Source organism: Crinia signifera, chromosome 6 (genome assembly GCF_055691185.1).
Source record: "Crinia signifera chromosome 6, ASM5569118v1, whole genome shotgun sequence".
Lineage (NCBI taxonomy): Eukaryota > Metazoa > Chordata > Amphibia > Anura > Myobatrachidae > Crinia > Crinia signifera.
In genome coordinates this window covers 283,601,149-283,673,237 of record NC_139222.1, presented here as the reverse complement: position 1 = coordinate 283,673,237, position 72,089 = coordinate 283,601,149, and the positions used below count along the sequence as shown (strand labels likewise).

The 72,089-nt window shown below is 48.5% G+C and overlaps 2 protein-coding genes and 1 non-coding gene across 3 annotated transcripts in view; all 3 read left to right on the top strand.

Annotated features, from left to right (window-relative positions):
• The window catches only part of DUSP5 (dual specificity phosphatase 5), an 11,082-nt gene extending 6,619 nt beyond the window's left edge, over positions 1–4,463 (top strand). The window contains exons 3-4 of the mRNA XM_083149843.1: positions 703–922; positions 2,831–4,463. Of these exons, the coding sequence (XP_083005969.1) occupies positions 703–922; positions 2,831–3,231 (621 nt within the window). The 3' untranslated portion in view covers positions 3,232–4,463. The remainder of the gene's footprint in view (positions 1–702; positions 923–2,830) is intronic.
• Positions 4,464–14,916: 10,453 nt separating this feature from the next.
• Positions 14,917–59,814, top strand: SMC3 (structural maintenance of chromosomes 3). The gene is made up of 29 exons (XM_083149842.1): positions 14,917–15,274; positions 18,803–18,878; positions 18,973–19,011; positions 19,536–19,603; positions 21,255–21,326; positions 21,422–21,501; positions 22,397–22,475; positions 24,430–24,547; positions 24,631–24,806; positions 24,954–25,034; positions 32,115–32,279; positions 32,640–32,761; positions 46,178–46,391; positions 47,958–48,061; positions 48,169–48,268; positions 48,358–48,518; positions 50,372–50,513; positions 51,382–51,532; positions 52,286–52,438; positions 52,739–52,890; positions 53,011–53,169; positions 53,259–53,366; positions 53,474–53,582; positions 53,891–54,138; positions 54,275–54,487; positions 54,711–54,902; positions 57,013–57,190; positions 57,279–57,385; positions 59,344–59,814. The coding sequence occupies exons 1-29, from the start codon at positions 15,260–15,262 to the stop codon at positions 59,413–59,415; spliced, it is 3,654 nt and encodes a 1,217-aa protein (XP_083005968.1). The 5' UTR covers positions 14,917–15,259; the 3' UTR covers positions 59,416–59,814.
• On the top strand, positions 40,158–40,276 carry LOC146016399 (5S ribosomal RNA). The gene has a single exon (XR_014449292.1). It is a non-coding gene; the product is annotated as a 5S ribosomal RNA (ribosomal RNA).
• Positions 59,815–72,089: the final 12,275 nt, after the last annotated feature.

The window sequence follows — 72,089 nt, the reverse complement described above, 5'->3', positions numbered from 1 at the left end:
ATCCGTAATGTGCTCACCTCAAATAGAGCGTAATACCTAGGGCCGTGTGTGACCCATCCATTCCTATGGAATTGTTAAAGTTGGTGGTCTCTGGGATTCCTGATACAATGAGGACTAAACTCATTCAGTGAATGTCTCAATATTTCTGCTGAACATAGAAAATTATTTGCGGTGGAGAAAACATGGCGCCGCCCTTAAGACAATTGTGTCCCCCGAGACTTGGAAAGTACCATCCGCAGTGGTCCTCAGTCATTGTGGTCACGGCCACTTGGTCACTGCGTGGTCACTCAGTCATTGTGTGCTGTTACCGAGAATCCTCAACATTCTGCTGAGGCGTTAATGACTCTTATTTCTGGTCATATCTGACTCTCCTGCTGATAAAAGGCCACGTCTGTTTACCTGGGGGCAGGAAGCGATGTGATGTATTCATCGCTTTTCCCAGTATGTGGTCCTGACAACGGGATGTCTGTGGGCTGAATATGAGTCATTGACTTATAATTCTAGGGTGTTGAGCCAGAAAGCACAAATGTTGCAGAACATCCTATATTTGGAAACCGTTTCATCATAATTACGGGGAATATTACTCATGGGGTCTCATACGCCACTTGCTATTATTCCAATTGAAATTATTTCATTTTTTTAACTCCCTGTGGGTGTTGTGACCTTTTATCATTAAACCGTTCTCTGCAACTTGTCTTCCAGGGAAGTCCTGTTGAGATCCTTCCGTTCCTGTACCTCGGCAGTGCCTACCATGCTTCCAAATGCGAATTCCTGGCCAACCTTAGCATCAGCGCCTTACTCAACGTCTCCCGGAAGTGCTCGGACTTTAGCAAAGACCAATACAAGTACAAGTGGATTCCGGTGGAGGATAACCACAACACGGACATCAGCAGCCACTTCCAGGAGGCCATAGAGTTTATCGGTAAGTGCCTACTTGCCGACCTGACTTCATTTCTAATGTGGGAAGTGGATGTTGGTTCCGGACAGAGCGGAGCAAGCTCACAATCTGTAGAAATAGTGGTCTCATGGGCACTTTTGGCTCTATGGGACCTATTCGTTAAGCTGAATGGGGCTTGGCATACATACAAAAACTCTGGTTCCCGCAATTTTTTCAGCAACTGGCCCGTTCAGTTGGTGACTCAATTACTGCCCCTTGATATTCATTTAAACTCCACAAATGTAAGACTTTGGGAGTTGACTACAACAAGCGCCATCATCAGATGTCGTTCCTTCCCAGAGCCCCACTCCTTCATCTGGGAACAATGATCTATATTACCCAGCGTCTAACCAAACCCAAAAACTTGGATCAAATATTTTTATTTTTTTTTATTTTCTGAATACTGTAAATGACCATCGCTCTGTACCGTACACACAATGATAATCATTTACACAATCGGTCTGGTCTGCTAGTGCGGCTATTGTACAGTGTTTGGCTTAATATGTAGTTGACCTCACAGGAGTACGATCCAGTCCCTGTAAGCAACACTTGCTGATCCACTCTCCAGCTGAGAATACTGTTTCTGAGAACCCAATCAGAGAATTTTAAGGAGTTAATTGCCCCATGTAGCTTTACCCTTAACATGACCTGGGCCAGCAGTCCCTCCTTGAATACTTGGCAGTAAAGGTCAAGGGAATGCCTGAGGTTAAAGTGGGGTTACGGAAGAATGTGTGTTTTACTACTTGGTGTATAAGTGGCACTGAGACACAGCTGCTCAGGGGATTGAACACTTTTACAACCGTTAACCTTAAACCCACCCGTCAATTAAACTCTTGAGCTGGCTGTTCTCAGACCCCTGAAGAATTCTTCAGAAGGGTAAATAAACAGGAATGGCTCTGTAATGACAGGAACTGCAGCCGTAGACCATTTGTCCTAGGTAGTCAGTAACGGCAGCAGCTTCTGGTGACAGAACAATGGTTTACTGGGCAATAAAAGCTGCTAATGGTCATGCGATTGCCCAGCCTTTCAGGGCCCTGTAATTACTGATGCACTTTCCTCTGGAGATTAGGGGTCTTTGTTCTTGGCAGGTGTGTATGGCCGGTACAGCTGAGGTCTCCTGGTAATGAGCCTTATTTCAGTATCCAACTCAGATTCTGTGCAGATAAATAGTTTCCCAAGTAGAGTTGTATATCAAGACCATGTTGACAAAGCAAAAAAATACAACTGGACGAAACCATGCTGCACTGCAGTTGGGGCAGATGTAATGTGCAGAGTTAGATTTGGGTAGACTTGCGAATGGATATGTACAGGTGCACATCCGTTCGTACCCGTGTGAATATGTCCAAAATACTTTGTAACGGGCTCACTATCTAAAGCATCGATGGTTTATGGCCGATGTTGAATACTTTTGCCATCGATGGGGAGAACCAGATTATTTCCTTACATAGATGGCGCAGCAAAACCGATGTTCTGCTGTGTTTTTTATTTTTTAGAATATATATTTATTAGCGCTACACCCACCAAGCCCCGTCCACATGATTTGATTGGCCCACAGGCCAATCACTCAAACATAATAGAGGACTATTGATATATAAAACTATCGATAGTCACCCGTTGAATAGTTTTACACTATTGATGGCCAGTTGCACTTTTGTCATTGATGGCAAAGGCACCGATGGCCACCCCTGCGATTACAGCCACATCTGGGCTGACGCTGACGTCACAATAAATAATGGCTGCTTTATTTGTACACTGCAAAGTTTGCACAAACCCCAACTAAATCTAACACTCTGCACATTACATCTGCCTCATCTGCAGTGCACAAGACTTGTGTATCTGGATGAATGCGAATGATCCTGTCCCTGTACTTACGTTGTGTATTGTCTTGTGCAGATACGGTGAGACGGGCCGGAGGAAGGGTCCTGGTACACTGTGAGGCTGGCATCTCCCGCTCCCCCACCATATGCATGGCGTACCTCATGAAGACCAAGAGTTTCCGCCTGGAGGAAGCGTTTGAGTACATCAAGCAACGCCGCAGCCTTATATCGCCCAACTTCAGCTTCATGGGTCAGCTCCTACACTACGAGTCGGAGATCTTTGCTTCCAAACCAAGTGCCCCCGTGCTGTCTTGCAAGCGGGACTCAATGTCGTTCTTTGCAGAGGAGATGAACCTTGGGCAGCGCTTCGAGGGCTCCTGCTTCTCTTTCCCGACTTCGGTCTTGACGCCTGTCCCGCTCAGGTCTCCGGTCCACCAGTTAAAACTCAGTCCGATCACTGCCACTTCCTCCTGCTGATACGGGGTCGGCTTACAAACTGTGAATGCAATTGTTTTTCTAATGTGCAATACAACGGCATCGCACCATTCCGCGGACTACCGACGTGCAAGTTCATCCAACGCTTTAATGACTTTACAGTCTACAAGGTCCAAAACTTGGAGTCTGCTGTTTACAACCTCGGGAAAATGACCATTGTAGTCCTTTAAGTTCTGTGTAATTCTGTACAATGTTCCTTCGGCTATAGTCGGGGTATCTGCTGTACCCGTTCAAAATATTGCGTGAGGACTCGGCCAATCCTGGACCCAGGGTATTGGTCGGTGCCAGAGTAGCGATTACATGTGGCACATTACATGTACGGTGACTGGTAGATCAGCATCAAATACTGCATGTGCCAGTATAGAGGTGTGAGTGTTACGTGGTAGGTGCTGCCAGTCTTGCCCTGATGTGGATGGAGGGCACTGCCCCCCCCCCTCCAGTATTGTCTCTTTGGGGGGTAGTGATGTATTTCCTGTAGGGCTCAATACAACAAGCTGTATTGCACATTGGGGCAGTGAGACTATTATATTTATAGAATTCCTATGGCCGACGGCAGGAGTGTAACACTTCCGTCTGGTGTGTGGACTGACCGCAATACACTAGCGGACTCACTTGAAACGTCCGGTCACCGATACACTGGAAACGGCTTGGGGCATGATCCTATATACGTAAGACGGCCTATCCCTACACTGGAAATTATTGTTTGTTACAGAGACCTTCTTTACTTCTGTGATGTCATTTCTCATTGCCCCTGCTCCGGGGTCTGTATGTAATAAGTACATAGGACAGTCACGTAATGGGGGACCCAGATGCCGCTTGAGTTTAGAATCGCAAAAACCAAAATGTAACCAGCTGCAGTAGACTCTCCTTGCTGTATGGGGGTTGTTCTGCTGAGACCCCATGCACCTACACCTAAATGGGAACAATGCACTATTTTTGTTGTGATAACAAAGCAATATCTACTGGAAGGTGTCTGTACGTTGTCGTGGTGTCAATCTGTATTACAGGGCTCTGGGGGTTCACACTGGATCGTTTACTTAACCTCTCGTCTGCTGGAGGAAAGCTTTTGTCAATAACGAGGCTGTCACTGTATATATATATGTGGTCAATTGTTCCATCCCATGTTACAGGGTACAATGCAATAATATGATGTGTATCTATAACGAAGGGTCCACCTTCGCTGTGCCAATAAATGTTGTTTTTTATTTAACAAACTGACTTGAAGGATCCTTTCTTTATAAAAAAGAAAGGCGTTATTTTATCTTATTGACCTTTTCTCCTGTCAGCCTGGGACATCGGACTCTATACAACCTAAAGATCTAGAATGTGGAAAAACTCCCATCTGTTCTTGTTCCAGTGGAGTTCACACTCTGTTCTCTACCCCACACTCTAGGGTTTGTTATGGTAGCGCTTATATCCCCTTCACCAATGAGACCTCTCACATCATGCACTGGGCTAATGTCCACTTCTATTGGGAATAGTAACCTGTGGTGAGCGTAGCGAGTCTGCAAGGGTACAATGGAGCCTAAATAAAAGAAAATAACATATGGCAAACCTAGCGTTCAGAAATAATTATACTGTAAGGGCATAGGAACATCTGCAGTCACCTGATGTCACATACAGGTCCTTCTGGCGAAGGGGATAGATTCTACCTTAATGCTATCAGCTGACCATTTACAGTGTGCACAGAGAACGTACAATATACAAACAGCACACAGTAGGGCCTGCTAGGAATTCAACCCAACTCTGGTGCTATGAGACAGCAGAACTTATTACTGGGGTACTTGGGGAAATTCCAAAATTACCCTGTTCTCAACCTGGGGCTTTGCCAGTGCAAGCAGTATTTTCCTGTGTCGTGGCTCAGTGTGGGTGTCAGTGTAATTCCCCTGGAATTTCACAGGTTTTTTGCAGGGTTACTCCTGGGAATTACACGGGTGTACGCCAATGTGAACAGGCGCGACCCAGGTTTTTCTCACAGGATGTGAAAAAGAAAGCGAATTGGGGAATCCGATCAGGTGACCTGTGGAACAACTGGTTGTGAACAAACTTCGTACGCAGTACTCCAAGGTGCGTTATCTCAAGCGGAGGAACAGTGGTGATGCCTGTATGGACAATCAAAGCTTCTTTCAACAGCCAATCAATGCTGCTCTTAGATTCCTCAGACTTGATGACCTGGCAGACCCGGTAACCAGTGTGAAAGGGGCAGTCCTGGGAGACTCCGACACATATGTTATTGTGGCTGAAGAGTTAGGCACAAATCACAGGCATCTGATATGGTGGCTGACCACTCATGCAGGTAACATTTAGTATAGTCGGGATGGCTACCAACCATCGATGTTTAAAAAAACGTTGATGGTTTATTGCCGATGTTGAATAATTTTGACATTGATGGGGGAGAACCGGATGGCTTCCCACCATCGATGTCAAGCTTAAATTATTAGTTTTGTTTTGCTCTTTCCTGGGACATGAAGCATAGCTCCGCCCACAGGACACTCGTGAAGCCCCACCCCATATTCTGATTGGCCAAAGACTATGGCTGACCATCGATATGTAAACACATCTATGGTCATCCATTGCATAGTTATGTACCATTGATGGCCAAGGCAACAATGGCCATCCCTAGTAGAGGCAGCTTGAAGAGTTTTACCATTTAACTATACAGGTGGTTACATTGAGATACATGGGGCTGGATACCCCACTCCCGCCAGGCTCCTGTGTATGTTAGGACAAATGCATGAATGTAAATCTAATTTCAGTGGCCATAATTAACATGTTACATCTGCCACATATGCAGCGCACATGTTTTTTTTTTCCATTTGAGAAGGAATTTGCCTCTAAGAGTGATCCAGAATAAGGCCCTTTGTATCAGGCCTTCCTTGGGGCTGGTTAGTTCCTAATTCTTAGGTAACAAATATGTCCTGCAGCTGAGGAGATAGAAGGGAATGTGGGGTACCCAGTGGCGTAACGATTAATTTTCTCCTCTCTGCCAAAAATGTTGGCAGCCCCCCCAATTCCCCCCCCCCAAGTAGAGTTAACATTACCCCTCCCGCATCCAACGCCGGTATTGTCTGTGATCCCATCCCGGCTCCTGCTGCTAATGAAAAGTGAGACACAAAAAAAAATGGCTGCCCCCATACAGCAGACCGTTTTTAAGGATTCTAGAGGAGGCTGCTGCCGCCTCTAGCATCCTCAAAAACTGTCTGCTATACGGGGGCAGTGTCTCACTTTTTATTAGCAGCAGGAGCCAGGAGGGACGGGACCTGCCGCATCTGTCTGCGGTCCTGTCCCGGCGCCGACAGATGTGGCAGGCAACAGCGGGTAACAATAGCCCCGCAGAGGGCCCCCAGCGCCCACACTTTCTAAGCGCCTCCCCACCACCGTGGGGTCTGCGGGGCTATTGTTACGCCACTGGGGCTACCTACAAAGGGCCTGGTTCTGTGCTGGCTGCTGGCACGGACCAGTAAGCAGCCAGTATAGCAAATGCTTTCCCTTGACCTTAATGTCATTTGAATATGATGAATGAACATGGGAAAATCATAACTAGATGCTCTCTTCCGATTTATATAAAACGTATGCAATTCTGTGTGGAACTTGTTCCTATGCAGAACATGGATGGACATCGCTGGCTGGAAGTAAAGCCATGTTTTTTTTATTGTTGGCAAAGTGGTCATTCCTCTGCAGTCCTCTTACAAGGCAGCAGTTCCCGACCTGGGGTATGCTGCAGACTGGTTGGAGGTACTTGAAAATAATATTGGCGGTGGTGTAAGAAGAAGTTTCCCGATGGCGTAACAAGTCTTCTGTTGCTGTGGAGATGCACTTCTGGTTCCGTCTGTAGACGGGGTAGCAATCTCAAGGTGCTACCCGCGCTGCCCTCAGGCGGATAAACGGCGGGCGGCCTCCTAACAGTGGGAGAAGACCATCAGCATTCATCTGCTCAACACTGACACTGATGGAGGAGGCAGCAGCATTAATCCTACAGGCGTTACAGAGTTAGCGGGAACCCCAGGGACAGTACACATTCATCAGTCAGACAGAGGGACCTGATTCTTGACCGTGTGTGCACACTACTCTGCTACTAAGCTTAATATAAAGCCATGCATACAGCTTACTGGAGGGGCGGGTGGAGGGGATACTCACAAATGAAAAGCCTAATCAAGGGGCATGGGAGAGGAAAAAGTTTGGGAACAGCTGTATTAAGGCTTATGATCGCCACCTTGTGGCTAATCATTAAAACTGCAGTTCAAAAGAATGCACCATGTTTTTTTTTTGGGGGGGGGGGTAGAATTTCCTATAGGCCAAATAAAACAAGTTAAACCCCCTTATACTTTTCATAAGAAGAATATTAGCGGAAAATCCAGGAAAGTCCAAATCTGTACAAAATCACTATAAAATCAAATATTCATTTAATTTAAAGAAAAAAAGCAAAACTTCTGATTACAATGTACTGTAACCTCTGCATTACACCGTGCGCAGTGTATGAGGTCTCCAGCCTGGTGCGCGGCATTGTGCAGAAAATGCTGTACTGTGCAATATATTTATATCACGGTCATTATAGCAGAGCCGTCTTATTGGTAGACTAACCAGACTTATTTTTTGGCTCCACACTATGGGACGCATTAGTGGAACACATCTGTATCTGCTTTGTGTACCATTTCTTCGCTTGGGGGGAGATGTATAAAGATGCCCTAGATGCCATTCAGCTTCTGTTGGCCAGGGGGCATGTTCCTCAACAGGATTTTGCAAAGGTTGGCATAAAACTGCTACTTTAACAAATGCAATAAGGGGCCCATATATAATTAAACTAGTGACCCGCCCTGGCTTCGCATGGGAGAAATCCTGAATTACTGCAAAAGGCTTTTTAAACCAAGGCCTTATAAGATTCCCTTGTAGACGACATTAGCCGTTTCTCCTCCTCGCCTTCTGTCTCGGCATGTTGGTAATACGGTATTCATACACGTCTATTTGAGGAGCTCTTGACCTATGGACAAGTCAGAACGATTTCCCTTGAGCTTCTCCGGCAGGGCACACATGCGATTTGGCACTTGATGTTTTTACGTGCAATAAATCGCATGCAACTCCCTGGGAGCCACAGATGGGAGACAGGAGGATTAAAAAAAAACTTTCAAAAGAATCAACAGCCGCCCATTCTTTTTGTATTCGAGTTTTCAAATATCCTGCCCACCGCCACAAGGAATGAAAAGTGAGGAGAGCATCTCTACTGTCCAGCGTGTCCCCCCTCCGCGGATGGGTGTGTGTGCCACATACACGGATGCGATACATCACGGGGGTTGTTAATAAGCACTCGTGATGTGCCACTGACGGCTGCACATACGATTTCTCCAATGTGCCCCTGACGGCTGCACATACGATTTCTCCAATGTGCCGCTGGCGGCTGCACATATGATTTCTCCAATGTGCCCCTGGCGGCTGCACATACGATTTCTCCAATGTGCCGCTGAAGGCTACACATACGATTTCTCCAATGTGCTGCTGGCGGCTGCACATACGATTTCTCCAATGTGCCCCTGACGGCTGCACATACGATTTCTCCAATGTGCCACTGACGGCTACACATACGATTTCTCCAATGTGCCCCTGGCGGCTACACATACGATTTCTCCAATGTGCCACTGACGGCTGCACATACGATTTCTCCAATGTGCCCCTGGCGGCTACACATACGATTTCTCCAATGTGCCACTGACGGCTACACATACGATTTCTCCAATGTGCCGCTGACGGCTACACATACGATTTCTCCAATGTGCCACTGACGGCTGCACATACGATTTCTCCAATGTGCCGCTGACGGCTACACATACGATTTCTCCAATGTGCTGCTGGCGGCTGCACATACGATTTCTCCAATGTGCCCCTGACGGCTGCACATACGATTTCTCCAATGTGCCACTGACGGCTACACATACGATTTCTCCAATGTGCCCCTGGCGGCTACACATACGATTTCTCCAATGTGCCACTGACGGCTGCACATACGATTTCTCCAATGTGCCCCTGGCGGCTACACATACGATTTCTCCAATGTGCCGCTGACGGCTACACATACGATTTCTCCAATGTGCCACTGACGGCTGCACATACGATTTCTCCAATGTGCCGCTGACGGCTACACATACGATTTCTCCAATGTGCCGCTGGCGGCTACACATACGATTTCTCCAATGTGCCACTGACAGCTGCACATACGATTTCTCCAATGTGCCGCTGGCCGCTGCACATACGATTTCTCCAATGTGCCGCTGACGGCTGCACATACGATTTCTCCAATATGCCGCTGGCGGCTGCACATACGATTTCTCCAATGTGCTGCTGTCGGCTGCACATACGATTTCTCCAATGTGCCCCTGACGGCTGCACATACGATTTCTCCAATGTGCCCCTGACGGCTGCACATACGATTTCTCCAATGTGCCACTGACGGCTACACATACGATTTCTCCAATGTGCCCCTGGCGGCTACACATACGATTTCTCCAATGTGCCACTGACAGCTGCACATACGATTTCTCCAATATGCCGCTGGCGGCTGCACATACGATTTCTCCAATGTGCCCCTGGCGGCTGCACATACGATTTCTCCAATGTGCTGCTGACGGCTACACATACGATTTCTCCAATGTGCCGCTGATGGATACACATACGATTTCTCCAATGTGCCGCTGGCGGCTGCACATACGATTTCTCCAATGTGCCGCTGACGGCTGCACAAACGATTTCTTCAATGTGCCGCTGACGACTACACATACGATTTCTCCAATGTGCCGCGGACGGCTACTGATACGATTTCTCCAATGTGCCGCTGATGGCTACACATACGATTTCCCCAATGTGCCGCGGACGGCTACTGATACGATTTCTCCAATGTGCCGCTGACGGCTACACATACGATTTCTCCAATGTGCCACTGACGGCTACACATACGATTTCTCCAATGTGCCCCTGACGGCTACACATACGATTTCTCCAATGTGCCGCTGACGGCTGCACATACGATTTCTCCAATGTGCCGCTGGCGGCTACATATACGATTTCTCCAATGTGCCACTGACGGCTGCACATACGATTTCTCCAATGTGCCGCTGACGGCTACACATACGATTTCTCCAATGTGCCGCTGGCGGCTGCACATACGATTTCTCCAATGTGCTGCTGGCGGCTGCACATACGATTTCTCCAATGTGCCCCTGACGGCTGCACATACGATTTCTCCAATGTGCTGCTGACGGCTGCACATACGATTTCTCCAATGTGCCGCTGGCGGCTGCACATACGATTTCTCCAATGTGCTGCTGACGGCTGCACATACGATTTCTCCATTGTGCCGCTGACGGCTACACATACTATTTCTCCAATGTGCCGCTGACGGCTACACATACGATTTCTCCAATGTGCCGCTGACGGCTACACATACGATTTCTCCAATGTGCCGCTGGCGGCTGCACATATGATTTCTCCAATGTGCCGCTGACGGCTACACATACGATTTCTCCAATGTGCCGCTGACGGCTACACATACGATTTCTCCAATGTGCCGCTGGCGGCTGCACATACGATTTCTCCAATGTGCCGCTGACGGCTGCACATACGATTTCTCCAATGTGCTGCTGACGGCTACACATACGATTTCTCCAATGTGCCGCTGACGGCTACACATACGATTTCTCCAATGTGCCGCTGACGGCTGCACATACGATTTCTCCAATGTGCCGCTGGCGGCTGCACATACGATTTCTCCAATGTGCTGCTGACGGCTACACATACGATTTCTCCAATGTGCCGCTGGCGGCTACATATACGATTTCTCCAATGTGCCGCTGACGGCTACACATACGATTTCTCCAATGTGCCGCTGGCCGCTGCACATACGATTTCTCCAATGTGCAGCCTCCGACTCCAATCCGGTGCGCATGGGACTGCACATCGGATTGGATTTCATACACATGAATTTCACCAGATTTCCCTGCCTGATCAGCCAGAATCGGGTGAAATCGGGCCCAAATAGCATACTGTATGGGGGCCTTTTGATTTCTGATTTTGCGTCACTAACATCATCGGTACTCGGCTCCCTATTGTCATAGATTAATGTCTCATGCACCTAAATGTTCCTTGGAAAATGCTCTACAGGACTGTGAAAACCATATCAAGGTCTGTCCAGAGGTTCCCGAGATTAGCCAGAACAAACTGAAGGTGGCGCTAGGCTGTTTGCAGGGACCCTCCTTGGCATGGGTGCCGCAACTCTGTGGTCAGTGGGACCCCACATGTGCAGGAGTCCCACTTATACGATGAGAACACAGCAGGGACGGGCTCATTTTGGATATATCACATCTGTCTGGTATAATCACATGCTGCAAAAATACAATAAAATAATATTGCGAACAGATCGCATGGATTATGGGATTAGTGATAAATACACCCCTTGAGGCTGTTACAAGGGTTAATATGGTAGAGAAGCATTTCCAGGCTGTTGGGTTAATTTAAAGATGGTTTGTGTTACTGAAATAGTACCTATCAAATGTATTGATATTCGAGGTACACATCCCCATCCCCCATAAGTATTTATAGAGGATGTGATGTTCCCCAGTTTACTAAAATCTGGAAGTTTGGCCTGTTTCAGAATCATTAGTAGAAGTAGGAAATAGCCACTTGCCGATTTCCACACTTCTGTGCACACACACACACAGAAGAGCGTAGTGCTGGGGGTTGGGGGGTCGGGGACCATCTGTTTTGTGGGAGTGATGAGATCCGGACAGTGCAGGGGTGTTTGGATCGCTCGGAGGGAGTGTCGGGGTGGCTGCGTGCAGACACCGCCACCACAATCATGGTGGGCCTGCGTTTGACTTTGCAGCCGGTACTCCCTTCACTGGCTGCCTATAAGATGGCGAATCATTTTCAAGATTGGCTTACTGACTTTTAAAGCTCTATATGACCATGGCCCAAGGTACCTGCAGCAGCTTCTGATCCCTTATTGTCCCACTCGATTACTGCGATCGGTTGATGAAGGACTACTAACAGTACCCAGAATTTCCCTGAATTCATCTGGGGGTCGAGCTTTCAGCGCTGTGGCTTCAACTCTATGGAACTCACTTCCCCGCTCAGTTCGAGAAGCTTCCACTCTGGAAACATTCGAAAATAGACTCAAGACTTTCCTGTTCACCCAAGCATTTCACTAATGTCCCTTGTTAAGTTGTTACTTTTGAGCTGTAAAAGGCTAATGCAAGCACTTTGAGTCCTATTAGGAGAAAAGTGGGTACTTGTGTATTAGCCGGGCACCCAATTAGCGTACGTACGTACGTACGCTGGCGTAGGCTAGCTACGCTGTCAGCGTAGTCCAACGGCTGCCTAGCGTAGTTAGCGTAGTCACTCCACGGCAGCCCGTCCCTGTCCCCGGCGTCCATGGCTCTGTCCCCGGCATCCATTCTAAATCTAGTGAGCGCCTCTCACACAGCGCAGTATCCTCTATATCCCCTGCCCTGGCGGCCGCCGGCAGAGAGGCGCTCCAGCTGTCTGAGATGCAGGTGCGCCTCATGCAAAAAGGGGGTATGCGGGCGCAAGTGCGTCCTATGCACAACAAAGGAGGCATTTTCAAACCCCCACTATCCACGCCAGCCCGAAGCGTGGTGAGCGGACGTGTTACACGTTCTCCCGACCTGTTCATACCCCCACTATCCACGTCGGTGTGGAGTTGATTTTATAAAGTAATCCGCGTCCCCTCGCGGGGAACACATGTGAAGTAATCCGCGTCCCCTCGCAGGGCTCACTGCACTCACCACGCTTCGGGCTCGGTGGCTTGCTCCGCTCGGCACACTTTTTAAAATCAACTCAATGCCGACGTGGATAGTGGGGTATAAACAGGTCGGGAGGACGCGTAACATGTCCACTTGCCACGCTTCGGGCTGGCGTGGATAGTGTGAATGTTTCAGGAACACAAGCTGAACATTGTCAGCCATTACACTGTCACTTCACCTTCAGCTATGACAGGGACACTGACTGTCTGCCAATGGTGGCAGCGGGAACACTACGCTACTTCTGACTGACTACGATATGCGGGAACACTACGCTGATTCTGACAGAGACGCTGGTTACGTGGTCGCGGGAACACTACGCTGATTCTGACAGAGACGCTGGCTAGGCGGCCGCAGTAACACTACACTGATTCTGACAGAGATGCTGGCTACGCGGCCGCAGTAACACTACGCTGATTATGACAGAGACGCTGGTTACGCGGTCGCGGGAACACTAAGCTGATTCTGACAGACGCTGGCTACGCGGCCGCAGTAACACTACGCTGATTCTGACAGAGACGCTGGCTAGGCAGCTGCGGGAACACTAAGCTGATTCTGACAGAGACGCTGGCTACGCGGCCGCAGGAACACTACGCTGATTCTGTCAGAGACGCTGGCTACGCGGCCGCGGGAACACTACGCTGATTCTGTCAGAGACGCTGGCTAGACGGCCGCGGGAACACTACGCTGATTCTGACAGACGCTGGCTACGCGGCCGCAGTAACACTACGCTGATTCTGACAGAGACGCTGGCTAGGCAGCTGCGGGAACACTAAGCTGATTCTGACAGAGACGCTGGCTACGCGGCCGCAGGAACACTACGCTGATTCTGACAGAGACGCTGGCTATGCGGCCGCAGGAACTCTACGCTGATTCTGACAGAGACGCTGGCTACGCGGCCGCGGGAACACTACGCTGATTCTGACAGAGACGCTGGCTATGCGGCCGCAGGAACACTACGCTGATTCTGACAGAGACGCTGGCTACGCGGCCCCGGGAACACTACGCTGATTCTTACAGGGACACTCGCGGGAACACTATGCTGATTCTGACAGAGACGCTGGCTATGCGGACGCAGGAACACTACGCTGATTCTGACAGAGACACTGGCTACGCGGCCGCGGGAACACTACGCTGATTCTGACAGAGACGCTGGCTATGCGGCCGCAGGAACACTACGCTGATTCTGACAGAGACGCTGGCTACGCGGCCCCGGGAACACTACACTGATTCTTACAGGGACGCTCGCGGGAACACTACGCTGATTCTGACTGACTACTCTAACTATGCTGGCTCTGACTGACTATGCTAACTACGCTGGCCGCGGGAACACTATGCTGATTCTGACAGCGCTGCTATACTAACTACGTACCGGGCGCCAGGCTAATACACAAGTACCGAAAAGTGCTATATAAATAACATTATTATCTCTGAGGTGAATTACTGCCACTGACCACTAGAGGCCACTCAAGGGACAAAATTACTCCTTTGTGTGCTAAAAAGATGTCATAATAGAAAGTGAACTATATTAGTCATCAAAATGACAGACCCACATAACATGTGCACATAACATGACCCACATAATGACAGCTGTTGTGCAGGCAACGACTAAACAGCTCCATCAGGTGCCATCTAGCGGTTCCTGATGCGCACAACACTAAAATCCCCCCTATAGAGGTGAGGAGCAACACTAGCCTGTTATTATTTAGGACAGGAAACCGGAATGACCATCGGTGGCGAAACAATCGATGGTCTCCCATTACATAGAATTGTGACCATCGATGGTCACTGGATAGCGATCACACCGATGGTCATCCCCACAGCAGAGGCGCTTGTTGGTTTGGCGCCAGCGTCTCGGGCCTGCTGCGGACTGTACCATCTCCCGCCCGGGGGGAGCACAGCCCTCTCCCCTGCCCGCCGCGTCGGCTGTAGCAACCGGGTGTCCCGTCCTGCCCTCTCCGCTGTCGGTGTGTCTCTCTCCCCCCACCTCCGCCTCAGCAATCGAACAACTGGCACCCCCTGTCCGGAGCACCACCCCCCCCGGCACTTGGCGTGGTCCTCTGCGCCTGAGGAGGACGGGCAGCCGCCATTTTGTTTGCTGGCGGGAGACTCAGAGCTGGAAACCGAGGCCCCGGGAGAACGAACGGTGTCCGCCACCCGCCATCGGCTCCGTGTAAAAGGCGTGCGGCGCCCGGCTGCGGACAGCCATGTACATCAAGCAGGTGAGCGGGGACGGGGGAGAAGGCGGCCCGGTCGCTGTGGGGAGGCCTGGGCCTCGAGTAAGTAGAGTGCCCGAGTGTTCGCGGCAGGGGCCGGGGGTTTGCGTGTGGCTGATACGGTGCAGCCCGGTATTCCTGTGGCGTCCGTGCGTTCTGAAGGACTACAGGTGTCAGCGTGCCTACAAGTGTTCATAATCCCGATGCACTACAAGTGTCAGCGTGCCTACAAGTGGTCATAATCCCGATGCACTACAAGTGTCAGCGTGCCTACAAGTGGTCATAATCCCGATGCACTACAAGTGTCACCGTGCCTACAAGTGGTCATAATCCCGATGCACTACAAGTGTCAGCGTGCCTACAAGTGGTCATAATCCCGATGCACTACAAGTGTCAGCGTGCCTACAAGTGGTCATAATCCCGATGCACTACAAGTGTCAGCGTGCCTACAAGTGGTCATAATCCCGATGCACTACAAGTGTCAGCGTGCCTACAAGTGGTCATAATCCCGATGCACTACAAGTGTCAGCGTGCCTACAAGTGGTCATAATCCCGATGCACTACAAGTGTCAGCGTGCCTACAAGTGGTCATAATCCCGATGCACTACAAGTGTCAGCGTGCCTACAAGTGGTCATAATACCGAGGCACTACAAGTGTCAGCATGCTGGAGCACTACAAGTGTCAGCATGCCTACAAGTGGTCATAATACCGAGGCACTACAAGTATCAGCAGGCTGGAGCACTACAGGTGTCAGCGTGCCTACAAGTGGTCATAATTCCGAGGCACTACAAGTGTCAGCGTGCCTACAAGTGGTCATAATACCGAGGCACTACAAGTGTCAGCAGGCTGGAGCACTACAAGTGTCAGCGTGCCTACAAGTGGTCATAATACCGAGGCACTACAAGTGTCAGCAAGCTGGAGCACTACAAGTGTCAGCGTGCCTACAAGTGGTCATAATACCGAGGCACTACAAGTGTCAGCAGGCTGGAGCACTACAAGTGTCAGCAGGCTGGAGCACTACAAGTGTCAGCAGGCTGGAGCACTACAAGTGTCAGCAGGCTGGAGCACTACAAGTGTCAGCAGGCTGGAGCACTACAAGTGTCAGCAGGCTGGAGCACTACAAGTGTCAGCAGGCTGGAGCACTACAAGTGTCAGCAGGCTGGAGCACTACAAGTGTCAGCAGGCTGGAGCACTACAAGTGTCAGCAGGCTGGAGCACTACAAGTGTCAGCAGGCTGGAGCACTACAAGTGTCAGCAGGCTGGAGCACTACAAGTGTCAGCAGGCTGGAGCACTACAAGTGTCAGCAGGCTGGAGCACTACAAGTGTCAGCAGGCTGGAGCACTACAAGTGTCAGCAGGCTGGAGCACTACAAGTGTCAGCAGGCTGGAGCACTACAAGTGTCAGCAGGCTGGAGCACTACAAGTGTCAGCAGGCTGGAGCACTACAAGTGTCAGCAGGCTGGAGCACTACAAGTGTCAGCAGGCTGGAGCACTACAAGTGTCAGCAGGCTGGAGCACTACAAGTGTCAGCAGGCTGGAGCACTACAAGTGTCAGCAGGCTGGAGCACTACAAGTGTCAGTGTGCCTACAAGTATTCATAATCCTGAGGCACTACAAGTGTCAGCGGGCTGGAGCACAACAAGTGTTAATGAGCGGGGCACTACAAGTGCCAGCAGGCCGAGGGCATACGTGTCGTTGAGCTTTAGCACTACCGGTTTATTTACTAAGATGGGAGTTTTGTTGCCGATGGGATGTTGCTATGGGCAACCAATCAGATTCTGTTATCTTCTAGAACAGTGATGGCTAACCTTGACACTCCAGCTGTTGTTGAACTACACATCCCAGCATGCCCTGCTACAACTTTACTATTTGGCCACGCTAAAACTGATGCAGGGCATGCTGGGATGTGTAGTTCAACAACAGCTGTGTCAAGGTTAGCCATCACTGTAACCTAGAAGGCGCAAAATAAATAAATAGATTCTGATTGGTTGCTATGGGCAACATCCCTATTGCCTGGGGTAGCACTGTACATACCATACACTACCATGGACTGGTGGTATTGGTCGACAGGGTTATGGTTGACACATGAACAGGTCAACATGAGTTTTTTAACTTTTTCATATTTTACCCATCCACACAGACTACAATTGCTAAAGCGAAGCACAAATTGTCACCAAAAAAAGTGTGGGGAAGAAATCATGTTGCCGTTTCCATGTATCAACCATATCCTATGTTGACCTAGTCGGGTAGACCAAGACACTGTTGCCCTAATTAGTGTTGATGCTAGGATCCGTGCCCCACACAGTGCCATCAAGTCAATGCCAACTTCTGGTAACGTTGTGGATGGCTGTCCTGGTCCAGGTTCCGTCTTCAGTCAAGCGGCTCAGAGTTCATAGCAGGGTGTCCGCACTGTACGTACACATTACTATATGCAGTGTTGGCCTATACATGACTCTTCATATACTGTACGTTATACACATATATTATACTGAAGGGGAAGGGTGTCCCGCACAGGACATATTCCCAAGGAAAGTATTATATAAAAATAAATATATTCAGATTGGTGCTAATTTACAGTTGCAGTCATTGTTTTCAGTAAGTGTGGACTGTGGTCCCCAAAGTGTATTATACCATGTACACAGAAAGGGGGATATTTTCATGGTGCAGTACTTACTATACCTGTCTGTTACTAGTGCAGCATATATTCCCTGGACAACTGTTCAGCCAGTGTTCTACCAGATGTTTATAACCGCCTACAAGTGAGAAACTTCTCTAGATGCTTTGCCTAAAGGTGCACAGACGCTGTGCGATGTGCTCTGTACTAGATCGTATCGCAAGGCCAAAACACACCACGTGTGGGCACCTTTAGAGCGATTAATATTACTATGTTACAACCTTATCTTTGACAACCCATGCAGTTCCTCTTCCCTGTTTGGGGTGTCGCTGTAGTGCTTCTAGCACAGTGTGGCCTGTATATCAGCACTGAACTTCAAACCAGACCTGTGCTAGAAACACCACAGCAGACAGTGACACCCCAAGAAGGGAAGAGGAACTGCATGGGTTTTCAAAGATAGCGGGTGCTAGAAAGAACACTACAGTATTTTATGGGCTGTACAAGGACCATCAGAGTATAATACATACAATGTGTAGACAAAAGTGATTGGACACTGAAAGCAAATAGATGAACGAGATTTAATGGACATCTGTACTTTGTAGGGCCACCTAGAACAGATACTGTGTACATACAGATGACATCCATTCATGCTGTGGTGGGGACCCATGGGCCCGGCGGTTTTCGCAGGGCTCTGCTAAATGGGGATGGAGCGTTTTGCCGTTTAAAAATTGGTCAGGATGCAGCTAACTCTGAGTTCTCTAGTGAACTCTATGAAAGGTTTTATACCTTCACGTACGTACGCATGTCTGCTGCAGGAGCATACCATTACACTTGTGCGGGGGTGTCCAATCACTTCTGTCTACATAGTGTATATGTTAAATTTATGGAATATTTGACACTTACCTGCACTTCTCCCCAGGTAATCATCCAGGGCTTCCGCAGCTACAGAGATCAGACTATTGTTGACCCTTTTAGCTCCAAGCACAATGTTATCGGTAAGTGACAGTGCACGTCAGTCTGGGGACAGGAGGAAATAATGACTGCATAGTAAGTCCGTGCTAATGAGCCTGCTCTCCTTGTTTATTACAGTGGGCAGAAATGGATCCGGCAAAAGCAACTTTTTCTACGGTAAGAACTGGTGTATTTTAATTTGTGCAATATTTCTATTGTCATAGGATTGTGGATAAATCCATGGTACACACAGTGCAAATCTGATTATGTTACGCTTAGAGGATACTCCTCTGATACTGTACTGCCCTGCCTGTAATACTCTATACAGAGTAACATATGCCTGTATGGCTTGTCTTATGTGTCTGGCTGCTCATAGGGCTGAGGAAGGCTTTCACTGTTCTCTGGTTTGCACTGACTTCATCTTTGGGATCTGGCAATATAATAAAACACCTGTCAGTTATCAGGGCAGTTTGGGAACATCTGTGCAACTAGTGCACTTGTCTATTTGCTGGTATTTCTGGGAACGATAAGTCACCTTTTACACTTTAATGTTATCCTCTGTGTATTTGATTTCTGGAAGTTAGATCATCTGTATAACCTTTACATGAAGGTGTCCTTTTACGTGTGTGTGTGTGTGTGTGTGTGGTGGAAAATCGTCTGTTCCGTTTTGTGTGTAACCTGTTTCCCTTTCCCCCCCTCAGCCATTCAGTTTGTTCTCAGTGATGAGTTCAGCCACCTGCGGCCAGAACAGAGGTTGGCGCTCTTACACGTGAGTAATTATTCCCTCCTCCCCCCCCCCCCCCCCCCCCACATTGGATGCAATACATTGCGGATGCTAAAAATCGCCCACAATGTGCTGCCGACGGTTTCTTATGTGCAGCATGTATGATCTCTGGCTTTTTTACCCGATTTCTCTGCCATTTTCAGAGGAATCAGGTGAAATTGGTGGTGTAGGGGGGCCTTTAGACAAAGGTTGGGTACACACTGTATGATTATGCTTCCTGAGCAATATCCTTACCGATGTACCTTGGGCAAACCATCTAGTGCATACACACGGAACAATATCGTTAAATGAAGAATCTACATGGATGCAGTTAGAGACAGGGTTGTACGATGTAAATCAAATGATTAAATCGTGGATTTAAATCAAAATGTTAAACTACAACTTTGTCTTAGGAAGAGATAGACGTGTAGGAGATAGCTGTATAGAGTTTGCTCATGCCAATAATCGTGACATTATGCCGGTCGTCATCAACTTTCTTCTATCCATGAAACCATTTGCAAAATACGTGTTTGAAGTGGACACTTTACGCCAAGTATCTCCTCTAGCCTGGTGGATGTCCTACGCAGCTCCCCAAAAATCATAGTTTTTTTAACCCCTTGAGTGGTGGACTTTGCTGGGGCAGGACAAACCTACCAGGGCAGGTTTGTCCTGCCCCAGCGAAACCCACCACAGATCATTAGGAGCCCCCCTCCCCTCACCTTCGCTCTGGATCTCCCACTGCCCCTGCCCCAGCCGCCTGTCAGTCATCACACAGGCCGCAGGCTCAGGGATGGTTTGCCGCGACTCGGGCGCCTGAGTGCTCCCGAACATCCCCCAAGGTGGCTAGAGGCTGGGGGAGCGGCAGGGGTTAGAAGAGATCCGGCGTACGCCGGAGCACAGGTGATTGGGGGGGGGGGGGCTGGGGAATGTAACGGGGGGCTCGAGGTGGTGCACACCTGGACACCACTGGCGCGCACCTATTTGTGGAATGCCTGGAAAATTTTCGGACATACCACTCAAGGGGTTAAATCTGATTTTTATTCAACCCTGGTTAGATAATTTACAAGTCTGTGTAGAGAAAGGGGAACATTTGCTAAGATGGGCGTTATATTGACGATGGGGGTGTTGCCCAAGCATCCACTCAGATTCCATCCTTTATCTTCCAGAAGGTGCTAAGTAAATAAGCAGGATCGGATTGGTTGCTATGGGTAACATCCCATCTTCATAAGAACTCCCATCTTAGTAAATGTACCCCATAGTCTCCAGGGTTTCCTGATGGATGGGGTAAATCTGAATGATTGTATCCGTCCTGGGCCGCACAGTGTGGAACCTCAGTCCAGCAGTGGTGTCCGGCTGCATCCTGCCCATCCATCCTGCACCTGCTAGTTCCTGTGTTTGCTGATGGCTTAACCTCATTTGGGGTCAACTTTGGATCTTCCCCAAGGTCATCAGCGTACACCAAAGAGAATTCAGGATTTCTTTGCTGGATCCATATGGGTGATGCTGCATTCCCACCTTTTGTGCTGTGATTCTGGTTTGACTCCTTTTACGCCTGATCTCTCCTATGGCCTTTATTGATGAATAAACCCCTGACCTAATGTATTCCAAGAAATGGGTTTGATACTATGTGAAATAACCACTTTTGTTTGTATTTCAGGAGGGAACAGGCCCTCGAGTTATTTCTGCGTTTGTGGAAATCATATTCGACAACTCTGATAACAGATTGCCGGTGAGTTACGGAATCACGTTCCAGGCAATCTGAGATCTCCTGATCTTCTGTCCGCACCAGAGCGTTTTGACTGTGCTGCTTATGTCTCTTGTTAGATCGACAAGGAGGAGGTTTCACTTCGTAGAGTCATTGGAGCCAAAAAGGATCAGTATTTCCTAGACAAGAAAATGGTGACGTAAGTGGCAGCACCGGTTATTTTTCTCTCTCCTGGCACATGAGAGGGCGCCGGCCACCCATACACTGTGGAGGCAGGCACCAGTCACATCATATTTATGTAGTCTTCATTCTTGCGTGCTGCATCTTTTAAAACTTGTGCAGTTCCTCTTCCCTGCCTGAGGGGGTCACTCTCTGCTGTGCTGCTTCTAGTACATGCCTGGTCTGCATATCCGTACTGAAATACAGACCACACTGTGCTAGAAGCACCACGGCAGAGCGTTACACCCCAGGCAGGGAAGAGGTAATACATGGGTTTTGAAAGATGCAGGGTGCTAAAATAAATAGTATTGTTGGTTATAATGCCCATCAATTCACGTACAACAGGCGATGACGTGCAATACAGCAATGGAATTCATTATTGGCTGATCCCCGTATAATCACCGCCTGTACTGTGTGTGTTATCGATAGGTTTTCTTTACATCCATTGCCAGATATTTCCCTGTTGTTTTACTTTAGGTGTTATTTTCAGTGGAATTATTTACCAGATATATTTATACAGGTTGAACACCGATTTATCTGGCATCTGTTGGTTTGGAACCTCCAGACACATCGGGGGCCAGAGGAAGTTAGGTTGTTATATTGTAGAAGAGACTGTAGGAGGGCTTAGAATGGCAGTGGGAGGGTGTCTGGATGCGGGTGGGGGAGGGTTGCACTGCAGGGAAGCTGCGGAATCTTGGATACCCTGCAACCTGCGGGAGACAAGTTGACGGGGTGGTGGCAGAGGAGTTAATTGTGCTGTGGTGGTAAAAACCACTGATGCCGAATAATCCGTGTTCATCCTGTATTACATTCTGCCGTATGATGGATGTTTCTCATTTTATTTACGTAAACATTTTTGGTTTCTTTTCTTCTAGAAAAAATGATGTGATGAACCTGCTGGAAAGCGCTGGCTTCTCTCGTAGTAATCCGTATTACATAGTAAAACAGGGCAAGGTAAGGCATTTCCACTTGGTGGCTTATTCGGATGTCCTTTTTGTTTATTGTTGGGACCATCTTTTATTTTATTGTAAAAACAAGAGATGTGTGGTGCGCAATCAGCAGCAGCTGGCACAGGGTTGTCAGACCCTTAGATTAAAGAAAGAGTGTGCCAGCGCTGGCTGTACCAATGATTGGACCAGACGGTTCTCAAAAAATCGAACAATTTAATAATTAAGAAAATTAAAACCCAAAAAAAGTTGGTATGTGAATCATTAGACTTGAAGTCCAATTTGCACTGTTAAAAACATATATCACCGGGATATTTTTGCTTGAAACTTATGGGTATTTTTCATGAAATACTGACAATTGGATTCATATTACCATCCTGGTTGGTCTGCTCGATGTTTTGTTATCCAGACTGGGGTGACTTAGTAGTCCTGAATTTGCCCTGTGATTTCAAGGGCTCAAGGTTCCCACTTGTAACAGTCGTCCTCTTATTTGGTGGATGAATTAGGGATCATGCAGTTATCCCAAAAGAAGATTAGTCCAGATGTTTTTGGTGAGGGACGTCTGTGGGTAGGTCGGACAGGTCACCACAATCTCAGAGATGGTGTCAGCAGACTGATTTCTGAACAGCTCAACGCGTTTCCCCGGAACATTGTACCTCCAGCTTCCTCAGGAGCAAGAGTCCAAATGAGAGCTCAGTGCTCATATTTATACCAGAGGACTAATTGTCTCAATGATTCACCTGAGTGCAATTACAAGTTTAAAAATCATTAAAACCTGAGAACCGTCTGCAAATTATGTGGGTTATATACCTTATTAATATAGGAGGCAGTATGTAGAATAATATATTTTAAACACAATAAATATTGTTTTCAAAAGAAGTATACATGATCTATTTAGGCTATAGAGTCATGTGACCCGGAAATAGTCACATGACCCTATAGTTTTAATGATTTTTAAACTTGTAATTGCACTCAGGTGAATCATTGAGACAATTAGTCCTCTGGTATAAATATGAGCACTGAGCTCTCATTTGGATACTTGCTCCTGAGGAAGCTTTGTGTTTTTTAATTTTCTTAATTATTAAATTGTTAGATTTTTTTTGAGAACCGTCTGGTCCAATCATTGGTACAGCCGGCGCTGGCACACTTTCTTTTATTTGGTACTTGTTTCCTAGCACGGCGCCAGTCGGGTCCCATCGTATACCATTAGTTAAGGTATGCGATGGGACCCGATATAAGCCTTTTAGGAGTTCATTGTACAATTTTTTAATCACATCACATGGCATGCGATGCGACGCGATTATACCCGATTTCCCATTGAGTCCAATGTTAAATGCACCCCAGACCCGATTTTTAATTGTAAACCCACCCTGATGGGTAATTACTATGTGAAATGCCCCCCATTGTTAACGCCACCCCAGTATCAACGTAAACCCGAAGCGTGGCGAGCACAGCGGTACGCGTCCTCCGACCTTTTAATACCCCCCACTATCCACGTCAGCGTGGAGTTGATTTTATATAGTGTGGCGGGGCTCGCCACGCTTCGGGCTCGGTGTCTCGCGACGCTCGCCACACTATATAAAATAAGCTCTACACCGACGTGGATAGTGGGGGTATGAAAAGGTCGGAGGACGCGTACCACCACCACTTGCGGGCTCGCTGCGCTCTCCACGCTTCGGGTTGGCGTTGATCGTGGCGTTAACAATGGGGGCATTTGACATACTAATTACCCATCAGGGTGGGTATACAATTAAAAATTGGGTCTGGGGGGGCATTTAACATTGTCATCAGCCATCAGGGTGTCTGTACAATTACAAATCGGGTCTAATTGCGTCGCATTTTACAATCCCGATGCCATACAATTGATATCGGTGGCGCCGTGCTAGGAAACAAGTACCTTTTTTATTTTATTGTATTAATTTATCCATATCAGTTGTTAAGACGCCTGTTTCCCCCCACAGATTAACCAGATGGCGACTGCTCCAGACTCCCAGAGGCTGAAGCTGCTTCGGGAAGTCGCCGGGACCAGAGTCTATGATGAGCGTAAAGAAGAAAGTATTTCGCTGATGAAGGAGACCGGTCAGTACATGTCCTGGTTGTAGGACACGTGCAACACGTGTCTGCCCTTCGGTGACCTCTTCTATCATCTTCATTCCATGCAGAGGGTAAACGTGAGAAGATTAACGAGCTGCTGAAGTACATTGAAGAGCGCTTACACACACTGGAGGATGAGAAGGAAGAGCTTGCGCAGTACCAGAAGTGGGACAAGATGAGGAGAGCATTGGAGTACACCATCTACAACCAGGAACTGAACGAGACGCGGGCCAAGCTCGATGAGGCAAGTCGCCCTTTTCCCATCCATCTGCGGTCGCTGCCCTCACATATAGACTGGTCACGGGATTGTAGCGCAGAGTTCTCCTTAGGTGACTGTTCTGCCTTCTGTAGCTCGCCAGGTCACATCTAATATATTATCTGTGTTCTGCAGCTTTCATCAAAGCGCGAGACAAGTGGTGAGAAATCCAGACAGCTGCGAGACGCCCAGCAGGACGCCAGGGATAAAATGGAGGTGAGTCGTTAATACTCTTGTTCTGGCCGTACACCGCAAGAGAGTGCGCTGTTAGGTAATGCTGTAACCCTACTGGACAGTGGTAAATGCATGCGATCTGTAATGCCCTGCAGTAGTCCCAGAGGATCAGCACGTCTGTCATGTGTAGCACAGTATTATGGCTGACGCTGTATATAAGCGAGTTACGGCGGGCCTACCAAACAACGGCTTGGAGCGTAATTTCTCTTCAGGTTTATTGGAAGCTACACGATTTAATCCTTTTTTTAAATATATTTTCCTTGTCAGGGTCCATGGGTTCCACAGGGGACATCGGGGTTGTAGGCGGATCCAGGGGGTCCGAGGCACCAATCAGCGAAGCTTTTTAGAATTCCCAGGATGCCCGGGCCCCCTCCCCTACAACCCTGCCTCCAGGCTCATGCAGCCCGTTTTTTTGTTGGTGCCTGCAGGAAGCAGATGCACCTTTAAATCAGCAGGGATTACCTTCATTTTTTATTTTACAATTTTAAATTTGCTGCTTCAGCGGCTGAGCCGCTGTAGCAGCTGAGGCAGCTCCCGCCTTCAATCAATTGACGGCGGCGCGTGCTGCCGCATCACTCCCGCCGGCGCCGACATTCCACCCAGGACTGCGGTCAAGCGGGGTAGCCCGGCGGAGGAGACGGACAGCGCTAGCACCGCCGGAGATCTCCAGGCAGCGTGGTCGGCATCAGGGAGCAGGTAAGGCTCTCCTAGAGAGCACAAATTGCTGCCATGCTGCACGCTGCGGGAGACAGCCGCAGCAGCTGGAGTGGACACTGGCTCCCGGGTCAGGGACTCCACTAAACCACTGGGAACCGAGCGCAGGCCCGTGTAAGGGGGACCCAGTTAACTAAGGCTCCAATTGTGTCCCGGTGGGGGAAGTCCAGTACGGGGAGGTGGCGCTTGGCCTGCAGCCCCTCCCCCAGCTCTGGCGCCCTTCTCTTCCCAGAGCTGTGGCCATTAGCTGCGTAACTCTGTGCCCGCCCCCTTCCTCTCAGACCAGCGGCATTTCCAGAGGCACGGAGTCCCCAGAGTCCGGGCGACAGCTCTCCCCTGTGAAACCGTCTACAGGCTGAGTAGATTACGTTCACAGCCACCCTAGATCCCACTTGCTCTTTAGAGCTAAAGTGGTTGATAGCAGGGTGTGATAGCTCATTTAGGCTATTGTGTGTGTGTGTGTGTGTGTGTGTGTGTGTGTGTGTGTGTGTGTGTGTGTGACGTGTGCTAGTTCTATCTTTCACTGTCTGTGTAACTTTCTCTATACTCTCATATTGAGGTGCTGCCTCAGGTCACATACACGCAGTGATATCACTCTAGGGTTTCTTTGGTGAATTCTCCTATTGTGCACTGTATTTCCCCCTGTGGGTAACCATGTCCAAACGGGGCCGCACTCAGACACAGTCTCCTCAGCTCCTGTCCTGCAGAGGCTGTGCAGCAGGCCTATCTGAGCAGGATGTTATCCAGGACGGGTTATGTGTCACCTGCTTTCTCCCCCCTGGTCAGCCATCTGCCTCTGTGGTTTCACCACAACCCCCTGGGCAGCTTTTCAACAACTATTCGGTACTGGTAGTGGATCGCCTTCCGCCATCCATCGCACCCCCCTGTAGTCCAGCCCCCTCCACCTTGGGTGGATGCCCTGTCGACCACGGTGTAGACCTTGCAGCAGACTTCGGTGGCTATGCAGAAGCTGCTGCCCAGTGCTGCTCAACCAACCAGACCTGTGTTGACACCGTTGCTGTCGGTAGTTCAGGATGATACTGATGATGAAGGGAATAATTATAATAATGACAATGCTGATGATGATCTTAATCTGGATGATGACCAAGATGATGATCCTATGCCCACTGACACTCCTGCTTCCCAAGCAGAAACACCTGATGTGGCAGCTCTCATTCACGCCATCCGTGACGTCCTTTTAACAGACTCTGATGAGCCTGAACCTACTGCTAAGACCAGAGATGTCTGTAACAAGCAGAAAGTCATTAAGGCACAATTCCCTCATTCTGACCACTTAACAGAGATCAGGACTGACCAATGGGAGCCTTAGGGAAAAAGTCAAATACCCCTAGAACATTACTGTCCAGATATCCTCTTCTTCCTGAGGATTGTAAACCATGGGAGATCCCACCGCCGGTTGATTCCCATGTGACCAGGTTAATAAAGGCTTCTGTCCTGCCAGTTACCTCTGGGTCAGTCCTTAAAGATCCCACAGATAGACGCCTAGAACAGTCTCTTAGGGCCATGTTTTCCTTTTCTGGCGCAGTCCAGAGACCCACTATTACAGCCACCTGGGCAGCCAAGGCCATTTTACCCTGGCTCCAAACAGTGGAGGATGAGCTCCCTCTAGAGGACGCTAAAATGTTTGTTCACCACATTAGACAAGCGGCTTTGTATATCATGGAGGCCATGTCTGATGCAGGTTCTTTAGCAGCCAGGGCGTCTGCCAGTTCTGTCCAGGCCCACCGCGTTATCTGGCTGCGCCCATGGAAAGCGGATGTGGAATCCAAGAAAACTTTGGAGTTACTCCCCTTTAAGGGTGAGAATTTGTTTGGGGAGGAGCTTAATAAGATTGCAGCCTCTCTAGCAGCTGCTTAGACTGCTTGTCTCCCTACAGCTCTGCCGCAGAAAGCTAGGACGCCGCCCTTTCGCCCCCAGGGTAAGGCCAGAGGGCAATCCTATGCTAGGAACGCCCCCCCCTAACAAGGCAGGTAAAGCCAAGCCTAAACAGGCCTGGGCCACTAGACAGGCCCCTGCCAAACCCGACAAGCCTTCGGCATGACGGGACACGCCTCCCGCAGGGGGATCCCCAGGTGGGAGGCAGAGTTCTTCACTTTGCCCCCCAATGGCTGTCCACAACAACGGACGCCTGGATGAGGGAAGTGGTATCCCGGTGATACTCCATATCCTTCCTAAAGCCTCCTCCTCGGAAGTTCTTCTGCACGGGTCTTCCTCACGACCCAAACAAGGCAGAACATTTGTTAAAAAGTCCTACAGTCCTTGTTGCAGTCTCAGGTCATCGTCCCAGTCCTGTTTCTCGAAAGAGGGCGGGGCTACTACTCCACTCTGTTCCTGGTTCCCAAACCAAACGGAACATACAGACCCATACTAAACCTGAAATCACTAAACAAGGTGGTAAAAGTGTCAAAGTTCCGGATGGAAACTTTGCGGACAATAATCCTGGCTCTGGAAGCAGGGGATAACATGGTCTCACTAGACATCCGGGACGCATACCTGCACGTCCCCATTGCGCCGGCACACCAGTACCTCAGGTTTGCCATCCAAATTCGCCACTTCCAATTCCAGGCCCTTCCATTCGGCCTGGCCACAGCCCCCAGTTTTTACAAAAATCATGGCAGTGATGGCGAAACATCTTCACAAACAAGGTATCCGAGTTCCCATACCTGGACGACCTCCTATTGGTGGCAAAGTCTCCAGAAGTCCTGTTGTCGCACCTGCAGATAATTTCGACTCTTCAGGCCCATGGCTGGCTCCTGAACTGGGAGAAATCCTCCCTGACCCCCTCGCAGCAAATGCTACATCTGGGAGCTCTCCTGGACACTCGTACATTGCGGATGTCGCTCCCCACAGACAAACGCAGATCTCTGCAACACAGAGTCCAGACGTTTCTTCAGGCCCCACAAGTCTCCGTTCACGAAGCAATGAGAATTTTGGGTCTGATGGTATCGACATTCGATATGGTGGAATGGGCCCAGTTATTCGCGTCCCCCTACAACAGCTCATTCTGAAGAAGTGGGACGGTCTTCCCCACCACATCAGGTCCACCTTCCTCTCATTGACTCCTCAGGTAACGGAGTCCCTGCAATGGTGGCTCCAAATGGAACACCTGTCCCAAGGACGTCCATTTTGGTTCACAGAGTGGACAATTCTCACTACCGACGCCAGCCTTCGAGTCTGGGGGGCGGTAGTAGGATCCCGATCCTTGCAAGGCGTTTGGTCTCCTCTGGAATCTCGCCTCTCCATCAACATATTGGAACTACGGGCAGTCCACAACGCCCTGATTCAATCCCTGGACTTGCTCCAAGGGAAACCGGTACAGATCCGGTCCGTCAACGCCACGGCGGTGGCGTACATCAACCGCCAGGGAGGTACCCGCAGCAAAGCTGTTGTCTAGGAGGTGTCCAGGATCCTCTTCATGATCCTGTCGGCAGTATTCATCCCAGGTGTGTTAAACTGGGAGGCAGACTTTCTGAGCGCTGGGGCCAGCCGGACGTGGACTTAATGGCGTCCAGACACAACAGGAAAGTGTCCAGATTCGGGTCTAGGTCCAGAGATCCTCAAGCGTGCTTTACGGATGCCTTGTCGGTTCCATGGAGGTTTCATCTTCCATCCAGAAGAAGAGGGTAACCACCAATGTGACTATAGCTGCTGTATCGGGAGGGTGTAAGGCTCCCAAAAATATACAAGTACGTAAAGGAGAGTTTGATACAGCGCTTGGGTTTTTCTGAATTTATTACAATGTTAAAACATGATTAACAATACATTTCATATGAGAATTCTCAAAGATAATAAAAAATGAAAAAACTGGTATAAAATGTTTTTAAAAGGTTTTGCTGCTAGTATTCAATGTTGGAGCCAAATGGGTGTTAAGTGTCCTGAATCAGCACCAGGGTATATAGTTACCATACGTGATGGATGATTATGTTGGGAACGAATATTCAAAATCCCGGAGATTTCCCAGTGATAGATTCCTGTACCTCTCACAGTGGAGGTGGTGGTGTAGCAGTCCTTAAGGTACGGCTGGTACCAGATGGAAATGGCTGGAAGGAGCTGATGAAGGCGTGTGAACACGATGAAACGCGTTGAGCCCATACCCTTGCTCCAGCATTCTTTTGGACAGCCACCTAGCTCCAATACAGCTACCCCTTGCAATTGCAGAGGACACCATACCCGGACCAGTTCTCCTTTGAATCTCCTGGAACCCGCAGCCATTTCCATCTGGTACCAGCCGTACCTTAAGGACTGCTACACCACCACCTCCACTGTGAGAGGTACAGGAATCTATCACTGGGAAATCTCCGGGATTTTGAATATTCGTTTCCAACATAATCATCCATCACGTATGGTAACTATATACCCTGGTGCTGATTCAGGACACTTAACACCCATTTGGCTCCAACATTGAATACTAGCAGCAAAACCTTTTAAAACATTTTATACCAGTTTTTTCATTTTTTATTATCTTTGAGAATTCTCATATGAAATGTATTGTTAATCATGTTTTAACATTGTAATAAATTCAGAAAAACCCAAGCGCTGTATCAAACTCTCCTTTACGTACTTGTTCATCTTCCATCCGCCTTTCCTCCAATAAACATGATTCCCAGAGTCATCAGAAAGTTCAAAAAGGAAGGCGGGAACCTCGTCCTAATAGCTCCGGCCTGGCCTCGCAGGCATTGCTATGTAGACCTTCAGCTTCTGTCATCCCAGCCTCCATTCCCCCTGCCACTTCGTGGGGGATCTGTTGAGTCAAGGTCCTTGTCTACACCCGGACCCTCATCGTCTATCTTTGACGGCGTGGCACTTGAAACTGCCTTGCTAAAACACAAGGGCTTCTCTTCCAGAGTAGCCAGGACTATGATCCGGGCATGCGAGCCAGCGTCCTCCAGGATTTACTATTGAATTTGGCACGCCCATTTCACATGGTGTACACCAAAGGGATACAATCCAAGGGTATTCAAAGTAGCCAGAATCCTGGCTTTCCTTCAAAAGGGTCTCGACTTGGGTCTGAGATTGGCCTTCCTTAAAGTCCAGGTCTCGCCTTATCGGTCTGGTTCCAAAAGAAGATTGCGTTTCTCCAGGGGGTGTTACACTTCCAACCTCCTTATGTCCCTCCTACAACACCCTGGGACCTATCCATCGTGTTAAAGGAATCAACTAAGCCCCCATTTTAGCAAACCTCAAATGGCTGACCGTTAAGACTTTTTTTCCTTCTGGCCATTTCTTCAGCCCGACGGGTTTCTGATCTGTCGGCACTTTCTTACAAGTCTCCTTTTCTGGTCTTTTACCCGGATAGGGCGATACTAAGAACTAAACCAGCCTACCTCCCTAAAGTCGTCTCCAAATTCCATGTTCATAAGGAGATTGTGGTTCCTGCGTTCACGGCAGAAGACCTGTCGTCGGAAGAACGCTTACTTGACGTGGTCAGGGCTCTGACCATATATGTCGACCGTTCTAAGTCAGTCAGGAAATCTGATTCCCTGTTTGTCCTATACAGATTTCACAAAAAAGGGATGGCCAGCGAGCAAACAGACTATTGCTCGCTGGATCCGCATGGCTATCCAAAAGGCTTATCAACAGGGTAATCTCCCGGTCCCTGTATCTATCAAAGCACACTCTACCAGAGCGGTTGGTCCGTCATGGGCTGCACGCCGAGGTGCATCTGCCGAACAGCTGTGCAAGGCTGCAACGTGGTCATCTGTCCATCTGTCCATACCTTCATCAAGTTCTATGCTTTTGACACGTTCGCCTCCCAGGATGCCTCCTTTGGTCATCGGGTACTTCTGACACCTCAGGCAAACTCCCACCCTTAATACGGCTTGTGACATCCCCGATGTCCCCTGTGGGACCCATGGACCCTGACAAGGAAACGGAAAGTTATGGTAGAACCTACCTTGGTTAACTTTCTTTCCTTGAAGTCCATGGGAACCACAGGGCGCCCTCCCTTTAATTTGTTCCTGAGGTTTCCCTATTAGTGATATGTTACACTGTGACTAATAATGACCACTCTCTTGTCCTCGTGCTATATTATGTGTGTATGAGTACTTGGGCATGTGTTTTTTTCCTGTCCTCTTCTCTGCTCCTCTTCCTGCTTATGGCTTGTTACAAAAACTGGCTGAATGAGCCTGGAGGCGGGGTTGTAGGGAAGAGGGCCCGGGCATCCTGGGAATTCTAAAAAGCTTCGCTGATTGGTGCCTCGGACCTCCTGGATCCGCCTACAACCTCGATGTCCCCTGTGGTTCCCATGCACTTCAAGGAAAGAAAGGTAGGTTCTACCATAACTTTCCATAACTTACCATAACTTTCCGTTTCTTTTTGTTTTTGTAGGACATTGAGCGCCATGTGCGTGAGATGAAAGCCAAGATATCAGCAATGAAGGAAGAGAAGGAGCAACTGAGCTCTGAGAGGCAGGAGCAGATAAAGCAGAGAACCAAGCTGGAGCTGAAAGCCAAGGATCTCCAAGATGAGCTGGCTGGGAACAGTGAGCAGAGGGTAACTATCTGCCTAAGGGGCTGCAGACATCAGTCACAGGCTCATAGGAATACAGCAAGTGGTGGACCGGGGGGGATTGCTCACATCTAGCAGTGGATTGTGACACGCAGTGAGTGCAGCGGCGTGTGTTAGCTGGGGCAGAGTTTACCTGCTCTCTAGGCTCCGGATATATGCTTGCTTATTCTGAATAAGGCCCTGAGTGCAGAGTATTTACATTGTTGGGCAATACAGTGAATACAGCATAGCAAGTGGTGGAGGGTTCCAGTACACACAGCATAGTCTGAGTAACCAACCTAACGGTGCTCACTCACCATAGCATTCATTACAACGTTTAACATATTTTATTTATTTTTATTTAAGAAACGACTCTTAAAAGAAAGACAGAAATTACTGGAGAAGATTGAGGAAAAGCAGAAGGAGCTGGCAGAGACTGAGCCTAAATTCAGCAGCGTAAAACAGAAAGAAGAAAGTGGCATAGCAAGGTGTGTACAGGGCACCGTACAATGCCGAGGGCTTAGCATGCATCCAGCATTTCTATCCATTCTGGGGATAATCCCTGGTGCAACGTGGTTCAGAACATCTTCCTGAAATGTCCTGTTATGTTATGGTCACCCTGTCCCTGAGAACAGTTCTATCACTGTGGGGGTGGATATACAGAAAGATAATACACACAGTGTCTGGCTGATAGGTCGACGGAGTCAAAAGGTTGACATGATTTCTATTTTAAAAATGGTTTCATTTTTTGGGAACTTTTTTATACTTCGCCATCCATGTCTGCATAGTGAGAGAGGCAGCATGGATGGTGTAATGGTTAGCATTGCTGCCTCACAGCGCTGAGGTCATGGGTTCTATCCCCACCATGTGTTATATATACGGGGCAGTACGGATGGTGTAATGGTTATATTACTGCCTCACAGCGCTGAGGTCATGGGTTCTATCCCCACCATGTGTTATATATACGGGGCAGTACGGACGGTGTAATGGTTATAGCATTACTGCCTCACAGCACTGAGGTCATGGGTTCTATCCCCACCATGTGTTATATATACGGGGCAGTACGGACGGTGTAATGGTTACATTACTGCCTCACAGCACTGAGGTCATGGGTTCTATCCCCACCATGTGTTATATATACGGGGCAGTATGGATGGTGTAATGGTTAGCATTACTGCCTCACAGCACTGAGGTCATGGGTTCTATCCCCACCATGTGTTATATATACAGGACAGTACGGACGGTGTAATGGTTAGCATTACTGCCTCACAGCACTGAGGTCATGGGTTCTATCCCCACCATGTGTTATATATACGGGGCAGTACGGATGGTGTAATGGTTATTTCTCCTTCGGGAGACATCAGGGGCCACAGCGTTACAGTGGGTAGTAAGGAGATGGGAGAGCACCAGCACCCTAGAGGTTAAACTTGAACTGCCTCCCAGGCAGCCGGGCTCCTCCCTTCCTCTACCCCGCCTCCAGGCCAGGAAGCTCAGTTTTTTCGGGTGCTGGCAGGAGCCAGATGCACCTAATAGAGGTGCTGCTATTTAGCAGCCTAACTTGATTTTTATATTTTATTTTTCATTTTTCTTTTACACTGACTTCTGTCAGTGACAGAGCAGCAGCACTGGGGGTCTGCACAGACACCTGCGCTGCTGCTCCATCACCCGGGTCCGGAGCTGCATCGCCACTCGAGGGTGGGGACCTGCAGCGGCCCCCGGGCACTGGGGAGCCACAGCCGCCACCGGACGCCGGGGACCTGACAAAAGGTAACGCGCTCCCCGCTGGGAGCGCGCGCGATTGCGCTTGCTGGGCATTGCGGCTGTAGCAGTTCGGCGGGGGGGGACCGCCGACTGCGCTGACAAGCGGACGGCTGGTTCGCCACCCGCTCCCGCTGGACCACCAGGGAAACGGTTTGTGGGCAGCGGCGCCAGGTATGCGGGGCCGCCCGGTAGCGCCGGACCCCTGCCATTTTTACCGGCGCCGCATGTGGACACCTCCCTGGGGGCCATTTGTCAGCAGGGGGAGAAGGCTCCCCCCACATCAGCCTCTCCACCAGTCGGACATTGCGACAAGGGTGGCATATGTTAACCACCAGGGTGGCACTAGTTGTCAGCCCACTATGACAGAAGCATCCGGCATCTTTCAGAGATGATCCCTGCTTTTTCAGAAATTTTTATCCTGGTAGTCCAGAATTGGGTGGCGGTCTTCCTCGGCCGTCAGACCTGTGATGCCGACGACTTGACCCTCCTGAGAGTGATGTTTCAGATGCTGGTACAACGGTGGGGCCCAACAGCCTCTCGCCATACCTTCAAACCACCACTGTGCGGGTCCTGGTCTTGCGACCCGGAGGGGGGGGGGCTTGCCTGGTAGACGCCCTGTCCACTCCGTGGCCGTCCACACTGATGGCGCCTTTCCACTACTTTCCTCCTTTTGCGAATGTCTCGCAAGCTGAAGCCGGAGGGCGGCACGTCTATTCTGGTTGCTCCACCTTGGCCCAGACGGATCTGGTTTTCGGATCTGCAGTCAGTAGCCCCTCCTATTCGCTTACCCCTGGACACAGGCATGCTCTCATGGTCCGCCTCTCTCTTTCGGCTTTGAGGCACTTGGCTTTGACGGGGTGGCTGTTGAGACCTCCCGGGTAAGACCCAGCGGATTTCACTCCACCATGCTCAGGGCGAGGCAACCTCCCTAGATGGGGTGTACCATCGCATATGGAGGGCTTACTTTTCCTGCTGCGAATTCTACGCTTCAGATTCCGGGACTTACTACCTGGCTAGGGTTCTGTCCTTCTTGCAGAAGGGTCTGGAGGCTGGGTTGCGTTGATCATCTTTAAAGGTTCGGATTTCAGCCTTGCACATCTTGTTCTGTCGACGGATGTCTGTACATTCCTGCAGGATGTCTTGCATATCCAGCCTCCCTTAGTTATCCCAGTTGCCCCCTGGGATCTCTCTAATCCTGACTTCTTCAGGGCCCACCTTTTGTGCCCTTGCGGTCAGTGGACCTGTGTTGACTCGCCTGGAAGATCGTTTCCTTGTTGGCGATAGCTTTGGCCAGGGGAGTCTCTGACCTGTCAGCTCTGTCCTGTAAGTTCTTGGTTATAACCGGGCGGTTTTTCCTACCGTCCCTTCTCACCTACCTTAGGTGGTGTCCGGCTTTCAGGTCAACCAGGACATTATTGTTCTGGCATTTAGACAGTCTGTTGTTACTACGGCTTGGTCCTCCTTGGACGTTGTCCGGCCGGGGCGCATTTATGTGCTATGTGCACCGTTCTAGGCTGTTGCACTAGTCAGACTCTCTCTCTCTTTGTACTATATGGTGTTCGGATGAGAGGGTGGCCTGCCTCTACGCAAACTACTGCCCGCTGGAGTCGCTCTGGCAGGCATATTTGGACACCTCCCTCCCGGTTCCGGCAGGGATTCAGGCACATTCCGTTAGGTCTGTGGAGGTATCCTGGGCTGTAAGAGGCGGTGCTAAAGTTGAGCAAATTTGCAGGGCGGCGACTTGGTCGTCCGCCATTACTGTCTTGCGTTTTTACGCTTTTGACACGTTTGCCTCCTAGGACTCGGCCTTTGGCCAGAGTGTGTTGGCTGCGGCACAGGCGCGTCCCCACCCATAGGTGGCTGCTTTAGGACGTCCCACTGTAACGCTGTGGCCCCTGATGTCTCCCGAAGGAGAAAATGAGATTTATGTCTTACCTGGTAAATCTCTTTCTTCGAGGACATCAGGGGCCACAGGGATCCCTCCCTGCCGCGCCTGCTTTACTTCCGTTATGGTTAAGTTATGATTATGTTATATTATCCCTCGGTTGAGGGTACTAACATGTTCAGAATGTGTTTCTGTGCGGTGCTTCTCTTCCTTCTATCTTGTCTCCTGCCTTGGCTTGTTAAAAAAACTGAGCTTCCTGGCCTGGAGGCGGGGTAGAGGAGGGGAGGAGCCCGGCTGCCTGGGAGGCAGTTCAAGTTTAACCTCTAGGGTGCTGGTGCTCTCCCATCTCCTTACTACCCACTGTAACGCTGTGGCCCCTGATGTCCTCGAAGAAAGAGATTTACCAGGTAAGACATAAATCTCATTATTACTGCCTCACAGCGCTGAGGTCATGGGTTCTATCCCCACCATACGGGGCAGCACGGACGGTGTAATGGTTAGCATTACTGCCTCACAGCGCTGAGGTCATGGGTTCTTTCTTCTGCGGCAGACGTCAGGGGCCACAGGGATTACATTGGGTAGAGAGTGAGGTCACGACCTTTCCAGCACCAGAAAGGATAAAACTTCTGGACTGCCCAGAGACAGCCCTGGCTCCTCCCTCCTCTACCCCGCCTCCTAGGCTAGCTTACTTTCAGTTTTGATTGTGCTGGCAGGAGCCAACACGCATTTTGAAAGGGCTGCTGTTAAAGCAGCTTAAACTTCGTTTTGAATTTTTTTTTTTTATTCTTATTTTTACACTGACTGGAGTCAGTGACAGAGCAGCAGCACTGGGGGTCTGTTAGATCCCTGCACTGCGCTCCATCACCCGGGACCCGGCAGCCCAACACCACCCACGTGGCTTCCACAAGCGGAGGTGTTCGGCTGGCTCTGAAGCACTGGAGAGCACAGCCGCGACGGGGACCGGGACATCAGCGGTGACAACCGCTTTCAGGTAACGCGCTCCCCGCTGGGAGTGCGAATGCGCACGCAGTTATAGCGGCTGAGCAGCCCGGTGGGGGGGATCGCCGGGCTGCACTAGCAAGCGGCCAGAACGCCTCCTTTCACTAGGTGTGCACCCTGACCCGCTGGACCACCAGGGAGACTTTGAGTGTGGGCAGCGGCGTCGGTATGCGGGGCCGCCCGGCAAGCGCCGGATCCCCGCCATTTTACCGACGCCGCATGAGTCATGAAATCCCGGTGGCCATTTGCTAGTAGGGGGAAGGGAGCCTCTCCTCACACAGCCCCTCTCCCGGAGACAGGAGCTAGGATGTACCCACGGGGTTTCCAGCCCTGATCTCTTCCTGCCTGCCTGCTGCACGTGTAAGAAGGACACAGAGAGCTCTCTGCCAGTCTGGAGTTCCATCTCTTCACTGCCGGGCCATATGGGCAAATCCCACCTGTACCTCTCCTACTGGAGCACAGGGTACAGTACTTTATGCTCCTGCCGGCCTATGTGCTTTGCGGAGCTCAGTGCCACTTTTATTATTTTATGCATTGTGCTGTGTCTCATAACTGTGTTAACACCATCACTGCATGTCAGAAGTATAGGTGTTAGCTGTACCAGTTTAGCTGCCTCTTGTACAATCTTAGAGGACAGCGATAGTGACACAGGAACTCCTATATTGGTGTCCTGCACACATTGCAAGGCTGGCCCAAGTACCACCGGCCAGCCTGGGCATATGAGTATAGCCTGATGGCGCGGCTACCCTTTCAAAAAGGGACGCCATTGTAAGGACGGAGTCCATGGTACTTTCCCAGCTATCAGGCGGTTCTGGCGGTCATTTTAACATACTTGCCGCCATTGCACGCTGCTGGAGGCTCCTGACTGCTAATGCCAGGGCTGTGCTCAAGCTTGTCCTGGTTAACTGCATATTGAATGCAGCTGCTCCCCCATGTTCTGTGTTCAGACAGTGGGGTTTAGAGCATAGTGGGACAGTATTGGGCTGTATGTAAATTAGGTCATATCACTCCTGTGTTATATACCATGGTGTTGTTGATGGCCTGTGGCAGCTCATCTCCTTATACTGTCTCTCTTATCCAGTGATTCTATCTCTGGTTACCTATACCTACACTCTCTCCCTGTGTGTGTGTGTGTAGTGTATATATTGTCAGGTGGAAAGTGTATAACTCAGTTTACATTGTCATCTGAGGCCTGAGGCCATATACCCTGTTGCCTTGCCTGATGTATTTTTCCTCCGTGACATAGAGATCGTTAGATTTCTGCAATAAGCCTCTAATTGTGCAATGTGTATCTGCTGGCTGACAATAAAAACCCCTTCTTGCTTTCTTCCAGAAAGATACTGTGTTCTCAGATTACAGTTTATGGGGGGACAGTTTGCTGCCAGCTAGGTCATACAGAGGACAGCAGGAAGTCTTATACCCTGCTATCAGGGTGACACAGAGGTCACTGCCTTACTCTAATGCACAGATACTGAGGGTAACATTGCACTGTCACATACAGAGGACAGCAGGAAGTCTTATACCCTGCTATCAGAGTGACACAGAGGTCACTCCATTAATCAAAGGCAAGGGCAGCAATGTCTAATGCAGGTAGCATGACTTGTATGTTACTAACTCATGAGTTAGCAAAGTTATCCATAGCAAGTCAATTAGAAATCACAGTGTGTGCAGCCATTACAGTTCTGGTCCAGACACTTGGTGTAAGACACCTCTGCTAACTTTTAAACCCTGTCGGAACATAGTCCAGGCCTGTTTTACCCTAATAGAGCAATAGCTCAATCAGCAACGCTCCCGTCTCTTAAGTAGACAAGGCGCACGGCTATAAGGATTCAGTCCCCACAATACAGGGGTTATTTCATGTTCTGACAGGGCACTATGGTAAACGTCACCAACGGTGGACTCTGAGATGTAATTTCTCCACAGGATAACCTTTGGTATTCCTGGTCATTGGAAGTTGGAACATTGCACTGTCACATACAGAGCTGGTTGTGGTGTGTACGCACAATACAATCCAGTGTGGGATCTGACTATGTAGTCGGATTTACATTAGGATCACATGCATCTAACATGCAGATCGCACATTTGAGATAATTTGACTTAGTATTCCTCCAGGCCTCTAGTAGCCTTGCACCCCAGCGGGGTAGCATTTTTGGGAGATGCAGCTGTGGAGGTGCAGTACGAACTGTGTAATGGTTAACATTACTACCTCACGGCACTGATGTCAATCTATATTCATACCACACTGGATATGCCCAATCTCGTTTGAGATCACATGGGAACACCAGCTGTTGTAGATAACATGGGTTCCATTCAAACAACGCCATTACCCTAACTGGGTGGAGTTTATGTATATTCTCCACGTAATTGCGTGGGATTACTCCGGGTGCTCCCGTTTTCTCCCACAAACAATTCGGTTTGTCATTTCTTATGGTTCTCCTTTAAGTTATGTTAGCGGAGTAACACTAACTGTAGCTTTTATAATTAAAAGCTAATATGGCCTTGACTATGCATCCCTTCAGGGACGCAATCTCACTTTGGTAGAAGTTTTACTGGTTGCCAATGTTGACGGCCTTGTTCATTTCAGCGCCACCATATGCTATATACCAATATGTTGCCTCTTAATCTGTACGACCTATTGTATAGGGGTACATGAATGCATATGTTTATGTTTGTAGGCATTTGTGTGTGTACGTGTGTGTATATATATGTACATGCACAATATATATATATATATATGTGTATGTATATGTGTGTGTATATATATATATATATATATATATATATATATATATATATATATATATATATATATATATATATATATATATATATATATATATATATATATATATATATATATATATATATATTAGTGGATATATATAGCGGTGCTAGGTCAGCATTCTCGCTTCTTACATTCAAACAGCGGTTCGATATAGTTTCCTGTTTGTTTGTTTTCTAATGTATCTACATACACATACATTATAACCAAAACTGATCCTTTTGGTAAATCCGTGTTTTATACACGCAACAGTACATCTTAAGACATAGACTGGATAATGCTATTATGGAAAAGATGCTTCTGTCTTGAAACCTAAGTGAAAAAGACAGTCCTGTGGGATTTCTGCAAGGTAGAACCTTGGTTTCTAGGTCACCCTGTGCAGGTCCAGTCGGGTGATGCAAAAAAGGGTGGTTTGTTATCAACCACTAGGGTGACACTCTGAGTGGGCCGGCTATGAGCCTACGGCCACACCACCCTGAACACGCCTGATCTCGTCTGATCTTGGAAGCCAAGCAGGGTCAGGCCTGGTTAGTACTTGGATGGGAGACCATCTGGGAATACCAGGTGCTGTAGGCTTAGGCCTCCCGCTTCTTCCAATGGGAGCGCAAGATCCCGGCCTTGTTGGCAAAACTATACCAACAGATGGACCCTCCCTTCGGAGGTGTTCCTGTGGTTGGTAGGCCATTGGGGTGGACCAATGGTGGTTTGATGGCTTTGCGTCACATTTACCAGGTCACCCTGTATGTGTCCAGATCTCGAGACCCTGCAGGTTACAGAGTCCACGCTCTGTTATGTCAGTCCAGTGGCTATTCGTGCGGAGGTAGGCTTTTCACCATTTTTGCTCCTCCTCAAAGTAATTTGTACATTAAAAGTGGAGGTGGGGGCACCTTAATCCAGGAGAATCTGGTTCTCGGATCTGTGAACCCTGTTAGGGGTCTCTCTTATCTGTCTGCCTCTGGGGCCAGAACTGCTCACAGGGCTGTTAAGACAACCTAATTAAAAGCCACGGGATTGAATTCAATCCCAGAATTTACCGTTTGTCTAGGGTTTTGTCCTTTCGGTAGAAGTAGTGGGGGCTGGCCTCCGCCTGTTTCTTTAAAGCAACAGGGCTCAGCTCTCTCCTTTGTATTCCACAGCCTATGAGCTCTGTGGTATGATCTCCGCTCATTCTTGCAGGGGGTCCTGCAGATCCAACCTCTGGTTGTTACAAACATGGTGGTTTGATAAAATCTTTCTCTGATTCTTTGGGCCCTTTAGGGCTCTTTACAGGCTAACTGGGACAACGGTTTTCCTGTTGACCGTTGCTGCTGGGTGTCTGCCCGGTAGGCTCTGTTAGGTCAATCGCCTTTCAAAGTCTTTCATTCTCATAGAACGGATTCTTTGAAACGTTACTTTACACCTCACAAGGTGGTTCCTGAATTTCAAGTCATCCAGGAGATAGTGATCCCTGCCCTTTGTAGGCCGGCGGTCTCTCCTGGGCAGCAATCAACTGGAGATGGTCTGTGCTTTGCACGACTATGTACATCACGCTGTAATACTTTGGCCATCTGACTCTCTCTTTATCCACTAGAGAATTCATAAGAGGGGCTGGTCTGCTACCATGCAGACTATTGCCAGCCGATATCTGCGGTCGTTTATCAAGCAGGATTCCTTGTTCACCTCACTCTCCGTTCTTGCAGGGGTACGGGCTCATTCCACTACATCTGTGGGTGTGTTTCGGGCTTTTACAGGTGGTGCAACGGCAGAGCAACTTGGCAAGGCGGCAACTTGGTCGTCTGCCAACGATTTCTTACGCTTTTTTGCGTTTGTTATGTTTGCCTCTCAGAACTCGGCATTCGTCCAGAATATACTGGCCGCGGCACAGGCGCGTCCCCACCCTTAGGTGGCTGCTTTAGGACATCCCAATGTAATCCCTCTGGCCCCTGACGTCTGCCGCAGAAGAAACTGAGATTTATGTCTTACCTGTTAAATCTCTTTCTTCGAGGACGTCAGGGGCCACAGGGATCCCTCCCTGCCGCGCCTGCTTCATGGTATTGAAGTTCATAGTTCCTCCGTTGAGTGAACTTAGTTAAAAGTTCCTTTGTTGAGGTACTTATACATGTCACAGTTATGGTTCCTCTGTTGAGCAACCACACACACATATATTTGTTGAATGTGTTACTGTATGGGTTTCTCTTCCTTCTATCTTGTCTCCTGCCTGGCTTTGGAAAAAACTGAAAGTAAGCTAGCCTAGGAGGCGGGGTAGAGGAGGGAGGAGCCAGGGCTGTCTCTGGGCAGTCCAGAAGTTTTATCCTTTCTGGTGCTGGAAAGGTCGTGACCTCACTCTCTACCCAATGTAATCCCTGTGGCCCCTGACGTCCTCGAAGAAAGAGATTTAACAGGTAAGACATAAATCTCAGTATCCCCACCATGTGTTATATATACAGGACAGTACGGACGGTGTAATGGTTAGCATTACTGCCTCACAGCACTGAGGTCATGGGTTCTATCCCCACCATGTGTTATATATACAGGACAGTACGGACGGTGTAATGGTTAGCATTACTGCCTCACAGCACTGAGGTCATGGGTTCTATCCCCACCATGTGTTGTATATACGGGGCAGTACAGATGGTGTAATGGTTAGCATTGCTGTCTCACAGCACTGAGGTCATGGGTTCTATCCCCACCATGTGTTATATATACGGGGCAGTACGGATGGTGTAATGGTAAGCATTGCTGTCTCACAGCACTGAGGTCATGGGTTCTATCCCCACCATGTGTTATATATACAGGGCAGTACGGACGGTGTAATGGTTATAGCATTACTGCCTCACAGCACTGAGGTCATGGGTTCTATCCCCACCATGTGTTATATATACGGGGCAGTACGGACGGTGTAATGGTTATAGCATTGAGGTCATGGGTTCTATCCCCACCATGTGTTATATATACGGGGCAGTACGGATGGTGTAATGGTTATAGCATTACTGTCTCACAGTACTGAGGTCATGGGTTCTATTCCCACCATGTGTTATATATACGGGGCAGTACGGATGGTGTAATGGTTAGCATTACTGCCTCACAGCGCTGAGGTCATGGGTTCTATCCCCACCATGTGTTATATATACGGGGCAGTACGGATGGTGTAATGGTTACATTACTGCCTCACAGCACTGAGGTCAGGGGTTCTATCCCCACCATGTGTTATATATACGGGGCAGTACGGATGGTGTAATGGTTAGCATTACTGCCTCACAGCGCTGAGGTCATGGGTTATATCCCCACCATGTGTTATATATACGAGGCAGTACGGACGGTGTAATGGTTATATTACTGCCTCACAGCGCTGAGGTCATGGGTTCTATCCCCACCATGTGTTATATATACGGGGCAGTACGGATGGTGTAATGGTTACATTACTGCCTCACAGCACTGAGGTCATGGGTTCTATTCCCACCATGTGTTATATATATGGGGCAGTACGGATGGTGTAATGGTTACATTACTGCCTCACAGCGCTGAGGTCATGGGTTCTATCCCCACCATGTGTTATATATACGGGGTAGTACGGATAGTGTAATGGTTACATTACTGCCTCACAGCGCTGAGGTCATGGGTTCTATCCCCACCATGTGTTATATATACGGGGCAGCACGGACGGTGTAATGGTTACATTACTGCCTCACAGCGCTGAGGTCATGGGTTCTATCCCCACCATGTGTTATATATACGGGGCAGTACGGATAGTGTAATGGTTAGCATTGCTGCCTCACAGCACTGAGGTCATGGGTTCTATCCCCACCATGTGTTATATATATACGGGGCAGTACGGATGTGTAATGGTTAGCATTACTGCCTCACAGCACTGAGGTCATGGGTTCTATCCCCACCATGTGTTATATATACGGGGCAGTACGGATTGTGTAATGGTTAGCATTACTGCCTTACAGCACTGAGGTCATGGGTTCTATCCCCACCATGTGTTATATATACGGGGCAGTACGGATGGTGTAATGGTTAGCATTACTGCCTCACAGCACTGAGGTCATGGGTTCTATTCCCACCATGTGTTATCTATATGGGGCAGTACGGATTGTGTAATGGTTACATTACTGCCTCACAGCACTGAGGTCATGGGTTCTATCCCCACCATGTGTTATATATACGGGGCAGTACGGATGGTGTAATGGTTATATTACTGCCTCACAGCACTGAGGTAATGGGTTCTATCCCCACCATGTGTTATATATACAGGGCAGTACGGATGGTGTAATGGTTAGTATTACTACCTCACAGCGCTGAGGTCATGGGTTCTATCCCCACCATGTGTTATATATACGGGGCAGTACGGACGGTGTAATGGTTACATTACTGCCTAACAGCGCTGAGGTCATGGGCTCTATCCCCACCATGTGTTATATATACAGGGCAGTACGGATGGTGTAATGGTTAGTATTACTACCTCACAGCGCTGAGGTCATGGGTTCTATCCCCACCATGTGTTATATATACGGGGCAGTATGGATGGTGTAATGGTTAGCATTACTGCCTCACAGCACTGAGGTCATGGGTTCTATCCCCACCATGTGTTATATACGGGGCAGTATGGATGGTGTAATGGTTAGCATTACTGCCTCACAGCGCTGAGGTCATGGGCTCTATCCCTACCATGTGTTATATATTCGGGGCAGTACGGATGGTGTAATGGTTACATTACTGCCTCACAGCACTGAGGTCATGGGTTCTATCCCCACCATGTGTTATATATACGGGGCAGTACGGATGGTGTAATGGTTATAGCATTACTGCCTCACAGCGCTGAGGTCATGGGTTCTATCCCCACCATGTGTTATATATACGGGGCAGTACGGATGGTGTAATGGTTAGCATTACTGCGTCATAGCACTGAGGTCATGGGTTCTATCCCCACCATGTGTTATATATACGGGGCAGTACGGACGGTGTAATGGTTACATTACTGCCTCACAGCGCTGAGGTCATGGGTTCTATTCCCACCAGGTGTTATATATATACGGGGCAGTACGGACGGTGTAATGGTTAGCATTACTGCCTCACAGCACTGAGGTCATGGGTTCTATTCCCACCATGTGTTATATATACGGGGCAGTACGGATGGTGTAATGGTTACATTACTGCCTCACAGCGCTGAGGTCATGGGTTCCATCCCCACCATGTGTTATATATACGGGGCAGTACGGACGGTGTAATGGTTAGCATTACTGCCTCACAGCACTGAGGTCATGGGTTCTATTCCCACCATGTGTTATATATACGGGGCAGTACGGATGGTGTAATGGTTAGCATTACTGCCTCACAGCACTGAGGTCATGGGTTCTATTCCCACCATGTGTTATATATACGGGGCAGTACGGACGGTGTAATGGTTACATTACTGCCTCACAGCCCTGAGGTCATGGGTTCTATTCCCACCATGTGTTATATATACGGGGCAGTACGGATGGTGTAATGGTTAGCATTACTGCCTCACAGCACTGAGGTCATGGGTTTGATTCCCACCATGTGTTATATATACGGGGCAGTACGGACAGTGTAATGGTTACATTACTGCCTCACAGCGCTGAGGTCATGGGTTCTATCCCCACCATGTGTTATATATATACGGGGCAGTACGGACGGTGTAATGGTTACATTACTGCCTCACAGCGCGGAGGTCATGGGTTCTATCCCCACCATGTGGTATATATACGGGGCAGTACGGATGGTGTAATGGTTACATTACTGCCTCACAGCACTGAGGTCATGGGTTCTATTCCCACCATGTGTTATATATACGGGGCAGTACGGACGGTGTAATGGTTACATTACTGCCTCACAGCCCTGAGGTCATGGGTTCTATTCCCACCATGGCCCTAACTGTGCGAAGTGTGTATGTTCTCCCCGTTCTTGCGTGGGTTTCCTCCCACAATCCAATAATGTACTGGTAGGTTAATTGGCTCCTAACAAAATTAATGTAAGAATGAATGTTTGTGTACTGACTGTCTACCTAGATCAGTGGTAGCAAACTCCAGTCCTCCAGAGCTACCAACAGTTCACATTTTCCAGACAACCTAGCTGCTGCACAGGTGCACTCATTACTCGCTTTCACATTTTAAAAGATCCACAGGTGGAGCTAATTACTTCACATTAACTGTTGGTAGCTCTCGACGACTGGAGTTGGTTACCCCAGATCTAGATCTATCAATCCGCAACCATTGCACATGTCCTATATTGTGTATTATTTTTAAAATTTATAGAAAAGGAAATAGTTTTCTGCGCTGAATATTAAATCTATGACTGGATATCGGATGTAGTGCTAGGGCATAAGCTTGCAGATACTTGTTTCTCTTCTAAGGAGCAGCTAAACATCTGAGCGTTTTAAAGGTTTGTTTCGCCCATTGAGCGAGCCTTAAGTCAGCCAGATTTTTTCATTTTCCATATTAACTTCTGATCATGTCACTGTAATATTTGATGCAGACTGGCACAGGCCACCCAGGAGCGAACAGATCTGTACGCCAAGCAAGGACGCGGCAGTCAGTTCACCTCCAAAGAAGAGCGAGACAAGTGGATTAAGAAGGAGTTGAAGTCTTTGGATCAGGCCATCAATGACAAGAAGCGGCAGATTGCCACCATACACAAAGATCTGGAAGACACAGAAGTGAATAAGGAGAAGAATCTCGAGCAGTACACGGTGTGTAGCCCATGTCTTGTGGGGGAACTGAATTATAGAAAAATATTAGGTACTTGTTTCCTAGAACGGCCACACCGATGTTCATCGGGTCGGAAAAATCGCGTCCATCGCATGCGACCAAATTGCACGCGATGCGACCGACGCGATGTACCCGATTTTTACATTGATTGAAATGTGAATAGGGTCCCTGGGACCCTATTTTGCATTGGATTCAATGTAAAATTGTCCCCAGACCCCAATTTTAACCCCATGATTGACGCCAACCCGAAGCGTGGCGAGCGTAGCGAGCCCGCGAGGGGCGGCGGTACACGTCCTCCGACCTTTTCATACCCCCACTATCCACGTCTGCGCTCGCCACACTTTATATTCTCAACTCCACGCCGACATGGATAGTAGGGGTATGAAAAGGTCGGAGGACGCGTACCGCCGCCCCTCGATGGCTCGCTACGCTTTGGGTTGGCGTCCATCATGGGGTGACGTTCACAATGGGGGGTGGGCCCCCCCCCCCCCATTGTGAACGTCACCCCACGATTGACCCCATACAATGAGAAATGGCCCATATTGGCCCTTTTCCCATTTACAATGTTAAAAATATTTCTATGGCAAAATCGGGACCATCGCGTTTGTCGCGTCCTGTGCCATGTTAATGCACCCGACCGACGCGATGGACCTGATTTTGCCTTTGCCGGCAAAATGGACCTGATTTCAAAGGAAATCGGGTCCATCGGGGGTAATCGTGTACCTTAAGTTAAGGTACACGATTAACCCCGATTGTGGCCGTTCTAGGAAACAAGTACCAAATATTATTATCTTGTTGATAAAAAATGATGGCCTCAGGGTTATTATTTAGCTCATGCATAGACTTTTGTCATATAGTAGAGGTCTAATATCCAGCTGTTCCCATAGATTCGACTTCAGTAGCCACTAACCAGTAGAACCACATCCCAGCAGGCACACAACTGCGATTGAACCACAGTTAGCCTATCTCTTCCCTAGTAAAATCTTTTTTTCTAAATTTGCATATACTGGGTCCCCTCGGTCAGTCCCCGGTTCCCCCCCGCCCTCTCTCTGGCCCTGCCCACTCTTCCCCCATCCTTACCCTAGGTTCTCCATCTGGCCTAGGTCTGTCCTGTCTTCCTAGCTGAGGTAACCGATGGGCAAATGCACTCTAGCTCCTGTGCCTTATGCATGTTGGAGAACTATTATGTAGATACGTTTTGTTGCTGCGAGAATACGATACGGGCAGGGCACCTGGGTACATGGAAAGGTGGTGTGTCCTAGAGGGCAGGGGCTTAGCCCGACTGGCATCACTAATGGAGCTGGTCCAGCCCCTCTACGTCACTTATGGTAGCATTCCCCTAGCGTTGATGGGGTGGTGCCAGTAAGAAAGCGGGAAGGCTGCTTTAGCAGGGTGTAGTTAAAGGGGCAGGGTGCATTCTGCCCTTTAAAAATCAGACCGGGTGCGGCGCCCTGCTATAACATCCTAGCATAAACACTAGATTTGTCGTTCTCCATGTTTGCTTGTTTCAAAGGTTTTGGTTCAACTGAGTATATTTGACTTTGTAGAAATTAGATCAAGATCTGAATGAGGTGAAAGCTCGGGTGGAGGAACTGGATAAGAAATACTATGAGGTGAAGAACAAGAAGGACGAGCTGCAGAGCGAGAGAAAGTAAGTCCGGGCCTAGTGCCAGGGTACCAGGAGCAGCTGCGGGCATGGTCTGCGAGGTTCATCTTTGTTACTCATTACTGACAGCGTAATTCCTTCTGTGTCCTCAGCTATTTGTGGCGAGAGGAGAACGCTGAGCAACAAGCGCTGGCAGCTAAGAGAGAGGACCTGGAGAAGAAGCAGCAGCTTCTCCGCGCTGCCACTGGAAAGGTGACCTGTCCTATCTGAGTGATCAGTGCTAGAACTGTGAGGAAATGTGCAGTAATAGAAGTTCCTTATTCCGGCTCCTCTCTCCTCAGGCCATCCTGAACGGTATTGACAGCATCAATAAGGTTCTAGAGCACTTCCGGCGGAAAGGCATCAACCAGCACGTCATTAATGGCTATAACGGGATTGTCATGAATAACTTTGACTGTGAACCGGCTTTCTACACGTGTGTGGAGGTCACTGCCGGGAACAGGTAACCCCCCCACATTGCTTATCTGTATATAATGACATTGCGCGTGAGCTAGAGGAGGAGTGGCCAGTCAGCACTGAAGTAACATCTATAATTTGCAGAATATAAAATGATACAGAGCAGCTGATTGGTTGTCATGGGCCACTTCTCCCTTATCACTGCTTCATACATCGTCCCCATTATCTGTTGTGTTGCACTGAGATCTAGGAACGATGTACATTCCTTGAAGATTCATCCTCCTAGCACTGGCTATAATATTTGTCTGATAAGTAATCTTACCATGTCATTGAATTGAGAGAATGAATCCTGTAGACTGGCATCTGAACAGCAGGTTGTCCTGTGTTTAAAGGGATTCTGTCTTATGGGAGGGTCTCCCAGCATTATGGCAGTCCTTTTAATGCGTTTCACCGCACTCAGGTCATCTTTTTCAAAAAGCAGGAATGACTGTCATTGCCTCCGTGCCCCTGAGCCCACCCACAGTGTCTGCGCTCTAACCGGCTATTCCATCGGTTTCTTCAGCAACCGCGCCGGCAGTGGGACTACCTCTAGTGCTAATACTTCCCCGGTGTCCCTTTCCTGCACTCGCGGGATTTGTTCCACCTTACAGCCTGCAGCACCCCACCAGCCATGCAAGCTCTCAGTGTGAAGAGGTGCGGGCTGTTACCTACAAGCAGTATTGAACCAGGGATGTAATTTGATATCAAAGGAGGATCCGTGTGTTTTTAAAATGATTCAGTCTTGCACAATTTTCCATGGTGTTTGACCTGTGTCATGAAGAATTCTTCCACAACCTCCCATTTGTAGCAGAGTTTGGCTGTTCATCACCCAGTCTTAAGCCTCCTACACAACTGATTCTGTTTCAGTTAATATTTCAATCTACATATGAAAATGATGATCATTATCACCTGTAAGCTGTGATTGGTTACCCACAAATCTGACCATATAACCTGACTATAAACTTTCTCACTGTGTGTAATGCCGCCCATACAAGTCCCGATACGGGCGTGCGTTCCGTGCTTAACTAGCACGCATCACATTGCATGCCCTGTGCATGCGATGCGATGACAGCTAAGTACAAAAAGTATGTGCAAGCACATACTTTTTGTACTGTGCGATGAGGTGCCGCGGGAGCGCGCACCTCAAAGCCCGCATCGCAGCGTGTATGGGCTCCTTAAGTCTACCTAGAACAGTGGTCGCCAAACCGGTCCTCGAGATCTACCAACGGTCCATGTTCCCCAGATCCCCTAGCTGGTGCACAGCTGTAGTCATTACTAACTGTCACATGTCCCAGATCACCTAGCTGGTGCACAGCTGTAGTCATTACTAACTGTCACATTCCCCAGATCACCTAGCTGGTGCACAGCTGTAGTCATTACTAACTGTCACATTCCCCAGATCACCTAGCTGGTGCATAGCTGTAGTCATTACTAACTGTCACATTCCCCAGATCACCTAGCTGGTGCTCAGCTGTAGTCATTACTAACTGTCACATTCCCCAGATCACCTAGCTGGTGCACAGCTGTAGTCATTACTAACTGTCACATTTTCAAACCTGCTGCATTCATTTCTACTCTAGATCCACAGGTTGCATGGAAACCATGCACCGTTGGTAGATCTTGAGGACAGGTTTGGCCACTCCTGACCTAGAGGGACTGCTGCTGTTTTAAAGGCACAGTGGTCACACCAAGTATTTATTTGATTTTGATTTCTCTACTGTTTATTCATTTTGCATTTCATGAATTGATTATTATTAAGCCTTCTATTGTTGAAAGCTCTATTAAATTGCAGCATTTTTTTCACACCTGCCTCAGACTTTTGCTCAATACTGTATACTGCATCCTCTTTCTCACCACTAGGTTGTTCTATCATATAGTGGAGTCAGATGAAGTTAGCACCAAGATCCTGATGGAGTTTAACAAGATGAACTATCCAGGAGAGGTCACGTTCCTCCCTCTCAATAAGCTGGATGTCAGAGACACGGCCTACCCAGAGACTAACGTGAGTCACTGTTTACTCCCAAGGCCCCGGATTCATGGTTCTGAGTCAGAGGCCGTGGGCTGCAGAACTGTGCTACATACAGAGTTCCTTCATGTTACAGAGATCTCACAGAACCAGTCACCGTTATTGACCATCCTGGCCGTACATCACATTCTGACATCAGCTGCAACATTCATTTACTTCTGCAGCAACATATTCTTTGGAGCTGTATACATGGATATATATCCCCCCCCCCCCCCCCTTCCCCTATAATTAATTTCTCCACCACTCCCCTCTTCCTTTTGTTGTTAATTTCCAACCACACTCCCATGTCATTTAATTCTTCCCCCTCTACCTTCCGTCACATAGTCTAACCCACTCCTGAGAGTCATTCCGTCCTCCTCTGCAGGTCATTCTCTCCCCCTCCTATCCTTGTGATTCATTTATCTTCTCCCATCGCTGTCCTGCCTGTGATTCATTCTCTCCATTCTGTTTTGTTTCACGTATAGGGGAGAAATATACTAAGCCTTCGAGAGAGATAAAGTATTCGGCAATCCGGTTGTTACTTCCATGTTAAAGGCTGTGGCAAACAAAAAAAATTGACAGGAGTTGATTTGTTGGTACTTTATCTCTCTCCAATGCTTATCTGCTCAGCCCCACAACTCACAATGCGGATTGTTTCCTGCACAAATCCCCACCCCCCACAGACACTGCTGATCATCCCCCCCCCCCACCCACTGCGGCAGATAAGTTTCTTACCATCTCCTCCCCTCCTTATACTTTCCCCCATCTATCTTACTCCTTTATCTCTCTCACCCCATACATCTCACTAGGGAAATCTGTTTTCAGTATTTTCCTTTGTGTGTATTAATATTGTATATATTTCTAGGACGCTATCCCTATGATCAGCAAGCTCCGGTACAATCACCGCTTTGACAAAGCATTTAAACACGTCTTTGGAAAGACTCTTATTTGCCGCAGTATGGAGGTGTCCACGCAGCTGGCCAGGGCCTTCACTATGGATTGTATCACCCTGGAAGGTCAGTCCCTGAGCATGCTAATGTAATATTGGTGTCTGCCAGCTATGGCAGCAAGCGTGTCCCCCTGTTTACCTGGTCTGTGGAACAAATCAGCATTGTAAATGGTAATGTTCTAGATGGAGTTTCCTATGTAAATGAGTCCTAGATGGGATCAAGCTTCAGATTTCTCCCATTTCGTGCAGCTGTTACAGAGCACTTGAAAACGTCTTCCATCTAAATACTCTCTGTATTCTGGAGACGTTTCCTGTAGCAACCAATTTAAATACTGTGCTAGATTGTTTTCACATCCCTCACAGAGATGTCGGGTTAATTGCGTATTATAGTGCATGTCTTTTTCTACCAGTGTTTGTATGTGCATTGCTTAAAAGACCTTTCCTCCTTCAGCCTTACGGGGCACAGACTGGCACCACCCACAGGGGGCAGGACATGAGCTAGAAGGCTCCTCCTATTCCTACTACACGCCACACCCCTTTCCTGCAGTCTGTCATGTTCCTTTAGGAATGAGGTGGGGTCCGTGGGCATTTCCTTTGTCATTTGTGTTTCTCAGACCATGCTGGTAGGCCCGGGAACCAGTTCTAGGTCCTGCCACAGGGTATGGAGCACCTAAATTTGGCGAAGCGAGTGGATCCGTTACTTCCCTATTCACCTGTTTCCTATGTTCCATGACTGTCCCATAATAATCTGCCTTGCTTTGCGGTCTGCATGTTTTGTTGTTTTCATTCATTCTGTTTCTTGGGTTCCTTCTTGTGACAGGGGACCAGGTCAGTCATAGGGGTGCACTGACTGGTGGTTACTACGACACAAGGAAGTCCCGGCTGGAGCTACAGAAAGACGTGCGGAAGGTGGAGGACGAGCTCCATGCGCTAGAGGCCAAACTGAATGAGAACCTGCGGCGAAACATTGAGCGTATCCTTGTGCGTCTGTAGACGTGTAACTGGGCTGTGCCGGGTCTCTTATCACTGACCTATCCCCGTATAGATCCCCATATACACACGCAGGTGTCCTAGAGATCGTGGTGCCTTCGCTATCTTCCTAGTCTTAAATTAAAATCCATTTGATCTTTTCCGAATTTTGGGCCTGATTCGGAGTCCCATGTCCTGTATTAGTCTGACATTGCCCCTGTTGTCTGTCACTGACATTTGTATAGCGGCAGCTTCTAGCATGGCTGCCCGAGATGTGTCTTGTACGTTCCTTAGCCCCGTCTAGGGATTAATAATGAAATCGACCAGCTGATGAATCAGATGCAGCAGATCGAGACGCAGCAGAGGAAGTTTAAAGCGTCTCGGGACAGTATATTGTCCGAGATGAAGATGCTGAAAGAGAAGCGGATACAGTCTGAGAAGACCTTCATGCCAAAGGTAGGCGTTGCTGTCCTGTGTATGAACATTGTGTGTTTATCGCTTGATGCGTGGGTCAGGCTTTGTAAGAGATGAGGCGTTTGTATTTGCACTGACCTGTACTTGTATCCCGTATCGCAGCAACGCAGCTTGCAGAGCTTAGAGGCCAGTCTACACGCCATGGAGTCCACCAGGGAGTCCCTGAAAGCAGAACTGGGGACGGACTTGTTATCTCAGCTCAGCCTGGAAGACCAGAAGCGGGTGGACGCTCTCAACGATGAGATCCGCCAGTTACAGCAAGTATGTTACATAGCTGCACTGTGAACTGGACGAGGTATGAAAACCGTCCCGTGATTGCTTGCTGAGTAACGTCATTTTCCGTAACTTAGGAAAACCGCCAACTTCTAAATGAGAGAATCAAGTTGGAGGGGACGATCACTCGAGTAGAAACCTACCTGAATGAGAATCTGCGGAAGAGGTTGGACCAGGTGGAGCAGGTAAGCACACCTTGTGTTGCCCTTTAAGGGTCTGTATGTGGTCAGGGATTCTTGGTTCTCAGATTTGGCTGTGATTTATGAATGTATTTTTGCTTGTGGCGTCACAGGAACTGAATGAGCTGAGAGAGACTGAGGGTGGGACGGTCTTAACAGCAACCACGTCTGAGCTGGAGGCCATCAACAAACGGGTGAAGGACACCTTGGCACGGTCAGAAGGTGACTATAAGCCTCACACACACGTCTCTTATGTACCGTCACTAGACTTTGTTTTTGTTCTTTGTATACTGCGTTCTAAAGTAGCTCCTGACCGGCTCAGAAAACGTGTAGTTAGGAAACATCTAAAGGGCTTTCTGAACTAACCACGGTTCATACTTTGGCATCCATTCTTTGGTGCTGTGAGTGTACACGTACCCTACCTGTATGTCTATAGATATTAGCCAGCGTCTCAATAATGGCGGAACGGGGCAGATTTAGTGAATGCGCGCTTCTGTTATTGGCTTCTCACCAAGACTCTCTTGCGTTAGGTCTCGACGTGACCATCGATAAAACTGAAGTGGAGATAAAAGATCTGGTGAAGAGCATGGACCGCTGGAAGAACCAGGAGAAGGAGCACATGGACGCCATTAACCATGACACAAAGGAGCTGGAGAAGATGACCAACCGGCAAGGAATGTTGCTGAAGAAGAAGGAGGAATGCATGAAGAAGATCCGGGAGCTGGGTTCCTTACCGCAGGAGGCATTCGAAAAATATCAAACCTTGAGTTTAAAACAGGTAAGGGGCAATGCCATATCTGCCAGATTCTGTGGCCCAACCTGCCCGCAGACTCGTACAGAGAAACGTATTGCCGTGGTAACCGCGGTGCCATAGACGTGTAATGATTCCCTTCATGTCCTGGTGGTCTTTGCAGCTTTTCCGGAAGCTGGAGCAATGTAACACGGAGCTGAAGAAGTACAGCCACGTCAATAAGAAAGCCTTGGACCAGTTTGTGAACTTCTCCGAGCAGAAAGAGAAGCTCATTAAGCGGCAGGAAGAGCTGGACCGCGGCCACAAGTCCATTATGGAGCTGATGAATGTTCTGGAACTGCGGAAATACGAGGCCATCCAGCTCACCTTCAAGCAGGTCGGTTGTTCAGCCAAACGTAGGGGAACCTCTGAGAGTGATATTGTAGCAGCAGAAACCCTGTCATTGACGTTTACTAATGCAGGATATTTATCCGGAAAGTGCAAACCCATTGCATCACTTACACATTGTATTTTATGTCTACAGCACACACATTAGACTAGAACAATTATAAACCGGTTTTGTTCAGATTTAACAGTAACTTTCGCACAATCTGTTCTAGGTATCAAAGAACTTCAGTGAAGTGTTCACAAAACTTGTGCCCGGCGGCAAAGCCACGCTGGTGATGAAGAAAGGAGATATCGAGGGGAGTCAGTCACAAGACGAAGGGGAGGGGAATGCGGAGAGCGAGAAGGGCTCTAGCTCACAGAAAAGTGTCCCATCTGTCGACCAATTCACAGGCGTCGGCATTCGGGTAATCTGCAAGTGTGGTTGGGTTCAAGAGCGTGGTGCTGTATATTGGGGGAGAGGGTGTAAGTGAGCGAGGTGCAGCACAGCTGTATACTAGATGTGTGTAAGGGTAGCTAGGTGCATCACAGCTGTATACTAGGTGTATGTAAATGAGCGAGGTGCTGCACAGCAGTCTACTAGTTTATGTAAGGGAGCGAGGTGTCGCACAGCAGACTACTAGTTTATGTAAGGGAGCGAGGTGCAGCACAGCAGTCTACTAGGTGTGTGTAAATGAGCGAGGTGCAGCACAGTTGTATACTAGTGTATGTAAATGAGCGAGGTGCAGCACAGTTGTATACTAGTGTATGTAAATGAGCGTGGTGCAGCACAGTTGTATACTAGGTGTATGTAAATGAGCGAGGTGCCGCACAGCTGTCTACTAGGTGTATGTAAATGAGCGAGGTGCCGCACAGCTGTCTACTAGGTGTATGTAAATGAGCGAGGTGCTGCACAGTTGTATACTAGTGTATGTAAATGAGCGAGGTGCCGAACAGCTGTCTACTAGGTGTATGTAAATGAGCGAGGTGCCGCACAGCTGTCTACTAGGTGTATGTAAATGAGCGAGGTGCCGCACAGCTGTCTACTAGGTGTATGTAAATGAGCGAGGTGCCGCACAGCTGTCTACTAGGTGTATGTAAATGAGCGAGGTGCCGCACAGCTGTCTACTAGGTGTATGTAAATGAGTGAGGTGCCGCACAGCTGTCTACTAGGTGTATGTAAATGAGCGAGGTGCCGTACAGCTGTCTACTAGGTGTATGTAAATGAGCAAGGTGCCGTACAGCTGTCTACTAGGTGTATGTAAATGAGCGAGGTGCCGTACAGCTGTCTACTAGGTGTATGTAAATGAGCGAGGTGCCGTACAGCTGTCTACTAGGTGTATGTAAATGAGCGAGGTGCCGCACAGCTGTCTACTAGGTGTATGTAAATGAGCGAGGTGCCGTACAGCTGTCTACTAGGTGTATGTAAATGAGCGAGGTGCCGCACAGCTGTCTACTAGGTGTATGTAAATGAGCGAGGTGCCGCACAGCTGTCTACTAGGTGTATGTAAATGAGCGAGGTGCCGCACAGCTGTCTACTAGGTGTATGTAAATGAGCGAGGTGCCGCACAGCTGTCTACTAGGTGTATGTAAATGAGCGAGGTGCCGCACAGCTGTCTACTAGGTGTATGTAAATGAGCGAGGTGCCGCACAGCTGTCTACTAGGTGTATGTAAATGAGCGAGGTGCCGTACAGCTGTCTACTAGGTGTATGTAAATGAGCGAGGTGCCGTACAGCTGTCTACTAGGTGTATGTAAATGAGCGAGGTGCCGTACAGCTGTCTACTAGGTGTATGTAAATGAGCGAGGTGCCGCACAGCTGTCTACTAGGTGTATGTAAATGAGCGAGGTGCCGCACAGCTGTCTACTAGGTGTATGAAAATGAGCGAGGTGCCGCACAGCTGTCTACTAGGTGTATGAAAATGAGCGAGGTGCCGCACAGCTGTCTACTAGGTGAGTGTAAATGAGCGAGGTGCCGCACAGCTGTCTACTAGGTGAGTGTAAATGAGCGAGGTGCCGTACAGCTGTCTACTAGGTGTATGTAAATGAGCGAGGTGCCGCACAGCTGTCTACTAGTGTATGTAAATGAGCGAGGTGCCGCACAGCTGTCTACTAGGTGTATGTAAATGAGCGAGGTGCCGTACAGCTGTCTACTAGGTTATGTAAATGAGCGAGGTGCCGTACAGCTGTCTACTAGTGTATATAAATGAGCGAGGTGCCGCACAGCTGTCTACTAGGTGTATGTAAATGAGCGAGGTGCCGTACAGCTGTCTACTAGGTGTATGTAAATGAGCGAGGTGCCGCACAGCTGTCTACTAGGTGTATGTAAATGAGCGAGGTGCCGAACAGCTGTCTACTAGGTGTATGTAAATGAGCGAGGTGCCGCACAGTTGTATACTAGCTGTGTGTAAATGAGCGAGGTGCCGCACAGCTGTATACTAGTGTATGTAAATGAGCGAGGTGCCGCACAGCTGTCTACTAGGTGCGTGCGTGTGTGTGTGAATACATACCGAGCCTCGTTCCTTCCTCTCTCCCACAGGTCTCGTTCACAGGCAAGCAGGCGGAGATGAGAGAGATGCAGCAGCTCTCCGGGGGACAGAAGTCTCTGGTAGCGTTGGCCTTGATCTTTGCTATCCAGAAATGTGATCCTGCCCCCTTCTACCTGTTTGATGAGATTGACCAGGCTTTGGATGCCCAGCACAGAAAGGCCGTGTCAGGTAACAGCATATACACCAATGTAGTGCAAGTGATCTGCCGGTGCGCGTCATAGAGATTCTCACCTTATTGTTCTTCTTCCTCCCACAGATATGATCATGGAACTTGCGTCTCACGCTCAGTTTATCACGACGACCTTCAGGCCAGAACTTCTGGAATCTGCCGACAAGTTTTATGGGGTGAAATTTAGGAATAAGGTAAAGTTACAGTCTCCATATGACGGCAAATATTTTGTAACCCACAGTTAAAATGTATGGATGTATATATGTGTAGTGTTTACGTTATTGTTCCTGGGTGTATCCCCTTCCCCCTCTGTCTCTGTACCCGGTCTCAGCGCACCCCCTGCCCCCTCTCTCTGTACCTGGGCTGAGCGCACCCCCTGCCCCCTCTCTCTGTACTTGGGCTCAGCGCACCCCCTGCCCCCTCTCTCTGTAACTGGGCTCAGCGCACGCCCTGCCCTCTCTCTGTACCTGTGCTCACGCACCCCTCAGTCTCTGTACCTGGTCTCAGCGCACCCCCTGCCCCCTCTCTCTGTACGCGTGCTCAGGACAACCCCTCCCCCCTCCGTCTGTACCCATGCTCACACACCCGTCAGTCTCTGTACCCGGTCTCAGCGCACCCCCTGCCCCCTCTCTCTGTAACTGGGCTCAGCGCACCCCTCTGTCTCTGTTCCTGGTCTCAGCGCACCCCCTGCCCCCTCTCTCTGTAACTGGGCTCAGCGCACCCCTCTGTCTCTGTTCCTGGTCTCAGCGCACCCCCTGCCCCCTCTCTCTGTAACTGGGCTCAGCGCACCCCTCTGTCTCTGTTCCCGGTCTCAGCGCACCCCCTGCCCCCTCTCTCTGTAACTGGGCTCAGCGCACCCCTCTGTCTCTGTTCCCGGTCTCAGCGCACCCCCTGCCCCTTCTCTCTGTAACTGGGCTCAGCGCACCCCTCTTTCTCTATACCCAGTCTCAGCGCACACCCTGCCCCCTCTGTCTCTGTTCCCAGTCTCAGCGCACGCCCTACCGACTCTCTCTGTACCCGTGCTCATGACACCCCCTCTGTCTCTGTACCCGGTCTCCGCATGCACCCTGCCCCCTCTGTTTGTAACCGTGTTCAGCGCACCCCCTCCCCCCTCTCTCTCTGTACCCAGTTTCAGCGCACACCCTGCCTCCTCTGTCTATAACCGTATTCAGCATACACCCTCCCCCCTCTGTCTCTGTACCCATGCACAGCGCACCCCTCAGTCTCTGTACACTGTCTCAGTGCACACCCTGCCCCCTCTCTGTAACCGGGCTCAGCACACCCCTCTGTCTCTGTACCCAGTCTCCGCGCACGCCCTGCCCCCTCTGTCTCTGTTCCCGGTCTCAGCACACTCCCGGCCCCCTCTCTCTGTAGCTGGGCTCAGCGCACCCCTCTGTCTCTGTACACTGTCTCAGCGCACACCCTGCCCCCTCTCTCTGTAACCGGGCTCAGCGCACCCCTCAGTCTCTGTACACTGTCTCAGCGCACACCCTGCCCCCTCTCTCTGTACCCAGTCTCAGCGAACACCCTGCTCCCTCTGTCTCTGTAAATGGGCTCAGCGCACCCCTCCGTCTCTGTAACCGTGCTCAGGACACCCCCTCCCCTCTCTGTCTGTACCCATGCACAGCTCACCCCTCTGTCTCTGTACCCGGTCTCGGCACGCCCCCTGCCCCCTCTCTGTAACCGTGCTCAGCACACCCCCTACCCCCTCTCTCTGTACCCATGCACAGCGCACCCCTCAGTCTCGGTACACGGTCTCAGCGCTCTATTGATTATATTAACCGATCTCTCCAATACCTATAAATGAAGTGTATTACTGTAGAAAAAGGGCATGAAAGTGTCTGACATCCGTTCCAGACAACGTTTTCTCTATATATAGAAGACCCTTGTGCAGATCAGTCGTTACTTCTACCTTTCACACATCTCCCAGTTCTTTATGTAAATCTTAGAGCATATCCATTAGTATGGATGCCCCGTGACTTAGGCAGCCTGCTCCGATGTCTGGCTGAATTCTCCCCGCTAGTGTCTGATAGCTCTCACCAGCATCTGCTACCCTTCAGCCTAACGACCTGCTCCCACACGGCATTGGATGTGCCAGGCTTGTGATTGGGATGGCAGATTATTAACGTGTCCTCTTTGTGCTTCCTGGCAGGTGAGTCACATTGATGTGATCACGGCAGAACAGGCCAAGGACTTTGTGGAAGATGACACCACCCATGGCTGATCGTCCCGTCACCCATGTCAAGATATTGTACAAAGTGTTCCCTGTTGTTCTATTTGCACCAGGTTTTGTATATTTAAGTGTTTAATATTTTGCGCTTGTTTAGTCAGTTTTTTCAGAAGCTGTTTTAATACATTGGACGGCCGGCTTCCATATTTTCTACTCAGACCTTGTGTCTCCATGTTCTTAGTGTCATTGCAATGTCATTTTAGGGGGGGGGGGGGGGGGGCTGTTGCTAATAGCATTTGTCCTGTGATGTTTTTATCCTTTTTTTGAAAGTGCATTTCAACTCTTGTTTTTACCTCACTGCCTTGTGTACGTCTTCTTTTAATTAGCGTCAATAAAACAGTTGATTTTATGTCTTTGTTAATGCAATTGTATAATAAATCCTTGTATACACCCCTGGTCTGTCATTGCACGTTAGCTGTCATTGTCTAGGGAAATAACTTCATACCGAACCTGTGGGGGCCACTACGTCCCGGGCCTCGCATTTGTAAGGTTTTTTTTTATTGGAAAAATTGAACGTAAAACAATTGGGAACGGACCATATACCAGTGAGCAATATAAACTCACCAAAAGAGGAACACCACTCCAAGAGATCTATTACTTTATTTTTGGTTTCCGAGGAAAATCCTAAATACAAAAATAAGAATAATCTTTATATTTAAATAACTTAACTAAAGCACAAAACTAAAAGACAATAAATCGCTTGGAAAAGTAGAAATTTAGTATTCTCAGCCTTTGTGAGACTTTAGGCGGCATCTGATTGGCTGAGAAAGAGCTCTCTGACGCCCGCTCTGCTACAATGATGCCCCCCTGCCACCAGCCCTCCTTGTGATTTTACTTGCAATTCTATAAATATGTGCAGCACATACTGTCAACGTGACCTTTGACTGGTAGGCCCGCGCTGCGCTTTGGGAAAAACATGCCATATCTTACAAGTGTATGGGCACCATTAGTGCCAGCTTGGTCTGAATGTTTAGCGCAGTCAGTTCCAAACCCCCAACAGCTCACTCTGCTTTCCCTGTTGTGTAAGTGGAAGGATATGACTCCGTGACCACCTCTTTGCTGAATGGCCCCATGCACCCTCAACCAGGGTTAGTAGGCCCCTTGGTGACGCCAAAAGAGAAACCAGTTTGGGCACAGTGGCTAAAAAGTTTGGTCAAAGTTTAGAGAAGATTCATGCGTAACCCTCCCCAGCTAAAATGTAGAAACATTAGAGTTCTGTTTTATTTATTTGTCAACCACTAGGGGGCACAGGAGACTGTATGCTGGATAAGGATTACAACTTTTGTACCCAGCATGCTCCGGTCTCCCCTATTGCGTAACATTGGGTTTTTCTTGTGGGGGTGATGTAGGTCAACATGGACACATATGAGTGTACCACTGTGCTCAACTTGCTTTGGGTACGGTACTTAGCTGCGTTCGGTCCATTCGACTGTCCACCTATTGACCGCATCCAGGCAGGTGAGGGCACTGCTACTGGGGGGGGGGGGGGGTTTGGCACGAGCATATGCTAGCAATAGACCACCCTGCCCATTCCCGGGGGGTGGGGTTAAGTTGAGCGTGATGAAAGGAAAAAGAAATAGTACTCCGAGTGACTGGTGTCAGAATCAGCTACTGCTAGCACCAGTAGGAGGCAGGATTGTGCAGTAATAATTCAATTATTGGTGGGAAATTTAAAAACAAAACAATGTGGAGTACAGTCGTTTTTTTTTTACCATTGGTTTTGGCTATTAAGTTGTGGGATAGAAAACTGAACGAGGCACAGCGTCTTTTTTTTTTTTAATCAGACTATATATTTTTGGGAAATTAGACATGGCCACACCCACTTCCATTAGGTCATCCCCTGGGACTGGCCTCACTGTCAACTTCCCTGTAGGTGTGACTAATGTGGTTACTGTGCAAAGAAATTAGTTGGAAAGTGATGAGTGGAAATCTGGTCTCTGCACAGTGCTGAGAAAACCTTCAGCAGGAAAGGGGCTGTTTTGGGATTATTATTGAGTAATGTTTAGATTAATAATAAATTGGTGAGAACAGGGCTGAGTGCGGGCACAGCCGTGCTACCCTGGGCACACCTGAATTACACAGGTCGGACCTGGCTAGTACTTGAATGGGAGACCATATTGGAATACCAGGTATTGAAGACTTTTTGCTCTTACAGACTGCTACCAGCAGAGTAGTTGTTGTTTTTAGATTGCCACATTTACTGCAGGTATGTTCTCAGGGCTGGCTCCACCTTTTAGGCAGCTGCCTAGGGGTTTCCGAATCTTGGGGGTGCCCCTGAGGCTGACCAAATTAAGACCAACATCCTTGTTGAACTTAATTTATTTTATTTATTGACCTTTTTGTTATATAGCGCAGCACATTCCGTTACAGCGTCTTATATAGCGCAGCAGATTCCGTTACAGTGTCTTATATAGCGCAGCAGATTCAGTTACAGTGTCTTATATAGCGCAGCAGATTCAGTTACAGTGTCTTATATAGCGCAGCAGATTCCGTTACAGCGTCTTATATAGCGCAGCAGATTCCGTTACAGTGTCTTATATAGCGCAGCAGATTCCGTTACAGTGTCTTATATAGCGCAGCAGATTCCGTTACAGCGTCTTATATAGCGCAGCAGGTTCCGTTACAGTGTCTTATATAGCGCAGCAGATTCCGTTACAGTGTCTTATATAGCGCAGCAGATTCTGTTACAGTGTCTTATATAGCGCAGCAGATTCAGTTACAGTGTCTTATATAGCGCAGCAGATTCCGTTACAGTGTCTTATATAGCGCAGCAGATTCCGTTACAGTGTCTTATATAGCGCAGCAGATTCTGTTACAGTGTCTTATATAGCGCAGCAGATTCAGTTACAGTGTCTTATATAGCGCAGCAGATTCAGTTACAGTGTCTTATATAGCGCAGCAGATTCCGTTACAGCGTCTTATATAGCGCAGCAGATTCCGTTACAGTGTCTTATATAGCGCAGCAGATTCAGTTACAGTGTCTTATATAGCGCAGCAGATTCCGTTACAGTGTCTTATATAGCGCAGCAGATTCAGTTACAGTGTCTTATATAGCGCAGCAGATTCCGTTAGTGTCTTATATAGCGCAGCAGATTCCGTTAGTGTCTTATATAGCGTAGCAGATTCTGTTACAGTGTCTATATAGCGTAGCAGATTCCGTTAGTGTCTTATATAGCGCAGCAGATTCAGTTACAGTGTTTTATATAGCGCAGCAGATTCAGTTAGTGTCTTATATAGCGCAGCAGATTACGTTAGTGTCTTATATAGCGCAGCACATTCCGTTAGTGTCTTATATAGCACAGCACATGCCGTTAGTGTATTATATAGCGCAGCAGATTCCGTTAGTGTCTTATATAGCGCAGCAGATTCCGTTAGTGTCTTATATAGCGCAGCAGATTACGTTACATTGTCTTATATAGCGCAGCAGATTACGTTACAGTGTCTTATATAGCGCAGCAGATTACGTTAGAGCGTCTTATATAGCGCAGCAGATTCCGTTACAGCGTCTTACATAGCGCAGCAGATTCCGTAAGTGTCTTATATGGCGTAGCACATTCCGTTACGGCGTCTTATATGGCACAGCAGATTCCGTTACGGCGCCTTGTATAGCGCAGCTGATTCCGTTACAGTGTCTTGTATAGCGCAGCAGATTCTGTTACAGCGTCCTGTATAGCGCAGCAGATTCCGTTACAGCGTCTTATATAGCGCAGCAGATTCCGTTACAGCGTCTTATATAGCGCAGCAGATTCCGTTACAGCGTCTTATATAGCGCAGCAGATTCCGTTACAGCGTCTTATATAGCGCAGCAGATTCCGTTACAGCGTCTTGTATAGCGCAGCAGGTTCCGTTGCACTTTACAATTGTAAACAGAGATAAAACAAACTGAGTAATAACAGACAGACTTGGAGGTAGGAGGGCCCTGCTGCAAACTTACAATCTATTGCAGGGGTACTCAAACTATTTTTCTCTAGGACCCCAACAGGCAATAAACATAATGACAGGACCCCTGCAATCTACTGCAGAAGGTCATCACATCACACGTGTAGTCAGCAGACAGCACATACATGGCAGCATTGTGGAGGCACAGAGTGATGGGAGGAGTCTGATATACCATAACCCATCACATCACACGTGTAGTCAGCAGACAGCACATACATGACAGCATTGTGGAGGCACAGAGTGATGGGAGGAGTCTAAAATAACAGACAATTCAACAGATTTTTCAGACTCCTTGAATCACTGACTGAGATTAGAAAAGTCATCAGCCTGATGGTCAGCAACATGGAGTCGCGACCCCATGCTGAGAAGGTCGGGACCCACAGTTTGAGAACCGCTGATCTATTGGGACATAGGATGGAAACACAAGGACAGGCACCAGTAATAGCATAGCAGGCCCACCAAGTTGCAAGTCCAGAAGGGAATCTATAAAATACATAAGTGCCTCAGAGGGTTATGCGTGTGGTTCTTAAATATGATAGGCTGCCCGAAGAGGTGAGTTTTCAGTGAACGCTTGAAAGTTTGAAGTCTAGTACAGCATGCAGTAGATAATGTTGGTGGGGGCGGTGCTGACCCACCTGCTGCATCAGTCCCTTAGAAGCTCCACTTTTCTTAAGCTTACTGACAGGATCTCAAGGCCTTGTCATTGGCCCCTCCAATCTGTCTACTTCTATGCCTCGACCTGCTCTTTCAGGGCCGGTGTCTGGATTTGACGGGGTGGCTATTGAGACCTCCTGCTTAAGGGCCAGACGCTTTCACTCAAGAGTAATTTCAACCATGCTCAGGGCACGCAAACCTTCAGCCAGTGCTTAACATTACATCTGGTGTCTGGTGTCGTGCTCGCCATTTTAATCCCAGGATTTACTGCTTGGCCAGGATTCTATCCTTGCAAAAGGGCCTGGAGGCCGGATTGCGCTTATCTTCTTTGAAGGTACAGGTTTCGGCTCTGTCCATCTTGTTCCTTAGCAAGTTGATGTCCGCACAGTCATGCAGGGTGTCCTGCATATCCAGCCTCCCTTTGTTCCTCAAGGTGCCCCGTGGGCCCACCGTTTGACCCCTTGCAGTCAGCAGACCTTTGTTGGCTCACCTGGAAACCTGTTTTCCTGTTGGTGATTGCTTCGGCCTGGAGGGTGTCTGATCTGTCCGCTCTGTCTTTTCGGTTACCGTTTCTGATCTTTCAATCTGACCGGGCGGTCCTTAGAACGGTTCCGTCTCACCTCCCAAAGGTGATGTCCAGGTTCCACATCAACCAGGAGATTGTGGTCCTAGCCTTTTTGTGGCGCCAGATGCTTCTCCTTGGATGTTGTCCGTGCCATACGCATCTTGAAGTCAGACTCTCTCTTTGTGCTATATGGTTTTCAAAAGATAGGTTGGCCGGCTACTAAGCAGATGATTGCCTGCTGGATTTGCTCTGTCATCAGGCAGGCCTATTTGGAAGCCTCCATCATGGTTCCAGCGGAGATCCGGGCGCACTCCACTAGGTCTGTGGGTGCGTCTTGGGCTGTTCAGGGTGGTGCAACAGCTGAGGAAATGTGCAAAGCGATGACTTGGTTGTCCGCCAATACCTTCTTGCACATTTATGCATTTGATACGTTTGCCTCCCAGGATTTGGCCTTTCGGCCAGAGTGTACTTGCTGCGTCACAGGCACGTCCCCACTCTTAGGTGGCTGCTTTAGGACATTCCAGCATTAGCCTTTGGACCCTGAAATGTCCCGAACACTAAAATGAGATTTATGTTTTATCTGTTAAATCTCTTTCTTCGAGGACATCAGGGGCCACAGGGATCCCTCCCTACTGCGCCTGCTTTACTTACCTTTACTGTTGTAGTTACTTAGGGGTTTATTCTAGTTCATTCTTTCTGACAAAATCCTTCTTAGATGGACAAAACCATGTGCACTGCAGGGGGGCAGATGTAACATGTGCAGAGAGAATTAGATTTGGGTGAGTTATTTTGTTTCTGTGCAGGGAAAATACTGACTGCATGATTTTACACTTCAATATAGATCTCACTTTGAAGAAAAACCCCACCAAAATCTAATTATATCTGCACAAGTTACATCTGCCCCGCCCGCAGTGCACATGGTTTTGTCCATCTAAGAAGGATTTTGTCAGAAAGAATGGACTAGAATAACCCCCTTAGTTCCTCTGTTGTGCGAACTAACATGTTCAGAATGTGTTCTGTATGGTATTTCTCTTCTTTCTATCTTGTCTCTTGCCTCGGCTTGGTAAAAAAAACTGCGCTGCCTGGCCTGGAGGCGGGGCAGAGGAGGGGAGGAGCCTGGTCTGCCTGCAAAGCAGAAGAAGTTTAACCTTTTCGGTGCTGGAGGCTACCTCTCCCACTACTCAGCATTAGCCCTGTGGCCCCTGACGTCTGTGAAGAAAGAGATCCATCAAGTTCAACCTTTGATTAGCATGTATGATCTATTTGCTACATCCGTTTATTCAAGATGTGTAAACTGATTTAATTATAGACAGGTTATGATCAATGTTTGTACCTCAACCTTATATTAAATGTGTTTATTGTGTCAGCCGACACCATCTCTCCATCTGCCGACACCACCTCTCCAGGAAGAGAGCTCCACAATTTGGCTGCCCTGACCGTAACAAAGTTTTTCCTTCTAAGGGAACAAAATCTAGTCAAAAAGGGTGTCTGACAGTTCCTTATATTGTCCCCTGATATATTTGTTCATGTTGAGTATGTCCCCCCTTAAACGTCTCTTCTCTAGTGTAAATAGTCTCAGTTTGTTCTATCTGTCCTCATAGCTAAAATTCTCCATTCACTTTATTATCTTTGTTGCTCTTCTTTTTTACTTCTTCTAGTTCTATGATGTTATTTTTATAGTGCGGGGCCCCGAATTGTACTCCGTATTCTAGATGTGGTCTAACCAATGCTTTGTACAGAGGTATAATTACATTGAGTCCCTAGTCTCCATAACACTTCTTATACATGTTAGTATCCTGTTGGCCTTATTTGTTGCTATATTACATTGAGCACTGCACCCCAGTTTGTTGTCTATTTGGACTCCTAGATCATTTTCCAGTACTGAATTACCCAATTCCTCCCCGCTTACATTATAGCTAGCACACTGGTTATGTCTCCCCAGGTGCATAACTTTGCATGTATCCACATTGAACCTCATCTTCCAATTTTTTGCCCACTCTAATTTATTTAAATCGCTCTGAAGCGCGGAGACATTGTCTGTTCTAATTACTCTGCACAGTTTTGTGTCATCGGCGAAGATTAAGACATTACTGAGTATACCCACCCCAATATCATTAATAAATATGTTAAATAAAAGGGGCCCTAGCACCGACCCCCCGGAACTCCACTTACTACTGGTATCACACTTGCACCGTTTACAACCACACTCTGTTCTCTATTCCGCAGCCAGTTCCCTACCCATCTACAAATCTTTACCCCTAGTCCCAAATCCACCAATTTGTCTATCAACCTCTTATGTGGCACTGTATCACAGGCCTTAGCAGAATCCAGGAAGACCACGTCTACAGCATTTCCATGATCTAGGTTCTTACTGACTTCCTTATTAAAGCTTATTAGGTTTGTTGGCATGAGTTGGTTATTACTGATTATACTATGCACAAAAATCCCAGCTCCCAATTTTTGCGGAAATGTCCCATTGTTTGGGGACGTTCCCGCCAGGGCCGGCAGTACCCACTCAGCGAGGGATGCAAAGCAGGGAGGCGCCAGGCTAAAGAGGCGCTGTCATCCCCGCTGATTTCTGCTCTGCTCAGCTGTTCTGCTGGTTGCTGCTGCCTGTCAAAGCATAGGACAGGCAGGCAGCAGCACCGGCAGCTAGGAAATCCTCCCGCCAGTCCCACTCCCGAGTCCCTTTAAAAGCATTAGAATAGAAAGTCAGCGCCGCTGGTCCAGAAAATGGGCGGAGCTACACGGGACATATGGGCTTGGCTAATCGGGGAAAATGGGCGGAGCTACACGGGAGAGCGTTTCCTTTGTCACACTGGCAGCCAAGCAGCTTTATTAAGTAAGTGGGGACAATCAGTGAGAGAATGAGTGTGTGTGTGTGTGTGTGTGTGTGTGTGTGTGTGGGGGGGGGGGGGGCATTATTTGTAGAAGTGCTGCAGTATTTGGGAACATTGGGCCTGATTCTGGTTGACCTGCAAAGCTGCAAAATTTGCAGCTTTGAGGATCCTCTAAGCGCCGCCCGGAACCCGCACAAATGTCTGCCTGCCCTCACACGCTGAATTTCCCCGCAGGCATCGAATAATTTTGCAAGTGCTGAAAGCTGTAAGACACCTCTCTGGTGTCTTACATCTGCGAGTGCCCTGTTCAGGAAGTGGGTGGGCGGCTGACATCAGATGCCCACTCCCCACACCCGTGTCATGGGTGAATTTCCATGGGAGCGGCCATAAAACGCAAGGCGTTCCCATGGAGCGATTCAACTAGAATTATCCTCATTATGCGTGTAAGCAGTGCTGCTCCTAGGGGTATTATTGTATGTGTACATCTATTTCTTGTGAGACTACACCCTTTTTTCAGTGCGCGCCTCTGTTGTGCACTCTCCCTTTGTAAAGTATGGGAGGTCGCTGAACACCCTAGCACCGGCCCTGGTTCCCACATCCCACCCTGGGCCGGCAGTGTCCGGGGGGGCAGTTTGAAGTACCCCCTGTCACCCGACAGAGCATCGGTGAAAAGACGCTGTGCGCATGCCACAGGCAGAGGGGCTGGGAGAATGATCAGCAGCTCACAGAGCCTCTGGCCATGCCCCCACAGCGGCAAAATGGGGTGTGTCCTCGCAGGAGTGATGTGATTTAAAGGCCACACCCCCATATTTTGGGCATGCGCGAGTGTCCCGCCAGCCATCATTTCACAGCTGAGAGGCATGCTATGCAGCTCTAAATGTTTTTGGAGACCATCCCTTAAAATTCCCTCAAATAATTTCCCCACTATTGACGTTAAGTTCACAGGTCTATAATTTGCTGTGTCATCATTTGTTGTGTCTCTATGTCGACATGTGTCAACCTAGACCCCCAATTGGTGTAACTTGTACCCTTGCTTCGCTCGCCATGCCTTGGGAATGTGTCTCGCTCAGCTGGCACTTCTCTTGGCACACTTTACCGTTCCCAATTGCAGTCCACGTGGATTGTTAAGCATGAAGAAGTTGGTTAAAAGAAAAAAATCATGAAAATCTGATGTCGACCTTTGTCAATGTCGACCCAGTGCATGCCAACCATTTTTATGTGTTGTCCTTTTGCATGTCGACCAGAACCAGTACTGTAGATAAAATAATCTAGTTCTTCCCTAGTAGTACCACTATATTACCACTAGATGTCAGGCTAGGGCAGCTTAACCTGCAGCACGGTCCATGTGTCTATGTGTCCCCTCTTAATACAAGACAGGCATAGATAATGGGTTGCACGTGGGCTAACAAATGGCTCTCCCAATGTCCGGCTGGCCGGGTTCTCACTACCCGGCAGATGTGGCATTTAACAGCAATTTAAAAGTGTTAAACTCATTTTATGAGGCAGCTGTTGAGGTTCGCACAAAGCGGAATATCTCATTTATCCCAAATCTCCGTACAGGTGAGATCCCAGCACCTGGGTGTCTGACCATTTCCCATGTGTTCCCGGGTGTAAATCAGGAATACACGTAGCCTGTCAGCCATATAATGTCGGATTACTTCCCCACTAAACCTTACTGACCCCTTGAAGTTGATCTGTTAATTACGTATGTGGATCTCTGTGAGAAGCTGCGGTACATGTGCCGGCATGGAAATACATGCAGATCCGGTAATTTACCTAATGGGCCTGATTCAGAGAACGTAAACAGTGCTGCAAATTTTGCAGCTCTTCTGATTATTGAAAGGCTGAATGTGGACGGTACGCTGTGCGCATGCACGGAATCCCCTTGCCAACCGAGAATGGGAAGGCTATCCTTCGCTGGCCGCTCCCAGATTGGCAGGTGCCAATTAGAAACTTTCGGCCTATGTAAAAAAAATGGTACTTGTTTCTTATCACAATCGCGGGCATCGTGTGCCTTAACTTTAAGGCACACGATGCCCGCGATTTCCTTTGAAAAAAGCAGTACTCGGGTACATCGCGTCGGTCGTGTGCCTTAAGAAGGCACACGACGCGACTGACGTGATGCCCACGATTTCCCCATAGGCTTCGATGTTAAAATATTTAACATTGAAGCCTATGCGATGGACCCGATTTGTCCATAGGCTTCAATGTTAAATTATTTTAACATTGAAACTGAGTCCATTTAACATAGTAAAAAATGGGAAAATTTATTTGCAGTTTCTTATATAGCGCAGCAGATTCCGTTGCGCTTTACAATAGTAAACAGTGATAAAACAAACTGGGTAACAACAGACAGACATGGAGGTAGGAGGGCCCTGCTGCAAGCTTACAATCTATAGGGATATAGGAGGGAAACACAAGGACAGGCACCAGTAATAGCATAGCAGTCCCAACAAGTTACAAGTCCAGAAGGGAAGCTATATAATACATAAGTGCCTCAGAGGGTTATGCGTGTAGAACTTAAATATGATAGGCTTGCCTGAAGAGGTGAGTTTTCAGGGAACGCTTGAAAGTTTGGAGGCTAGCGGAGAGTCTAATTGTGCATGGAAGGGCATTCCATAGGATGGGAGCAGCCCGATGAAAGTCCTGTAATAGTGAATGGGAGCTAGTGATCCGCTCAGATGAGAGACGCAAATCTTGTGCAGAGCGGAGTGGTCGAGATGGGAGATATTGTGTGATAAGTGCAGAGATATATGCTGGTGCAGTATGGTTAATAGCTTTATATGCAAGTAGAAGTGTTTTATATTGAATACGGTAATATACAGGCAACCAATGGAGGGACTGGCAGAGCGGATCAGCAGACGATGAGCGTCTTGCAAGGAAGATCAGCCTAGCAGCAGCATTTAAAATGGATTGCAGTGGTGAGAGTCTGTTCTTGGGAAGTCCAGTTAGGAGACTATTGCAATAATCAATGCGGGATATAATGAGTGCATGGATAAGAGATTTAGTAGTGTCTTGTGTGAGATACGGTCGTATTTTGGATATGTTTTTTAGATGCATGTAACATGATTTGGAGACAGATTGAATGTGGGGAACAAAGGACAGGTCAGAGTCGAGGGTGACCCCTAAGCAACGAGCTTGTTGGGTAGGGTAGATTGTCGAGTTGTCAACAGTGATGGAGATATCAGGATGGTAACTGTTCTTAGTTGGCGGGAATATAAGTAATTCAGTTTTGGAAATATTGAGTTTGAGTTGGCGAGAAGACATCCAAAGTGAGATGGCAGAGAGACATTCAGAGACTCGGCCCAAAACCACTGGTGACAACTCTGGGGTTGATAGATAGATTTGAGTATCATCCGCATATAAGTGATACTGAAATCCGAAGGAGCTGATTAGTTTGCCAAGCGAGGAGGTATAGATTGAGAAAAGCAGAGGACCTAAGACTGAGCCTTGCGGAACTCCGACTGACAGAGGTAGTGAAGAGGAAGTAGAGTCAGAGAAGCGAACAGTGAAAGAGCGATCAGATAGGTAAGATGTGAACCAGGAAAGGGCTGTATCATTAAGACCTAGGGAGTGTAGTGTTTGTAAAAGGAGAGTGTGATCCACAGTGTCAAACGCAGCAGAAAGATCTAGAAGAATAAGCAGTGAGTAATGGCCTTTAGACTTAGCTGTTACCAGATCATTAACCACTTTAGTCAGTGCTGTCTCAGTGGAGTGTTGAGAGCGAAAGCCTGACTGAAGCAGGTCTAATAGGGTGTTGGAGTTTAGAAAGTTTGTTAGGCGAGAGTAGACAAGTCTCTCAAGTAGCTTGGAGAGGCATGGGAGCTGAGAGATAGGACGATAGTTAGAGAGAGAGTTAGGGTCAGAATTGTGTTTTTTCAGAATGGGAGTAATCGCTGCATGTTTGAGCAGAGACGGAAAAGTACCAGTAGCAAGAGAGAGATTGCAGATTTTAGTTAAGGTTGGAATAAGCACAGGAGATAGATTTTTAATGACTTGTGCAGGTATAGGATCAAGAGGAGAGGTAGTAGAGTAGGAGGATAAGAAGAGTGCGGATACTTCCTTTTCATTTGTGGGCTCAAACGAAGAGAAAGTGCCAGAGGGTTCAGGTGTGGCAGAAAGAGGGTTAGAGATTGTGGAGCATACCATTTCATCTCGGATGTTATCAATCTTGTCCTTAAAGTAGGAGGCAAGTTCTTGTGCACTGATGGTAGCCGGTGGGGGAGGAGGGGGAGGGTACAGAAGAGACTTAAATGTGTTAAAAAGTCGCCTAGGGTTGGTGGCATGAGAAGAGATGAGAGATTGGTAGTATGTTTGTTTGGCCGTGTCCAAAGCATTGCAGTAGGAGTGGTAGCTAGTCTTATATGTGAGGAAATCAGTCATATTACGAGATTTACGCCATTGGCGTTCAACTTTACGTGACTGATTTCGTAGTTGTCTTGTTGTGTTGGAGTGCCACGGTTGGCATCTAAGCCTACGTGGGGTATAATGGGTAGCTGGAGCCACTTCATCAAGGGCTGTTTCAAGAGTCTCGTAGAGGTGGGAAACAGCAGAGTCAGGAGAGGTAAATGTAGAAATTAGTGAGAGCTGTTGTTGCAGGGAGGTGGAAAGTTGTGGAAAATTAATAGCATTAGTATTTCTGCGGGTTAGAGTAGGCTTGCATGATTTCT

Coding starts and splice junctions, on each gene's coding strand:
- SMC3 (XM_083149842.1), top strand. Junction 21,502..22,396: donor CTAGACAAGAAAATGGTGAC/GTAAGTGGCAGC, acceptor CTTTTCTTCTAG/AAAAAATGATGTGATGAACC. Junction 32,280..32,639: donor CTGGGAACAGTGAGCAGAGG/GTAACTATCTGC, acceptor TTTTTATTTAAG/AAACGACTCTTAAAAGAAAG.